Genomic DNA, 72089 nt, shown 5'->3' with positions numbered 1-72089 from the left:
TGCACTTGGAGGCCCAACAACGTCTACAAGAAGAAGGTTGTGTAGTAGACATCAAGCTCTTTTCTGGCGCCGTTGCCGGGGAGGTGAGTGCCTGAAGGTATATCTTTAGATCTTGCAATCGAGTCTTTTAGTTTCTTGTTTTATCACTAGGTTAGTTTATAAAAGAAAACTATAAAAAATGGAATTGAGTTTGTCTCATACGCTTCATCTTTTTAATATCTTTCATGAGTATGATGTAAAGGATAATTGTGCTCAAGTGCTAGAAGAAGAAATCTATAAAATGTTTGGCACTAAATATTTGAATGATGAGCATGATTGCAATGTTGTTAGTACGAATTCTTTGAATATCCATTATGCTAATGATGATTGCACTAGTTATGATGAAAATGTCTCCTATAAACATGTCAATTTTTGTGGAGAAGATTGGGTTTGCAAGTACGCACCAAATAGGAAAGATAGATATTGCAAGAGGCATAAGTACTTAGAAACCAAATTGTTGCAAGAAGAGCTAGATGAATGTGCTGAAAGATTCAATATTTCTCGTGCCCCTTGTAAACTTTGCAATGAACATGGTCATTTAAAGCTCCAATGCTATTTGTTTCATGATCAAGTCGTGTCCAAATATTGTGATAATTTGAGTACCCTTGAGCATCATAAAGAACTTGGCCTTCTTTTGGGTTATGAAGAAATGAAACGTATAACTAAGGGTATTCCAAAATTTAATCTTGATAAAATTCTTGATTTTGATCTAGAGAAGATTTATATGTATTGTGCGGTGATATGAAAAGGCCCAAGCTTGGGGAAGCTATGTTTGATGAGGATGACATATTTGAGAATATATTTGCTGCAATTAATGTTTGTCCCAAGCTTGGGGAAGCTATGAATAATGAAGATGATATTTTTAGTCTCCCAAGTTTTGATATGCAAGTTTATAATGATGATAGCATGCATCCTACTTATGATGATTATTGTGATGATACTTATGTTATAAAAAGTAGTGATTATATTTATAAAACTTGTCATGATTATGATTACCCTTTTTCTGAACATTACTCTTTTAATGTGGAAACAATTTATAGTATTCAAGTCTCTTATGATACTCCCACTATTCCGATTAAGAAGAATTTTGCTCATGTGGAGAGTAATAAAATTTCTATGCTTGTAGATCATGAAAAGAATGCTTTAGATGCTGGTTATATTGTTAAATTCATTTATGATTCTACTGAATATTATTATAAGGGAGGAATATATGCTTGTAGGAATTGCAATAATATCAAGTTTCCTCTCTGTGTGCTTAAAGTTTTGAAGTTATGCTTGTTTTGCCCTCCTATGCTAGTTGATTATTATTCCCACAAGTTGTTTTCTCACAAAATCCCTATGCATAGGAAGCATGTTAGACCTAAATGTTCTAGTCATATTCTTCATGATGCTCTTTTTATGTTTCAATTCTTATCCTTTTTGTGAGCCTCATTGAATCATCATGCCTAGCTAGGGGCATTAAACGATAGCGCTTGTTGGGAGGCAACCCAATTCTATTTTAGTTCCTTGCTTTTTGTTCCTGTTTAGTAATAAATAATTAATCTATATTCTGTTTAGATGTGGTTTTATCTTTTAATTAGTGTTTGTGCCAAGTTAAACCTATTAGATCTTCTTGGAAGATAGTTATTTGATCTTGCTGTAATTTCCAGAATCTTTGCACTCAGTGCCAGAATTGTCAAAAATCACCAGAACGTGATAAAATAGTGATTCCAATTGCTGCTGATCAATAAACAAATTTCCCAGGTCTTCTAATTTTGGTAGAATTTTTTGGGTTCCAGAAGTTTGCGTTAGTAACATATTACTATAGACTGTTCTGTTTTTGACAGATTCTGTTTTGCGTGTGTTGTTTGCTTATTTTGATGAATCTATGGCTAGTAAAATAGTTTATAAACCATAGAGAAGTTGGAATACAGTAGGTTTAACACCAATACAAATAAAGAACAAGTTCACTACAGTACCTTAAAGTAGTCTTTTGTTTTCTTTCTCTAACAGAGCTCACGAGATTTCTATTGAGTTTTGTGTTGTGAAGTTTTCAAGTTTTGGGTGAATTCTTTTGATGGATTATGGAACAAGGAGTGGCAAGAGCCTAAGCTTGGGTATGCCCATGGCACCCCCAAGATAATCCAAGGACACCAAAAAGTCAAAGCTTGGGGATGCCCCGGAAGGCATCCCCTCTTTCGTCCACTTCCATCGGTAATTTACTTGGAGCTATATTTTTATTCACCACATGATATGTGTTTTGCTTGGAGCGTCTTGTATTATTTGTGTCTTTGCTTGTTAGTCTACCACAATCATCCTTGCTGTACACACCTTTTGAGAGAGCCATGCATGAATTGAAATTTGTTAGAATACTCTATGTGCTTCACTTATATCTTTTTGAGCGTGATAATTTTTGCTCTAGTGCTTCACTTAGATCTTTTAGAGCACGGTGGTGGATTGTTTTAAAGAAACTTGATCTCTCATGCTTCACTTAGATTATTTTGAGAGTCGTTAATAGCATGGTAATTTGCTTAATGTTAATATACTTGGTATTCAAGATATGTGAAACTTTCTTTTTAGTGGGTTGAATACTAAGATAAGTTTGATGCTTGATAATTGTTTTGAGATATGGAGGTGATAATATCATAGTCGTGCTAGTTGAGTAGTTGTGAATTTGAGAAATACTTGTGTTGAAGTTAGCAAGTCCCGTAGCATGCACGTATGGTTAAAGTTGTGTAACAAATTTGAAGCATGAAGTGTACCTGGCTTGTGCATCCTTATGAGTGGCGGTCGGGGACGAGCGATGGTCTTTTCCTACCAATCTATCCCCCTAGGAGCATGCGCGTAGTACTTGATTTTTGATGACTTCTAAATTTTTGCAATAAGTATATGAGTTCTTTTGACTAATGTTGAGTCCATGGATTATACGCACTTTTACCTTTTCGCCATTTGCTAGCCTCTTCGGTACCGTGCATTGCCCTTTCTCACATTGAGAGTTGGTGCAAACTTCGCCGGTGCATCCAAACCCCGTGATATGATACGCTCTTTCACACATAAACCTCCCTATATCTTCCTCAAAACAGCCAACATACCTACCTATCATGGCATTTCCATAGCCATTCCGAGATATATTGCCATGCAACTTCCATCATCATCATCATCATCATCATCATCATCATCATCATGACATGCTTTACTTTTGTCATATTGCCATTGCATGATCTTGTAGTTGACATCGTATTTGTGGCAAAGCCACCATGCATTATTTTTCATACATGTCACTCTTGATTCATTGCACCATCCCGGTACACCGCCAGAGGCATTCATATAGAGTCATATCTTGTTCTAGTATCGAGTTGTAATCATTATGTTGTAATCAATAGAAGTGTGATGATCATCATTATTAGAGCATTGCCCAATCAAAAAAAAGAAAGGCCCAAAAAAAGAGAAAATAAAAAGGGCAATGCTACTATCTCTTTTTCCACACTTGTGCTTCAAAGTAGCACCTTGTTCTTCATGTAGTGAGTCTCATATATTGTGCTTCAAAGTAGCACCATGATTTCATATAGTGAGTCTCATAAGTTGTCTTGTTCATACTAGTGGGATTTTTTCATTATAGAACTTGGCTTGTATATTCCAACGATGGGCTTCCTCAAAATGCCCTAGGTCTTCATGAGCAAGCAAGTTGGATGCACACCCACTAGTTTTCTTTTGTTGAGCATTCTTAACTCTAGTGCATCCGTTGCATGGAAATCCCTACTCCTTGCATTAACATCAATTGATGGGCATCTCCATAGCTCATTGATTAGCCTCATTGATGTGAGACTTTCTCCTTTTTTGTCTTCTCCACACAATCCCCATCATCATATTCTATACCACCCATAGTGCTATGTCCATGGCTCGCGCTCATGTATTGCGTGAAGGTTGAAAAAGTTTGAGATTATTTGAGTATGAAACAATTGCTTGGCTTGTCATCGGGGGTATAGAAGTTGGGAACATATTTGTGTGACGAAAATGAAGCATAGCCTAACTATATGATTTTGCAGGGATGAACTTCCTTTGGCCATGTTATTTTGAGATGACATAATTGTTTGATTAGTATGCTTGAAGTATTATCATTTTTATGTCAATATGAACTTTTGTCTTGAACCTTTCGGATCTGAATATTCATACCATGATTAAGAAGATTTACATTGAAATTATGCCAAAGTATCACTCCGCATCAAAAATTCTCTTTTTATCATTTACCTACTCGAGGACGAGCAGGAATTAAGCTTGGGGATGCCTGATACGTCTCCAACGTATCTATAATTTTTGATTGCTCCATGCTACTTTATCTACTCTTTTGGACTATATTGGGCTTTATTTTCCACTTTTATATTACTTTTGGGACTAACCTATTAACCGGAGGCCCAACCCAGATTTGCTGTTTTATGCCTCTTTCAGTGTTTCGAAGAAAAGGAATATCAAACGGAGTCGAAACGGAACGAAATCAACTGGAGAAGTTATTTTTGGAAGGAAACCTACCGGATAGACTTGGACCCTACATCAAAAGATGAAGGAAGAGCTCACGAGGGTAGGGGCGTGCCCACCCCCCTGGGGCGCTCCACCCTGCCTCGTGGCCCCCCTTTCGGTCCACCGACGTACCTCCTGCACCCATATATACCTACGTAACCTAAAACTTCCAGAACAGAGATTAGATCGGGAGTTCCGCCGCCAGAAACCTCCGTAGCCACCAAACGTCAATCGGGACCCTGTTCCGGCACCTCGCCGGAGGGGGCAATCCCTCTCCGGTGGCCATCTTCATCATCCCGGTGCTCTCCATGATTTGGAGGGAGTAGTTCTCCCTTGGGGCTGAGGGTATGTACTAGTAGCTATGTGTTTGATCTCTCTCTCTCGTGTTCTTGATTTGGCACGATCTTGATGTATCGCGAGCTTTGCTATTATAGTTGGATCTTATGTTTCTCCTCCCCCTCTTCTCTCTTGTAATGAATTGAGTTTCCCCTTTGAAGTAATCTTATCGGATTGAGTCTTTAAAGACTTGAGAACACTTGATGTATGTCTTGCCATGGATATCTGTGGTGACAATGGGATACCACGTGCCACTTGATGTATGTTTTGGTGACCAACTTGCGGGTTCCGCCCATGAACCTATGCATAGGGGTTGGCACACGTTTTCATCGTGATTCTCCGGTGGAACTTTGGGGCACTCTTTGAGGTCCTTTGTGTTGGTTGAATAGATGAATCTGAGATTGTGTGATGCATATCGTATAATCATACCCATGGATACTTGAGGTGACATTGGAGTATCTAGGTGACATTAGGGTTTTGGTTGATTTGTGTCTTAAGGTGTTATTCTAGTACGAACTCTAGGGCTGTTTGTGACACTTATAGGAATAGCCCAACGGATTGATTGGAAAGAATAACTTTGAGGTGGTTTCGTATCCTACCATAATCTCTTCGTTCGTTCTCCGCTATTAGTGACTTTGGAGTGACTCTTTGTTGCATGTTGAGGGATAGTTATGTGATCCAATTATGTTAGTATTGTTGAGGGAACTTACACTAGCGAAAGTATGAACCCTAGGCCTTGTTTACCATCATTGCAATACCGTTTACGCTCACTTTTATCACTTGCTACCTTGCTGTTTTTATTATTTCATATTTCAAAAACCATTATCTACTATCCATATTGCACTTGTATCACCATCTCTTCGCCGAACTAGTGCACCTATACAATTTACCATTGTATTGGGTGTGTTGGGGACACAAGAGACTCTTTGTTATTTGGTTGCAGGGTTGCTTGAGAGAGACCATCTTCATCCTACGCCTCCTACGGATTGATAAACCTTAGGTCATCCACTTGAGGGAAATTTGCTATTGTCCTACAAACCTCTGCACTTGGAGGCCCAACAACGTCTACAAGAAGAAGGTTGTGTAGTAGACATCATGCCGCAATCATGAGCTCTCAAAAGAAATGATTATTCAAAAAATTTATGCTTAGCTTTCTCTCAGTAATCGCTCCATGCTCGATACTTCTTGTACGGGATATTTTATGATGAATAATATTGAATTCAAATGGGATTTATTGGAAAGAATTAAATGCAACTCTGAAGATTGGGACCTCGGCGAAGGTAAGGAGTCAAGTATAACAACTAAGTTTGATTGTGTTAAATCTTTTATGGATACCGATGTTTTCCGTGAATTTAGCACTAAATATGGACTTGACTCTGAGATAGTAGCTTCTTTCTGTGAATACTTTGCTACTCATGTTGATCTTCCTAAGGAGAAGTGGTTTAAATATAATCCTCCCATTGAAGTAAAAGTAGTTGCACCTATTAAAGTTGAAGAAGAGACTATCACTTATGATGATCCTGTTGTTCCTGCTGCTTATATTGAGAAGCCACCTTTCCTTGTTAGAATAAAGGATCATGCTAAAGCTTCAACTGTGGTTAAAAAGTAATATTAAGATGCCCAAACCCCCTGAGCAAATTAAAGTTGAACCTAGTATTGCTATGGTTAAAGATCTCTTGGCCGATAATATTGATGGGCATGTTATTTACTTCTGCAATGAAGCTGCGAGAATTGCTAGACCTGATGCTAAAAATAAACATAGACCTGTTGTAGGCATGCATGTTATTTCTGTTAAAATAGGATATCATTGCTATCATGGCTTATGTGATATGGGTGCTAGTGCAAGTGCAATACATCATTCCTTATACCAAGAAATTATGCATGATATTGCACCTGCTGAGATAGAAGAGATAGATGTTACCATTAAGCTTGCCAATAGAGATACTATTTCACTAATTGGGATTGTTAGAGATGTTGAAGTCTTGTGTGGGAAGGTTAAATATCCTGCTGATTTTCTTGTTCTTGGTTCCCCACAAGATAGCTTTTGTCCCATTATATTTGGTAGACCCTTCTTGAATACTGTTAATGCTAAGATAGACTGCCATAAGGATATTGTTTCTATTGGTTTAGGGGATATGTCTCATGAGTTTAATTTTGCTAAATTTCGTAGACAACCCCATGATAAAGAATTTCCTAGTAAAGATGAAATTATTGGTCTTGCTTCTATTGTCGTGCCTCCTACTGATCCTTTAGAACAATCTTTGCTAGATCATGAAAATGATATGTTCATGAACGAAAGAAGGGAAATAGATGAAGTATTCTTTAAACAGGGACCTATTTTGAAACACAACTTGCCTGTTGAAATCCTAGGGGATCCTCCTCCACCCAAGTGTGATCCCGTGTTTGAGCTTAAACCATTGCCTGATACTCTTAAATATGCTTATCTTGATGAAAAGAAGATATATCATGTTATTATTAGTGCTAACCTTTCAGAGCATGAAGAAGAGAAATTATTGAAAACTCTGAAGAAGCACCGTGCTGCTATTGGATATACTCTTGATGATCTTAAGGGCATTAGTCCCACTCTATGTCAACACAAAATAAATTTGGAGAAAGACGCCAAACTAGTTATTGATCACCAACAACGGTTGAATCCTAAGATGAAAGAAGTGGTAAGAAAAGAAATATTAAAGCTCCTTGAAGCAGGTATAATTTATCTCGTTGCTGATAGTCAGTGGGTAAGCCCTGTCCATTGTGTCCCTAAGAAGGGAGGTATTACTGTCATTCCTAATGATAAAGATGAATTGATTCCGCAAAGAATTATTACAGGCTATCGGATGGTGATTGATTTCCACAAATTAAATAAAGCTACTAAAAAATATCATTACCCTTTGCCTTTCATTGATCAAATGCTAGAAAGATTATCCAAACATACACATTTTTTCTTTCTAGATGGTTACTCTGGTTTCTCTCAAATACCCGTGTCAGCTGATGATCAGGAAAATACTACTTTTACTTGCCCTTTCGGTACCTTTGCTTATAGACGTATGCATTTTGGTTTATGTAATGCACCTGCTACCTTTCAAAGATGCATGATGGCTATATTCTCTGACTTTTGTGAAAAGATTTGTGAAGTTTTTATGGATGATTTCTCTGTTTATGGATCCTCTTTTGATGATTGCTTGAGCAACCTTGATCGAGTTTTGCAGAGATGTGAAGAAACTAACCTTGTCTTGAATTGGGAGAAGTGCCACTTTATGGTTAATGAAGGTATTGTCTTGGGGAATAAAATTTCTAAAAGAGGTATTGAAGTTGACAAAGCTAAAGTTAATGCTATTGAAAAGATGTCGTGTCCCAAGGACATCAAAGGTATAAGAAGTTTCCTTGGTCATGCCGGTTTTTATAGGATGTTCATTAAGGACTTCTCAAAAATTTCCCGGCCTCTGACTAACCTATTACAAAAAGATATTCATTTTGTCTTTGATGATGATTGTGTAGAAGCATTTGAAATACTTAAGAAAGCCCTGATTTCTGCACCTATTGTTCAGCCACCTGATTGGAACTTACCATTTGAAATTATGTGTGATGCTAGTGATTATGCTATAGGGGCTGTTCTAGGACAAAGAGTTGATAAAAAAATCAAATGTTATTCAATATGCTAGTAAAACTCTAGACAATGCCCAGAGAAATTATGCTACTACTGAAAAGGAATTCTTAGCAGTTGTATTTGCTTGTGATAAGTTCAGACCTTATATTGTTGATTCTAAAGGGACTATTCACACTGATCATGCTGCTATCAAATATCTTATGGAAAAGAAAGATGCTAAACCTAGAGTTATTAGATGGGTTCTCCTTCTACAAGAATTTGATTTGCATATTATTGATAGAAAGAGAGCTGAGAACCCCATTGCAGACAACTTGTCTAGGTTAGAGAATGTTCTTAATGACCCACTACCTATTGATGATAGCTTTCCTGATGAACAATTAGCTGTCATAAATTCTTCTCACACTGCTCCATGGTATGTTGATTATGCTAATTACATTGTTGCTAAATTTATACCACCTAGTTTCACATACCAGCAAAAGAAAAAGTTTTTCTATGATTTAAGACATTACTTCTGGGATGACCCACAACTTTATAAAGAAGGAGTAGATGGTGTTATTAGACGTTGTGTACCTGAGCATGAACAGGAACAGATCCTATGCAAGTGTCACTCCGAAGCTTATGGAGGACACCATGCTGGAGATAGAACTGCACACAAGGTATTGCAATCCGATTTTTATTGGTCTACTCTCTTCAAAGATGCCCGTAAGTTTGTCTTGTCTTGTGATGAATGTCAAAGAATTGGTAATATTAGTAGACGTCAAGAAATGCCTATGAATTATTCACTTGTTATTGAAGCATTTGATGTTTGGGGCTTTGATTATATGGGACCTTTTCCTTCCTCTAATGGGTATACACGTATTTTAGTTGATGTTGATTACATTACTAAGTGGGTAGAAGCTATTCCAACTAGCAGTGCTGATCATAACACCTCTATTAAGATGCTTAAAGAAGTTATTTTCCGAGGTTTGGAGTCCCTAGATACTTAATGACTGATGGCGGTTCACATTTTATTCATGGTGCTTTTCGTAAATGCTTGCTAAGTATGATGTTAATCATAGAATTGCATCTCCATATCATCCACAGTCTAGTGGTCAAGTAGAATTGAGTAATAGAGAGCTCAAATTAATTTTGCAAAAGACTGTTAATAGATCTAGAAAGAATTGGTCCAAGAAACTTGATGATGCATTATGGGCTTATAGAACTGCATATAAAACTCCTATGGGTATGTCTCCTTATAAAATGGTTTATGGTAAAGCTTGTCACTTACCTCTCGAACTAGAACATAAGGCATATTGGGCTATCAAAGAGCTCAACTATGATTTCAAATCTGCCGATGAGAAAAGGTCATTTGACATTAGCTCACTTGATGAATGGAGAACCCAAGCCTATGAGAATGCCAAACTGTTTAAAGAAAAGGTTAAAAGATGGCATGACAAAAGGATACAAAAGTGTGAGTTTAATGTAGGTGATTATGTATTTCTATACAACTCTCCTTTAAGATTTTTTGCAGGCAAGCTTCTCTCTAAATGAGAAGGTCTGTATGTATCGAGGAGGTCTATCGTTCCGGCGCCATAAAAATCAACAATTTCGAAGGCACAAATCCGAAGGTGGTGAACGGTCAAAGAATCAAACATTATATCTCAGGTAATCCCATAAATGTTGAAACTAATATTATTGAAACCGTAACCCCGGAGGAATACATAAGAGACACTTTCCGGAATGTTTCAGACCCCGAAAAGGAATAGGTACATGGTACGGTAAGTAAACCGACTCCAAAACAGTCCTAATGGCATTTTTTCTCCGTTTTGGAATATTTAAGAAAATAGGAAAATAAGAAGCAGACCGGAAAGGACGCGAGGCTTCCACGAGGGTGGAGGGCGCGCCCCCCTTCCTTGTGGGCACCTCGTGTGCTCTCCAGACTCCATTTTCTTGCATGATACTCCTTTTGGTCGGTAAAAATTCATTATATAATCTCCCGAAGGTTTTGACCACCGTATCACGCAAATATCTCCTGTCTTTGTTTCGAGTTGTTTTTCTGACAGATCTAGATCGCCATGGCGTCTTCCAGTGCCCCCAAGGACAAGTTCTTTGAGAAGGTCATCAACCCCTACCTCGCGGAAGTGCTGCAACACCCTCAAACCATTGAGATGCGTGAGGGGTTGTTGCACATCCGTGATGTGGAGGGACAGAGGAGGACCGGAAGCGTGGAGACAAGGCTCGAGGCGATAGAGCAACAAGTTTTCAAGTGTCAGGAGATGGTGGAGCGTGGACTCGACTCCAATCACACAATGATCACGGAATTCACCACCAACAACAAGCTGGACGCCAAGGACATTGGGGAGGCCATCTTCAAGCTTCACGAGAAAATCGAGCACCTCCAAGCCCAGATCTATGACCTACAAAACCAAAACTGTGAGTATGAATATAGATTCAAGAGGATGAGTTTGGCTGCAGATTTGAGGATTCCAGAGACTCGATCATCCTTCTATGATGGTGAGCATATGCCTTTGAAGAGGGACGACAAACCTGCATCATCAACAACTCTATCTCCTTCACCGGCAAAAGAGATATAATCACACGGGTATGGGCACTCCCCTTGGCAACTGCCAAGCTTGGGGGAGTGCCCCGGTATCGTATCACCATCACTTTTATCTTTACCGTTTTTCTTAGTTTGATCCTTTTGATAATATCTTGATCTAGTATAATAAAGTTTTAGTATGATCTAGTTGTGAGTTTTGCTTTATGATCTTCTTGTGTAATCGAGTCCGTGAGCTATATATAATAAAGATTAGTGTTGAGTCAAGGGCTTGATTACCTTGCTATGATCTTGAGGGAATAAAATAAAAGAGAAGAAATAAAAAGAAACAAAGAGATCATATGGATCTTATGGAGAGTAATGAGCTCATATATAAAGAGTATGATGAATAAAAGTTGTTGAGAGTTGACAAACATAGTTTTGGTCATCGTTGCAATTAATAGGAAGTAATAAAGAAAGAGAGGTTCGCATATAAATATACTATCTTGGACATCTTTTATGATTGTGAGCACTCATTAAAGTATGACATGCTAAAGAGTTGACGTTGGACAAGGAAGACAACGTAATGGGTTATATTTTCTTACATCTAAGATAAATTATATTGTCATGGATCATCCAACATGTTGAGCTTGCCTTTCCCTCTCATGCTAGCCAATTTCTTTGCACCAAGTAGATATACTACTTGTGCTTCCAAATATCCCTAAACCCAGTTTTGCCATGAGGGTCCACCATATCTACCTATGGATTGAGTAAGATCCATCAAGTAAGTTGTCATCGGTGCAAGCAATAAAAATTGCTCTCTAAATATGTATGACTTATTAGTGTGGAGAAAATAAGCTTTATATGATCTTGTGATGTGGAAGAAATAAAAGCGACGGTCTGCATAATAAAGGTCCACATCACAAGTGGCAATATAAACTGACGTTCTTTTGCATTAAGATTTCATGCATCCAACCATAAAAGCGCATGACAACCTCTGCTTCCCTCTGCGAAGGGCCTAACTTTTATTCTTGTCTTATACTTCATGCAAAGAGTCATGGTGATATCCACCTTTCCTTTTTACATTTTATCCTTTGGCAAGCACAATGTGTTGGAAAGATCCTGATATATATGGCTAATTGGATGTGGGTTTGCATGAACTTATTGTTGACACTATCCTTGAGGTAAAAAGTTGGGAGGCAACACTATAAGCCCCTATCTTTCTTTGTGTCCGATTAAAACTCCATACCCATAAGTATTGCGTGAGTGTTAGCAATTGTGAAAGACTAAATGATAGTTGAGTATGTGGACTTTCTGAAAAGCTCTTATATTGACTCTTTCCTATGTTATGATAAATTGCAATTGCCCCAATGACTGAGATCAGAGTTTGTTAGTTTTCAATGAAGTTTATGATTCATACTTGAAATTGCGATTGAATTGTTACTTTAGCATAAGAGATCATATGACAATATATATATATATATATATATGTGTGTGTGTGTGTGTGTGTGTGTTGTTGTTGTTGTTCTAAGAATGATCATGATGCCCTCATGTCCGTATTTTATTTTTATCGACACCTCTATCTCCAAACATGTGGACATATTTTTCGATTTCGGCTTTCGCTTGAGGACAAGCGAGATCTAAGCTTGGGGGAGTTGATACGTCCATTTTGCATCATGTTTTTATATCGATATTTATTGCATTATGGGCTGTTATTACACATTATGTCACAACACTTATGCCTATTCTCTCTTATTTTACAAGGTTTACATGAAGAGGGAGAATGCCGGCAGCTGGGATTCTGAGCTGGAAAAGGAGCAACTATTAGGGACCTATTCTGCACAACTCCAAAAGTCCTGAAACTTCATGGAAGTTATTTCCAGAATATATAAAAAATACTGAGTGAAGAAAGTTCCAGAGGGGGGGCACACCCTGGCCATGAGGGTGGGGGTGCGCCCTGATATGTCTCTGTCGTATCTATAATTTTTGATTGTTCCATGCCAATATTATTCAACTTTCATATACTTTTGGCAACTTTTTATACTATTTTTGGGACTAACATATTGATCCAGTGCCCAGTGCCAGTTCCTGTTTATTGCATGTTTTTTGTTTCGCAGAATAGCCATATCAAACAGAGTCCAAACGGAATAAAAACTAACGGATATTTTTTTTGGAATATATATGATTTTTCAGAAGAAGAATCCATGCGAGACGATGCTCGAGGGGCCCACGAGGTAGGGGGCGCGCCCCTGACCCTCGTGGCCACCCCGTAAGGCGGTTGGTGCCCTTCTTTCGCCGCAAGAAAGCTAATTTCCGGATAGAGATTGTGTCAAAATTTCAGCCCAATCGGAGTTACGGATCTCCGGGAATATAAGAAACGGTGAAAGAGAAGAATCTGAGAACGCAGAAACAGAGAGAGACAGATCCAATCTCGGAGGGGCTCTCGCCCCTCCCGTGCCATGGAGGCCATGGACCATAGGGGAAACCCTTCTCCCATCTAGGGAGGAGGTCAAGGAAGAAGAAGAAGGAGGGGGGCTCTCTCCCCCTCGCTTCCGGTGGCACCGAAACGCCGCCGGGGGCCATCATCATCACCGCGATCTACACCAACACCTCCGCCATCTTCACCAACATCTCCATCACCTTCCCCCTCTATCTACAGCGGTCCACTCTCCCGCAACCCACTGTACTCTCTATTTGAACATGGTGCTTTATGCTTCATATTATTATCCAATGATGTGTTGCCATCCTATGATGTCTGAGTAGATTTTTGTTGTCCTATCGGTGGTTGATGAATTGCTATGATTGATTTAATTTTCTTGTGGTTATGTTGTTGTCCTTTGGTGCCCATCATATGATTGCGCGCATGGATCACACCCTAGGGTTAGTTGTATGTTGATAGGACTATGTATTGGAGGGCAAGAGTGACAGAAGCTTCAACCTAGCATAGAAATTGATGCATACGGGATTGAAGGGGGACCAATATATCTTAATGCTATGGTTGGGTTTTACCTTAATGAACATTAGTAGTTGCGAATGCTTGCTAATAGTTCCAATCATAAGTGCATAGAATTCCAAGTCAGGGATGACATGCTAGCAGTGGCCTCTCCCACATAATACTTGCTATCGGTCTAGTAAAGTAGTCAATTGCTTAAGGGGCAATTTCGCAACTCCTACCACCACTTTTCCACACTCGCTATATTTACTTTATTGTTTCTTATCTAAACAGCCCCTACTTTTTATTTACGCTTCTTTATTATCTTGCAAACCTATCCAACAACACCTACAAAGTACTTCTAGTTTCATACTTGTTCTAGGTAAAGCGAACGTCAAGCGTGCGTAGAGTTGTATCGGTGGTCGATAGAACTTGAGGGAATATTTGTTCTACCTTTAGCTCCTCGTTGGGTTCGACACTCTTACTTATCGAAAACTGTTGCGACCCCCTATACTTGTGGGTTATCAAGACCTTTTTCTGGCGCCGTTGCCGGGGAGCAATAGTGTGGGGTGAATATTCTCGTGTGTGCTTGTTTGCTTTATCACTAAGTAATTTTTATTTGCTGTTCTTAGTTGTTCTTTATCTTTAGTTATGGATATGGAACACGAAATACCAAAAAAATTAGGTGTACTTTCTGCTTATGGAGATGGGGAACCTCCTAAAACCCTCGATGTTGGTTATGTGAAAGATATTATGTACTACTTTAATAATCCTGAGAAAACCCCATTTAATTATGTAATGGGAGTAACGTTGGATCAACGTGAATACTTTAGGGATTATCGCTTGACACAAAAAGGGAAACTATTATGGGATCAAATTTATATATTGAAGTGGTATGCTAGACAACTATGCTCGGAATATGATTATACTTGTTGCTCTAGGATGAATTCTCCACACCTTCCCTTTTCATGCAAATTTAATGATAATTAAACCTTGGCTTCTTATGCTAGAGGTATATATGATTACTATGATGTGGAACAAATAGAAGAATTTGTTGCTTTTATGGGTGCTTATGAAATTGAATCTATGTTTAAAGAGTTTGATGATATTGATGATGTTTGTTATAGATCTGAAAATTTAGCTATCCTCAAATATTGCTATGAGAATTATGAATAGAATTATGAAATTAATGCACTTATTAAGAAAGTCTCCGCTGTCCAAGAAGAGACTAATATTTTGCAGGAATCTATGAAAGAAGAAGTTGATGACACTGTGAGCTCATTGGATGAAAAAGATGAGGAGGAGAGCGAAGAACAAAAGGAGGAAGAGCGGATTGATCACCCGTGCGCACCTTCTAATGAGAGTAACTCTTCAACTCATACATTGTTTAATTCCCCTTCGTGCTTACCGAAGGATGATTGCTATGATGACTGTTATGATCCCTATGATTCTTTTGAAATATCCCTTTTTGATGATTGCTATGCTTGGCCAAGATGCCAATATGAATTATGCTTATGGAGATGAACTTGCTATAGTTCCTTATGTTAAACATGAAATTGTTGCTATTGCACCCACACATGATAGTCCTATTATCTTTTTGAATTCTCCCGACTACACTATATCGGAGAAGTTTGCCCTTATTAAGGATTATATTGATGGGTTGCCTTTTACCTTGCACATGATGATTTTGATAGATATAATATGCATGTGCTTGCTGCTCCTACTTGCAATTATTATGAGAGATGAACTATATCTCCACCTCTCTATGTTTCCAACATGATCAAATTGCAAGAAACTGTTTATACTATGCATTGGCCTTTACTAGGTGTGCATGAATTGTTCTTTTATGACATGCCAATGCATAGGAAGAGAGTTAGACTTCGTCATTGCTTGATATATGTTGCTTTGTGCTCACTACTAAATTACAAATCATTGTTAATTAAAATTGGCTTTGATATACCTTGGGATCCGGGTGGATTCACTACTTGAGCACTATATGCCTAGCTTAATGGCTTTAAAGAAAGCGCTGCCAGGGAGACAACCCGGAAGTTTTAGAGAGTCATTTATTTCTGTTGAGTGCTTTCATATAGTTTAAAAACAACAAAAATAAAGAGGAGAACCCAAAACTTTTCAAAAAGGAAAGTGAAAGTGAGAAAGACAAGCACTGTTGAAGTGGGAGAGCTCCTTGAACTTTGTTCATGCTCACGGCAACTTTGTGAATCTTGATTACAGAAACTTTTCAACAAAAATAATTATCCCCTTGTACAATTCCATTGTATTATAAAAATAATGTGCCAAGGTTTGCCTTTAGGATGTTTACATTTGCTTGATGGTTTGTGCGGTGCAGGACAGAAACTTTGGCTATAGTGCGCAATTTTACATTTTTAGCTGGAATGTCAAATGGTTCTGATTCTTTTTGCAGTGTCTTCCTATACAAATTGTTTATTTTTCCTAATTTTGGTAGAATTTTTCAAGTATCAGAAGTATGGTGAATGTTCAGATTATTACAGACTGTTCTGTTTTAGACAGATTCTGTTTTTGATGCATAGTTTGCTTGTTTTGATGAAACTATCAATTTATATCAGTGGATTAAGCCATGAAAAAGTTATATTACAGTAGACACAATGCAAAAACAAAATATGAATTGGTTTGCAACAGTACTTAGAGTAGTGATTTGCTTTATTATACTAACGGATCTTACCGAGTTTTCTGTTGAAGTTTTGTGTGGATGAAGTGTTCGATGATTGAGAAGGTCTCGATGTGAGAAGAAGGAAGAGAGGCAAGAGATCAAGCTTGGGGATGCCCGAGGCACCCCAAGTAAATATTCAAGGAGGCTCAAGCATCTAAGCTTGGGGATGCTCGGGAGGCATCCCCTCTTTCTTCAACAAATATCGGTATGTTTTCGGATTCGTTTCGTTCATGCGATATGTGCAAGTCTTGGAGCGTCTTTTGCATTTAGGTTTTTATTTTTTTTTATGCACCATGCTGGTATGAGATAGTCCTTGGTTGATTTATAGAATGCTCATTGCACTTCACTTATATCTTTTGAGTATGGCTTTATAGAATGCTTCATGTGCTTCACTTATATCATTTGAAGTTTGGATTGCCTGTTTCTCTTTACATAGAAAACCGCCATTTGTATAATGCTCTTTTACTTCACTTATATTTGTTAGAGCACAGGCATATCTTTTGTCGAAAGAATTAAACTCTCTTGCTTCACTTATATCTATTTAGAGAGATGGCAGGAACTGGTCATTCACATGGTTAGTCATAAAATCCTACATAAACTTGTAGATCGCTGAATATGATATGTTTGATTCCTTGCAATAGTTTTGCGATATAAAGATGGTGATATTAGATTCATGCTAGTGGGTAGTTATGGATTGTAGAAATACTTGTGTTGAGGTTTGTGATTCCCGAAGCATGCACGTATGGTGAACCGTTATGTGATGAAGTCGGAGCATGATTTATTTATTGATTGTCTTCCTTATGAGTGGCGGTCGGGGACGAGCGATGGTCTTTTCCTACCAATCTATCCCCCTAGGAGCATGCGCATAGTACTTTGTTTCGATGACTAATAGATTTTTGCAATAAGTATGTGAGTTCTTTATGACTAATGTTGAGTCCATGGATTATACGCACTCTCACCCTTCCACCATTGCTAGCCTCTCTAGTACCGCGCAACTTTCGCCGGTACCATAAACCCACCATATACCTTCCTCAAAACAGCCACCATACCTACCTATCATGGCATTTCCATAGCCATTCCGAGATATATTGCCATGCAACTTTCATCATCATCATATACATGACTTGAGCATTCATTGTCATATTGCTTTGCATGATCATAAGATAGCTAGCATGATATTTTCATGGCTTGTCCGTTTTTTTGATGTCATTGCTACGCTAGATCATTGCACATCCCGGTACACTGCCGGAGGCATTCATATAGAGTCATATCTTTGTTCTGATATCGAGTTGTAATATCGAGTTGTAAGTAAATAAAAGTGTGATGATCACCATTATTAGAGCATTGCCCTAGTGAGGAAAGGATGATGGAGACTATGATTCCCCCACAAGTTGGGATGAGACTCTGGACGAAAAAATTAAAAAAATAAAAAACCAAAAAAAGAGAAAGGCCAAAATAAAAGGAGAAGGCCCCAAAAAGGAAAAAAAGGGAAAAGAAAACAAAAAAATGAGAGAAAAAGAGAGAAGGGGCAGTGCTACTATCCTTTTTCCACACTTGTGCTTCAAAGTAGCACCATGTTCTTCATATAGAGAGTCTCTTGAGTTATCACTTTCATATACTAGTGGGAATTTTCATTATAGAACTTGGCTTGTATATTCCGATGATGGGCTTCCTCAAATGCCCGAGGTCTTCATGAGCAAGCAAGTTGGATGCACACCCACTTAGTTTCAGTTAGAGCTTTCATACACTTATAGCTCTAGTGCATCCGTTGCATGGCAATCCCTACTCACTCACATTGATATCTATTGATGGGCATCTCCATAGCCCGTTGATACGCCTAGTTGATGTGAGACTATCTTCTCCTTTTTGTCTCCTCCACCATCATATTCTATTCCACCTATAGTGCTATGTCCATGGCTCACGCTCATGTATTGCGTGAAAGTTGAAAAGGTTTGAGAACGTCAAAAGTATGAAACAATTGCTTGGCTTGTCATCGGGGTTGTGCATGATTTGAATATTTTGTGTGGTGAAGATGGAGCATAGCCAGACTATATGATTTTGTAGGGATAACTTTCTTTGGCCATGTTATTTTGAAAATACATGATTGCTTTATTAGTAGGCTTGAAGTATTATTGTTTTATGTCAAAGGATAGACTATTGCTTTGAATCACTCGTGTCTTAATATTCATGCCATGATTAGACATATGATCAAGATTATGCAAGGTAGCATTCCACATCAAAAATTATCTTTTTTATCATTTACCTACTCGAGGACGAGCAGGAATTAAGCTCGGGGATGCTGATACATCTCCGTCGTATCTATAATTTTTGATTGTTCCATGCCAATATTATTCAACTTTCATATACTTTTGGCAACTTTTTATACTATTTTTGGGACTAACATATTGATCCAGTGCCCAGTGCCAGTTCCTGTTTGTTGCATGTTTTTTGTTTCGCAGAATATCCATATCAAACGGAGTCCAAACGGAATAAAAACTGACGGAGATTTTTTTGGAATATATATGATTTTTGGGAAGAAGAATCCACGCGAGACGATGCTCGAGGGGCCCACAAGGTAGGGGGCGCGCCCCTGACCCTCGTGGCCACCCCGTAAGGTGGTTGGTGCCCTTCTTTCGCCGCAAGAAAGCTAATTTCCGGATAGAGATCGTGTCAAAATTTCAGCCCAACCGGAGTTACGGATCTCCGGGAATATAAGAAACGGTGAAAGGGAAGAATTTGAGAACGCAGAAATAGAGAGAGACAGAGAGACAGATCCAATCTCGGAGGGGCTCTCGCCCCTCCCGTGCCATGGAGGCCATGGACCAGAGGGGAAACCCTTCTCCCATCTAGGGAGGAGGTCAAGGAAGAAGAATAAGGAGGGGGGCTCTCTCCCCCTCGCTTCCGGTGGCACCGAAACGCCGCCGGGGGCCATCATCATCACCGCGATCTACACCAACACCTCCGCCTTCTTCACCAACATCTCCATCACCTTCCCCCTCTATCTACAGCGGTCCACTCTCCCACAACCCACTGTACTCTCTATTTGAACATGGTGCTTTATGCTTCATATTATTATCCAATGATGTGTTGCCATCCTATGATGTCTGAGTAGATTTTTGTTGTCCTATCGGTGGTTGATGAATTGCTATGATTGATTTAATTTTCTTGTGGTTATGTTGTTGTCCTTTGGTGCCCATCATATGGTTGCGCGCATGGATCACACCCTAGGGTTAGTTGTATGTTGATAGGACTATGTATTGGAGGGCAAGAGTGACAGAAGCTTCAACCTAGCATAGAAATTGATGCATATGGGATTGAAGGGGGACCAATATATCTTAATGCTATGGTTGGGTTTTACCTTAATGAACGTTAGTAGTTGCGAATTGCTTGCTAATAGTTCCAATTATAAGTGCATAGAATTCCAAGTCAGGGATGACATGCTAGCAGTGGCCTCTCCCACATAATACTTGCTATCGGTCTAGTAAAGTAGTCAATTGCTTAAGGGGCAATTTCGCAACTCCTACCACCACTTTTCCACACTCGCTATATTTACTTTATTGTTTCTTATTCTAAACAGCCCCTACTTTTTATTTACGCGTTCTTTATTATCTTGCAAACCTATCCAACAACACCTACAAAGTACTTCTAGTTTCATACTTGTTCTAGGTAAAGCAAACGTCAAGCGTGCGTAGAGTTGTATCGATGGTCGATAGAACTTGAGGGAATATTTATTCTACCTTTAGCTCCTCGTTGGGTTCGACACTCTTACTTATCAAAAATTGTTGCGACCCCCTATACTTGTGGGTTATCACGCCCTACCCCCTGGGCGTGCCCCCTGCCTCGTGGGCCCCCTGGTGGCCCTCCGATGCCCATCTTCTGCTATATGAGGGCTTTCGTCCGAGAAAAAATAATAAGCAAGCTTTCGGGAAGAAACTCCGCCGCCACGAGGCGGAACCTTGGCGGAACCAATCTAGGGCTCCGACAGAGCTGTTCTGTCGGGGAAACTTCCCTCCGGGAGGGGGAAATCATCACCATCGTCATCACCAATGATCCTCTCATCGGGGGGGGGGGGGGGTCAATCTCCATCAACATCTTCACCAGCACCATTTCATCTCAAATCCTAGTTCATCTCTTGTATCCAATCTTTGTATCCAAACCTCAGATTGGTACCTGTGGGTTGCTAGTAGTGTTGATTACTCCTTGTAGTTGATGCTAGTTGGTTTACTTGGTGAAAGATCATATGTTCAGATCCATTATGCATATTAATACCCCTATGATTATGAACATGAATATGCTTTGCGAGTAGTTATGTTTGTTCCTGAGGACATGGGAGAAGTCTTGTTATAAGTAGTCATGTGAATTTGGTATTCGTTCGATATTTTGATGAGATGTATGTTGTCTTTCCTCTAGTGGTGTTATGTGAACGTCAACTACATGACACTTCACCATTGTATGGGCCTAGAGGAAGGCATTGGGAAGTAATAAGTAGATGATGGGTTGCTAGAGTGACAGAAGCTTAAACCCTAGTTTATGCGTTGCTTCGTAAGGGGCTGATTTGGATCCATGTGTTTCATGCTATGGTTAGGTTTACCTTAATACTTCTATTGTAGTTGCGGATGCTTACAATAGGGGTTAACCATAAGTGGGATGCTTGTCCAAGTAAGGACAGTACCCAAGCATCGGTCCACCCACATATCAAATTATCAAAGTACCGAACGCGAATCATATGAACGTGATGAAAACTAGCTTGACGATAATTTCCATGTGTCCTCGGGAGCGCTTTCCTTCATATAAGAGTTTTTCCAGGCTTGTCCTTTGCTACAAAAAGGATTGGGCCATCTTGCTGCACCTTATTTACTTTTATTACTTGCTACTCGTTACAAATTACCTTATCACAAAACTATTTGTTACCGATAGTTTCAGTGCTTGCAGAGAATACCTTACTGAAAATTGCTTATCATTTTCTTCTGCTCCTCGTTGGGTTCGACACTCTTACCTATCGAAAAGCTATGATAGACCCCTATACTTGTGGGTCATCAGCCTCTGTATGACATAAGCTTGCCCTTCCAGCAGCATAGTTTTTTCTCAAATCGATCCTCAATGCACTTCCATTATCTATTTGTAAGCTTGTGATGGTGGATTGGTATACCCGGGTACGTGAAAGGTAAAGCCCCCAATTCGCACCCGAACAATTGTTTGTAAGCGTCTTGTTCATCTTTAACTCTTCCAAAGCAGAACAATTCGCTTTTATGGAAGTTAATCTTTAACCCGGTTAATTGTTCGAACAAGCATAACACCAGCTTCATGTTCCTTGCTTTCGCCAAGTCATGCTCCATGAAGATAATAGTATCATCCGCGTACTGTAGAATGGACATGATACGTATCCAACGTATCTATAATTTTTTATTGCTCCATGCTATATTATCTACTGTTTTGGACTATATTGGGCTTTATTTTCCACTTTTATATTTTTTTGGGGACTAACCTATTAACCGGAGGCCCAGCCCAGAATTGTTGTTTTTTGCCTATTTCAGTGTTTCGGAGAAACAGAATATCAAATGGAGTCCAAGCGGAATGAAACCTTCGGAAATGTGATTTTCTCATCAGATAAGATCCAGGAGACTTGGACCCTCCGTCAAGAAAGCCACGAGGCGGTCACGAGGGTGGAGGGCGCCCCCTAGGGCGCGCCCCCTGCCTCGTGGGCCCCTCGAAGCTCCACCGACATACTTCTTCCTCCCATATATATCCACGTATCCCCAAACGATCGGGGACGGAGCCAAAAAACTAATTCCACCGCCGCAACTTTCTGTATCCATAAGATCCCATCTTGGGGCCTGTTCCGGAGCTCCGCCGGAGGGGGCATCGATCATGGAGAGCTTATACATCATCATCCAAGCCCCTCCAATGAAGTGTGAGTAGTTTACTTTAGACCTACGGGTCCATAGTTAGTAGCTAGATGGCTTCTTCTCTCTTTTTGGATCTCAATACAATGTTCTCCCCCTCTCTTGTGGACTTCTATTTGATGTAATCTTCTTTTTGCGGTGTGTTTGTTGAGACCGATGAATTGTGGGTTTATGATCAAGTCTATCTATGAATAATATTTGAATCTTCTCTGAATTCTTTTATGTATGATTGGTTATCTTTGCAAGTCTCTTCAAATTATCAGTTTGGTTTGGCCTACTAGATTGGTTTTTCTTGCCATGGGAGAAGTGCTTAGCTTTGGGTTCGATCTTGCGGTGTCCTTTCCTAGTGACAGAAGGGGCAGCAAGGCACGTATTGTATCGTTGCCCTCGAAGATAACAAGATGGTTTTTTTATCATATTGCATGAAACTATCCCTCTACATCATGTCATCTTGCTTAAGGCGTTACTCTGTTTTTAACTTAATACTCTAGATGCATGCTGGATAGCGGTCGATGAGTGGAGTAATAGTAGTAGATGCAGGCAGGAGTCGGTTACTTGTCTCGGACGTGATGCCTATATACATGATCATACCTAGATATTCTCATAACTATGCTCAATTCTGTCAATTGCTCAACAGTAATTTGTTCACCCACCGTAGAATACTTATGCTCTTGAGAGAAGCCACTAGTGAAACCTATGGCCCCCGGGTCTCTTTCTCATCATATCAATCTCCATCACTTTATTATTGCTTTGCTTTTACTTTTTACTTTGCATCTCTATACCAAAAATACCAAAAATATTACTTATCATCTCTATCAGATCTCACTTTCGTAAGTGACCGTGAAGGGATTGACAACCCCTAAGCGCGTTGGTTGCGTTGAGCTATTGTTTTTGTGTAGGTACGAGGGACTCGCGCGTAGCCTCCTACTGGATTGATACCTTGGTTCTCAAAAACTGAGGGAAATACTTACGCTACTTTGATGCATCATCCTCTCCTCTTCGAGGAAATACAACGCAGTGCTCAAGAGGTAGCAAGAAAAATTTCTAGCGCTGTTGCCGGGGAGTCTGCGCAAAAGTCAACATACCAAGTACCCATCACAATCCCTATCTCCCGCATTACATTATTTGCCATTTGCCTCTTGTTTTCCTCTCCCCCACTTCACCCTTGCCGTTTTATTCGCCCTCTCTCTTTATCCCCCCTCTCTTTCTCTATTTGCATCTTTTTGCCCGTTTGCTTTTTGTTTGCTCGTGTGTTGGTTTGTTTGCTTGTCGTCATGGCTAGTCTCATATCTTCTCTGTTGTCTCCCAAGAATGAAGTTCTAAATTTTAAACAAAGGGAGGGAGAAAATCTAAAAGATGCTTGGTATAGAATTTGCAATGCTCAAATAGATCTACCAGGAAGCAATCTACTTCAGTTCTTCTCCGCAATTTTTATGTAGGTGCTAGTCCTTGGTATAGATATATCCTTGATACCATTACCGGAGGGAATTTCTTGGGTAGCCATACTTTTGATTCTTATAATGCTATGTTAGATTTATTTGGCTCACCACCTCTTTTGGTTAATGGAACTATGTTAACTTTGGAGCATGTCATGCAAAGACTTGAAATTATTGAAAATAAAGTTGCTACCATTGAATTAATTGAAAATCTAGATAAAAAGATCCACAATCAAATTACCCAATATGGATCTAAGGTAGGAATGACTTTGAAAAATATTAAGGAAAAGGAACCCATAGTTAATGAGAAAATAAATCTAGATTCCACTAGAATCGATAAACTTGAGGGTATCATTAGAAACTTGGGAACCGCTTTTTCTTCCATAAAGAATACTCCAAGTCCTCCTACTAAAATTGCCAAGCTTATGTATGTTCCTAAAAATAAGGGTGAATCATCTAGTAAGGAAACTGCGGATCTTAAATCTATAAGTATTCATCCCAATCTTTTTGCTATCATTAAGGAACCAATTGCTACAAATGAAGATCTTGTGCCTGAGAGATTGATAATCACTACAAAGAAAGAAATTACTAAGGGAGATAGATGCCTCATTGAAGAATTGCCTACCAAAGATGGCAATACCTAGATCTATTCTTGCTTGTTATGCCTAGCTAGGGGCGTTAAACGATAGCGCTTGTTGGGAGGCAACCCAATTTTATTTTTATTCCTTGCTTTTTGCTCCTGTTTAGTAATAAATAAATTATTTAGCCTCTGTTTTGGTTGTGTTTTTTGTGTTTAATTAGTGTTTGTGCCAAGTAGAACCGTTGGGAAGACTTGGGGAAAGTCTTGTTGAACTTGCTGTAAAAAAACAGAAACTTTAGCGCTCACGAGAACTGCTGTCATTTTTATTTGGAAAGTGATATTTAGTTAATTATTTTTGCAGATGATTAATAGATAAATTACTCACGTCCAGCAATTTATTTTAGAATTTTTGGGGTTCCAGATCTTGCGCTAGCTACAGATTACTACAGACTGTTCTGTTTTTGACAGATTCTGTTTTTCGTGTGTTGTTTGCTTATTTTGATGAATCTATGGCTAGTAAAATAGTTTATAATCCATAGAGAAGTTGGAATACAGTAGGTTTAACACCAATATAAATAAAGAATGAGTTCATTACAGTACCTTGAAGTGGTCTTTTGTTTTCTTTCGCTAACGGAGCTCACGAGATTTTCTACTTTAAGTTTTGTGTTGTGAAGTTTTCAAGTTTTGGGTAAAGATTTGATGGATTATGGAACAAGGAGTGGCAAGACCTAAGCTTGGGGATGCCCATGGAACCCCCAAGATAATCTAAGGACACCTAAAAGCCAAAGCTTGGGGATGCCCCGGAAGGCATCCCCTCTTTCGTCTACTTCTATCGGTAACTTTACTTGGAGCTATATTTTTATTCACCACATGATATGTGTTTTGCTTGGAGCGTCTTTTATGATTTGAGTCTTTGCTTGTTAGTCTACCACAATCATCCTTGCTGTACACACCTTTTGAGAGAGCCATACATGATTTGGAATTTGATAGAATACTCTATGTGCTTCACTTATATCTTTTGAGCTTTATAGTTTTGCTCTAGTGCTTCACTTATATCTTTTAGAGCACGGTGGTGGATTTGTTTTATAGAAACTATTGATCTCTCATGCTTCACTTAGATTATTTTGAGAGTCTTAATAGCATGGTAATTTGCTTAAAATCCTAATATGCTTGGTATGCAAGATTAATAATAAAACTTTCTTATGAGTGTGTTGAATACTAAGAAAAGTTTGATGCTTGATGATTGTTTTGAGATATGGAGGTAATAATATCAAAGTCATGCTAGTTGAGTAGTTGTGAAATTGAGAAATACTTGTGTTGAGGTTTGCAAGTCCCGTAGCATGCACGTATGGTAAACGTTATGCAACAAATTTGAAACATGAGGTGTTATTTGATTGTCTTCCTTATGAGTGGCGGTCGGGGACGAGCGATGGTCTTTTCCTACCAATCTATCCCCCTAGGAGCATGCGCGTAGTGCCGAGGTTTTTGATGACTCATAGATTTTTGCAATAGGTATGTGAGTTCTTTATGACTAATGTTGAGTCCATGGATTATATGCACTCTCACCCTTCCATCCTTGCTAGCCTCTTCGGTACCGTGCATTGCCCTTTCTCACATTGAGAGTTGGCGCAAACTTCGCCGGTGCATCCAAACCCCGTGATATGATACGCTCTTTCACACATAAACCTCCTTATATCTTCCTCAAAACAGCCACCATACCTACCTATTATGGCATTTTCATAACCATTCCGAGATATATTGCCATGCAACTTTCCATCATTCCGTTCATCATGACACATTCATCATTGTCATATTGCTTAGCATGATCATGTAGTTGACATAGTATTTGTGGCAAAGCCACCGTTCATAATTCTTTAATACATGTCACTCTTGGTTCATTGCATATCCCGGTACACCGCCGGAGGCATTCATATAGAGTCATCTTTGTTCTAGTATCGAGTTGTAATCATTGAGTTGTAAATAAATAGAAGTGTGATGATCATCATTATTAGAGCATTGTCCCAAGTGAGGAATATATAAAAAAATAAAGGCCATAAAAAAGAGAAGGCCCCCAAAAAAGAGAAAGGCCATAAAAAAAAGGTCCAAAAAATGAGAGAAAAAGAGAGAAGGGACAATGTTACTATCCTTTTACCACACTTGTGCTTCAAAGTAGCACCATGATCTTCATAGTAGAGAGTCTCTCATGTTATCACTTTCATATACTAGTGGGAATTTTTCATTATAGAACTTGGCTTGTATATTCCAACAATGGGCCTCCTCAAGTGCCCTAGGTCTTCGTGAGCAAGCAAGTTGGATGCACACCCACTAGTTTCTTTTGTTGAGCTTTAATACATTTATAGCTCTAGTGCATCCGTTGCATGGCAATCCCTACTCCTTGCATTAACATCAATCGGTGGGCATCTCCATAGCCCATTGATTAGCCTCGTTGATGTGAGACTTTCTCCTTTTTCGTCTTCTCCACATAACCCCCTCATTATATTCTATTCCAACCATAGTGCTATGTCCATGGCTCGCGCTCATATATTGTGTGAAAGTTTATAGGTTTGAGATTACTAAAGTATGAAACAATTGCTTGGCTTGTCACCGGGGTTGTGCATGATGAGAGCATTCTTGTGTGAAGAAAATGAAACATGACTAAACTATATGATTTTGTAGGGATGAACTTTCTTTGGCCATGTTAATTTGAGAAGACATAATTGCTTAGTTAGTATGCTTGAAGTATTATCATTTTATGTCAATATGAACTTTTGTCTTGAATCTTTCAGATCTGAATATTCATACCACAATTAATAAGAATTACATTAAAATTATGCCAAATAGCACTCCGCATCAAAAATTCTGTTTTTATCATTTACCTACTCGAGGACGAGCGGGAATTAAGCTTGGGGATGCTTGATACGTCTCCAACGTATCTATAATTTTTGATTGCTCCATGCTATATTATCTACTGTTTTGGACTATATTGGGCTTTATTTTCCACTTTTATATTATTTTTGGGACTAACCTATTAACCGGAGGCCCAACCCAGAATTGCTGTTTTTTTGCCTATTTCAGTGTTTCGGAGAAATAGAATATCAAACGGAGTCCAAACGGAATGAAACCTTCGGAAACATGATTTTCTCATCAGATAAGATCCAGGAGACTTGGACCCTCCGTCAAGAAAGCCACGAGGTGGTCACGAGGGTGGAGGGCCCCCCCTAGGGCGCGCCCCCCTGCCTTGTGGGCCCCTCAAAGCTCCACCGACGTACTTCTTCCTCCCATATATATCCACGTATCCCCAAACGATCGGGGACAGAGCCAAAAACCTAATTCCACCGCCGCAACTTTCTGTATCCACGAGATCCCATCTTGGGGCCTGTTCCGGAGCTCCATCAGAGGGGGCATCGATCACGGAGGGCTTCTACATCATCATCCAAGCCTCTCCGATGAAGTGTGAGTAGTTTACTTCAGACCTACGGGTCCATAGTTAGTAGATAGATGACTTCTTCTCTCTTTTTGGATCTCAATACAATGTTCTCCCCCTCTCTTGTGGAGATCTATTTGATGTAATCTTCTTTTTGCGGTGTGTTTGTTGAGACTGATGAATTGTGGGTTTATGATCAAGTCTATCTATGAATAATATTTGAATCTTCTCTGAATTCTTTTATGTATGATTGGTTATCTTTGCAAGTCTCTTCGAATTATCAGTTTGGTTTGGCCTACTAGATTGGTATTTCTTGCCATGGGAGAAGTGCTTAGCTTTGGGTTCGATCTTGCGGTGTCCTTTCCCAGTGACAGAAGGGGCAGCAAGGCATGTATTGTATCGTTGCCATCGAGGATAACAAGATGGGCTTTTTTTTATCATATTGCATGAAACTATCCCTCTACATCATGTCATCTTGCTTAAGGCGTTACTCTATTTTTAACTTAATACTCTAGATGCATGTTGGATAGCGGTCGATGAGTGGAGTAATAGTAGTAGATGCAGGCAGGAGTCGGTCTACTTGTCTTGGACGTGATGCCTATATACATGATCATACCTAGATATTCTCATAACTATGCTCAATTATGTCAATTGCTCAACAGTAATTTGTTCACCCACCATAGAATACTTATGCTCTTGAGAGAAGCCACTAGTGAAACCTATGGCCCTCGGGTCTCTTTCTCATCATATCAATCTCCATCACTTTATTATTGCTTTGCTTTTACTTTGCTTTTACTTTTTACTTTGCATCTCTATACCAAAAATACCAAAAATATGATTTATCATCTTTATCAGATCTCACTTTCGTAAGTGACCGTGAAGGGATTAACAACCCCTAAGCGCGTTGGTTGCATTGAGATATTGTTTTTGTGTAGGTACGAGGGACTCGCGCGTAGCCTCCTACTGGATTGATGCCTTGGTTCTCAAAAACTGAGGGAAATACTTACGCTACTTTGCTGCATCATCCTCTCCTCTTCGGGGAAATCCAACGCAGTGCTCAAGAGGTAGCAGGACACCCCTCCATCAACAAGGTGTGGCATGAGGCCACCTACCTGGCCAACATCCTTAGCCCTTCGTATTAGAATTGTCAACATATTGACCACTATGTTGAATAGAATAGGTGACAACGAATCTCCTTGTCTCAGCCCTTTGTGTGTCTGGAAGTAATGACATATGTCATCATTCACTTTAATTCCAACACTTCCTTTTTGCGTGAAAGATTCCACCTGGTTTCTCCAAGCCAGATCGAAACCTTTCATATGCAAGGCCTGTTGCAGAAATGGCCATTTGACCTTATCGTACGCTTTTTCAATGTCCACTTTGAAAACTACCACATCTAGTTTTTTCGTGTGGATTTCATGGAGCGTTTCATGTAGGACCACAACCCCTTCTAGGATGTATCTATCCGTCATGAAAGCAGTCTGGGATGGCTGCACCACAGAATGCACAATCTGCGTAAGCCTATTAGTCCCAACCTTGGTGAAAATTTTGAAACTGGCGTTAAGAAGACAGATCGGCCTGAACTGCTCGATCCGCACAACTTCTGTTTTCTTAGGAAGCAAGATAATCGTTCCAAAATTCAAGTGAAACAACTGAAGCTATCCAGCAAATAAATCATGGAACATCAGAAGCAAATCTCCCTTAATAATAGGCCAACACTTTTTATAAAACTCCACCGGAAGACCGATTCATTATGTCTACTCATCGTGTTGTTCTTGTTGCTTGTTGTCTGTTCTTGTACTCCCCTGTTCTCATATAAGAACAATCATCTTGGACCAGTATTTCTGTAGAGGAAAGAGCATAGAGCAGTTGTTATTATCATCGATTGGAAGACGTCAATGATATCAACAAGAGATTGGAGTTATATATGAAGATTTTTACTGAAGACGTTGGTTGTACTTGTATATTTCGTCTCCATAGTTGTTTGTTATTCTAGAGTTCTTTAATGTTTGTAATACCCGTTGTATCTCATCGTTGATGTTTATGTTGCTACTATGTGTCATTATACTCGCTTGTTTAGTTGGAATAATTGATCTGTTGGACATATTAAGTTTATGCAGTATGAAATATTATGATCTGGAATATAATGCAGATAAAAAAGATGGTACCCTTATGTATGTAAAAGGTGTTGCGTTAAGTTACAAAGGATGAAACTTATATTTTGAGTATGAACTTGATGAATTGATAGTTTTTATTTATATATTGGTTCAACTTCAGAATTATTAAAATTACAATGAATCTGGTGTGCAATTCTTGTGATAGAAATGAAAATGACTTCAGTAATTACGTGCGTGTAAAAATCTTCTACATGTCATCTAGATCCAGTAATGTCAAAAAACTAAAGATTCAATTCAAGGTAACAATGATTATGAGTGTATTTTAAAATCAGCATTAGACATTGATCATGTACAAGGTCATCAAGGTTTTTTGGATGAATTTTCAAATTACAAAAGGTTGATGCTCGCACAGATCAACTCTGATGGATTTTTTAAGTTGCCTAAACTGAAGAATGTTGACCTTAACTACACCAAGTATCTTGTGAGTGTGACTGATATAAGGGAACGGTGTTTGAATTTGTCAATGATTTGCAGAAAGTGTGTTGGCATTCCTTGTAGGCAAGGACAAACCAATAGTGCCACCTGTTACCTAATTTTTTGTTAGAAACACCGTGTACAACATAGGCATATACAAATTGGTGTACCACAACCACATATTGACACACATAGGCTTACACAGTGCTTACCCAATTTGGGAATCACAGAGCTCAACAAATTTGAACATTTGATAAAAATCAAAGGTGATTCTGAAAAGATGATCACAGCCTCTTGTGCAAGGATGTGTGCTAATGTTTGTGATGCCATATAAATAGGGTTCTTCTTTGCGATTGTAGAGTTGGATATTGTGGCCCAGCTAGGTTTGCAAAGCCGACGCACAATGGTGCCAAGCAATTTGCAAGCTAGAACGCCCCTAACCGTTTTTTTGTTATGCACCACCATGAAGCATGGTTCAACATGACCGCCGAGCAGTCGTCATCAGCGTTGCTTTATGGCACGAATGAATAAACGGACCAGAAAATGTAAGCTTAAAATGGATTTTTTACAATGGCTTGAAATGTTTTTTCTAACATAATATAGACGCAAACGCTCATACATACGCTATTGGGTAAAATGGAATTTTGTACTATGTCTGAGCTTTAAATGGATTCTCTTTTTTAACAATTAGCTTAAAATGGCACCATCAAATTATGCTCTCGCCGACCACGATAGTACAATACTAGTAGGAAGAGGCGCGAATCAGAAAGTTTGTGTGTGCACTTATGTTGTTTTTTTAGTGAGAAAAATAGAAACAATGTGTTTGAAAGCAAGCTGATGCCGTGAAAGTATCTGTGTATTTAACGAGTTCATGTTGGTCCTTGTACTTCCTTATTTGTAGAAGCTAGGGAGATCATAGCAGCATGCAAGAAAGTTATTTTCCACATGAAAGAGCGTGGTGTCATGGGTAACTATGGACACTGATGCCGACTCATTTGGACCAACCTGTGACTGGATGGTTAAGAGGATAATAATATCTTCAGTCCGTCAGGTTTCAAGTCCTATACTTGACATTGATGCTTGCATTTTCTTTGATTTACATTAGGCCTTTCGACGATGTGCGTTCATGTAGAGAAGATGTTCCCGCCGACTACAAAGACGTCTGTGATGACTTTGCCATCTCAATATAATGTGCCGCCCCAGTCTCTCGGAGGTGATCATACAAGTAGTGCGTGCGTGCGCGTACGTTTATAAGGATGAATGTATTTGCGCATGTATGAGCGTCTGTGTCTGTATAGTGTTAAAAAATACGCAACATACACGAATACGGTGGACCAGACCTTAAGAGAAACACCACTAACATAGGTAAAAATAGCACAAAACTAAGAGTGGACTATAGAAAAACTAAAGACACATGTCAACTAAACAGATCACTTACCCTCAACACTTGAGACGCTTGAAGTTGAGTCTAGCTTAGCCATTTTGATACACCAAGACGATGAACTGGACCTTAACTGAAACACCACTAACACTGGTAAAAAAAGCACAAGACCAAGAGTGGATCATAGAAAAACCAAAGACACATGTCAACTAAACAAATCATTTACGCTCAACACTTGAGACGCTTGAGGTTGAGGCTAGCTTAGCCACTTTGATACACGAAGACGGTGGACCGGACCTTAACAGAAAGACCACTAACATAGGTAAAAAAGGCACAAAACCAAGAATGGACCATAGAAAAACCAAAAACACGTGTCAATTAAACAGACCAGTTACGCTCAACACTTGAAACGCTTGAGATCAAGGCTAGCTTAGCCACTTTGATACACGAAGACGATGGACCGGACCTTAATAGAAAGAAAACTAAACACAGGTAAAAAAAAGTGTAAAACCAAGAGTGGACCCAAAAAATAAAGACATGTGTCAATTAAACAAATTAGTTACACTTAACACTTGAAACGCTTGAGGTTGAGACTAACTTAGTCATTTTGATACATGAAGACGGTGGACCAGACCTTAACAGAAAGAGCACTTACACAGGTAAAAAAAGCACAAAATCAAGAATGAACCATAGAAAAATCAAAGACACGTGTCAATTAAAAAGATCACTCACTTGAAACGCTTGAGGTTGAGGCTAGCTTAGCCACTTTAATATTTGTATATATGTGTGCCACACTATCGATTTTGTTTTTTAGCGATCAGCATAGATAGAGGAATCTTTTTGGAAAAAGAAACTACAACTGTTTATTTAAAAAAAAATACATGCAAAACCTTTTTTTAAACCGTTCAATCGAATAACTTAGATTTGTTAATTAATTATTAATAATAATAATTAAATTAAAAAGCAAAGCCCTTGTCGCCACGCAAAGAGCAAAAGTGCAAAACCCCCTGATAATCCCACCTCGCCTTTACCGCCCGCCCTGTCCCCAATGGCGATTCCGGAGGAGCTGCGCCGCTACTGGCTGACGATCCTCCTCGCCGCCGCCGGCTTCCTCTTCCAGCTCCTCGTCCTGCCCAAATCCTTTCCGCCCTCCCACTACGACGGTGAGAGCCCGCTCCCCCGCTCCCCGCTCCCTCCTCGCGCTCTCGCACGCGTTCTGAGATTTGTTGGATTGATTGGTTGATTTGGTTGCAGCGCTCGGAATCCAGAGGTTTGCGCCGGTGGAGAAGGTGGTCGAGGCATACGAGCTGCTCTCCAAGGAGTGGTGAGCGCGATTGATCCGACCTCACTGATAATTTCTCACTTCCAACCCTGTGGTGTGCTTTGCTGGATGGAGTCTGACTGTAGTCGCAAGTGCAGTCCATGAGTTCTGGTTTGGGCAGTAGACTCGTGATCTGGTCTTGGTGGGGCTGGGCATCTGTTTGGAGCTTAACAATCTGGTAGCGTTGGTGTAACTTATTGATGTGTCCGGTGACAAATCTGACAGTTCTGTTAGTAGCAAACACAGTCTAGTTTATCTTTTGTGTGTATTGTAGAAGTGCATGCTCTAGCCAATGCAACCAAAAGACCGATCTGATGGAAGAGACTAGGCAATACATTTATACGTCAACATCCCCCTCACGTGTGGCTCCCTTAGGCCTAAACGTGGACCGAAAATGGGCTGCAATTTAATTGCGCCAGCTGGGTCTTGAACTCAATACCTCTTGGCTCTGATACCATGTAGAAGTGCATGCTCTAGCCAATGCAACCAAAAGACCGATCTGATGGAAGAGACTAGGCAATACATTTATACGTCAACATGTATTGATGGTGCTGACTGCTGACTGTCGGTGCTTGACTAGGCTTTTAATTCCCTGCTCCATTCTGTTACTAAGATATTGTTTTTTAGGAGTAATTCTGGTTGTGCCCATTACTAGCTGCAAAGTTTTGCCTGTAGGGTAGAGTGTGTATTGGCATCGAGCTCGTGATATGGAATATCAACTTTTAGGTCACAGTTTGGAGTTTAGCATAGGTGACATATAACTCTGATGAGGCCCTGCACATGATTCCATACCTGAAATTGGATTTTTTTTTGTTGGTAACCATTATGCTTCTTGCCTCTTGCCATGTTTTGTTTTCATACTTTTAATTCATTATTTACAACAAATTAATGATCCTTTTCATGATGCCAACTTTAGGCTTGCTGAAACAAATGACCGGTCAACTGTTGATATTATAAAGGTGAGAGTCAGAATCCATAATTACTAGCCTTTGTAATTTCCATGTGCAATACGAAGATATTTCATACAAAGTTTCATGTGTTGTATGCATGGGGGCTGAATTAGCTTTCCACAGTGCACCGAAGCACCTTAAACTGCAATTCCACTATTTGCTTTTCTGTGTACATTACTTCCACTATTTGTTTTTCTATGTACATTACGTTTGTTTCAGTAACATGTACATTACTTATTTGGTCCCTGTAGTTTCTATTTAAAGTTCCAACTAATGGACTTTCATAAACAACTTTATAGTTCTGTGGTGTTTTATACAGATCCGTTATGCGTATGAGCTGTTGACAAATCCAGTTTGGAAGCGGGACTATGATCTTTTTGGTCTGGATCATCATACGGTGATCTCCCTGCTCCCCTCCCTCTCTGCGTGCGTCTCCGCGGGAAGGCTTTTTCTTTTCTTCCTTTCTGATCTAACCCTTAGTTTGCAATTTTCATCATGGTAGGATATCTTCGAGAGAGTCAAAGAACAATATCAAAAAGAGCACTTCCTGAAAATAGATCTACCTTTGTTAAAAGATTCTTTATCTCGTAAGTTATAACCATCTAATTCTGATAAGAAATGATGTTTTCCTTTTGATGTCTTGGACATAACACCATTTCCGTTCCATAGATTCGACTGGTCATGCCTTCAATGTACTCACACGTGACTCATTGATGTCTGCCATTGCTGAAGATTACCCGTTGCTCATACAGGTAAGTTAGAAGGCCGTAACTTCATCAATTTTAACTTTTCAGTGCTCTATGTACGTCATATTTGCATGATTCTTGAGAACATCTTTTTGTTGGAAGTTGGCAAACAAGAAATCCTGATCACCAGCTGTATTTTTTCCCTACTGTGCAGGTTTATTCAAAGGGGAGTCCTCGCTGCGCTCAATTTTTTGAGTACTGGAAGCAAATTGGTATGTTTACCATGTTGACTTGCTTGCCATTTTGTGCATTGCACTCTTTAACAACATATTTGTACACTGTATAAAAAGATCAGTGATTGTCAAAGTATTAGCCGTGGAGAAACAGAGCTGCATTGGTTTTTCTGTGTCCGATCCCTCTTATAGCATTTAGTAATATTTAAGGATGATGGGTAAAAATGGAGGTGTAAGAATTGTGATCTAGCATTGTTCATTTTCTTCTTTTAAATTGACACTTCACAAATATATAGAAATTTATGTTCTGCACTCACAAGTTATAACTAGATTTGTCCATGGAAATATTTTTGCCGAAATGAGAGTTTGCTACTTTCTAGCATTGCATTTTAAACTGAAGTTTTAGCCATTATCTTTGAGCAGCAATTTTGTGGATCTATTGGCAGCTGACTTGATGGCATTTTCCATTCTCCCAAATACTATGCTATTGTTGACAACTCAATATAACTACAGCTTCTGTCTTATAATGCAAAAAATTGAAGTTTCTATAGAGAATTCTCTTTGTGGATTAAATATACCTCACCTTTCATTCTTGTCTCTGACAAAATATTTGCTTCATGATCTAGACACTCGACTGGACGGCGTGGCCAACACTGCTATGGTAGAACTTGGTGATGTGCCACTGGCGGGGTATTTTGCAGAAAAAAGGTTCTCTCAACAGCCATTTTTCCGCAATGGTAAGTCAAGATAACATGCCATTAAAGTTACAAAAAAGATAGCATGTCATTTTCAATCATAAGATGAACATAAGTAAGCACTTTAGCTATTATCAGTGCAAGTGCAAGTGCAGCACATGGAAATGCTTATTTTAGGTGTTTTTAGTTCTGGATTTGTGTCAAAATGAGTAGGTTCACAGTTGGTAAAGCGGTCTTCTGGGAATTTAATATGACAACCTTGTTTTGCTATTGGGAATAATGTGGAAACCAAAGAGTATTCAAGACAACTGGTAGGTTCATCATTTCGTGCCAAGGATGGAGGGATCTTTTTTCAACTTAGTGAGCATCAACAAAAATACTTCCTACAATTTTGCCCTGAATTTTAGTCTTTTAGATAGTACTCCCTCCGTCCCATAATATAAGAGCGTTTTTGACACTACACTAGTGTAAAAAACGCTCTTATATTATGGGATGGAGGAAGTAATATTTAGTAGTTCGAATTTTGAACATTACATGTTCTTTGTATTATTTTTTAGAAGAAAAAAAGACTTTTTCCTGTTTAATGTTCTTTACTACTCCTATATATATCTATCTACCCATGCAGGTATACCAGCTCTCGTTGCATATCCTGCTAACTGCAGAAATCCATCCTGTTATATGAGGTGACTGTTCTAATCAGATTCCAGAGTATCAGTTAAAGAAATAATAAAAGTGTGACTCGTCTATTCCTGTTAATGGTTTACGACATGTCTATTTCAATCGATTCCAAAGATATGACCTCAATATAACCATTTCCTGTACCCAGGTACCCAGGTGAGCTAACTGTGGATTCTGTTGTCAACTGGGTAGCATCATCAATTGTTGGTTTACCTCGGATCTTGTACTATTCAAAGGAGACACTGGTAAGGTTTTTGACTGGCTCTTTTTTTTTTGTTCGTGTTTATGTGGTGTTCTAAGGAATCATATGAAATCACAGTAATCAGTAGTACAACATGCAAACAGTTTGTGTTAGGCAATGGAGTACAGACCTAATGGGTGTTAGTATATATGAAATTGCCTTCTTGGCTCCTGAGATAGGTTTGTCATTATGCTAGTTAAGTGAATGTTCTCGACGCTCACATCTAGGTACTAGTTTGGAGCTGAGGTTGTATGACCTCCTAGTTAGTGGAATTCAGGACTCAGTTCCGTCTTCACTTGTTTATTTGCAACAGCAAGTCCTAGTCTTATGGCATCATTAATTTATATATGCCGCATTATCCTAACCTATGGCACCACAAGTACAATAGCCAACGAGTACACTCTATGTATGATTCCTGTTGTTCATAATTCGCTGTGCTGTCTGTTTTTATTCTAGAATTGCACTTTAATTAGATAGATTTTTACCTGAGAGGGACTGCGCCTTTAATGCAGAGCTTATATCATTTCAGGGACCCCAGTTCATTGGGAAGAGTAGCCATCATAAGGTAACTAGATTTACTGCTTTTGTTTTCATACATATGCCCGTGCATCTGTGCTATCTGCCTTACTTATTACTTGCACCCTTTTCAATGTGCATGTGGAGCACATGCATACAATCCTAAGTCCATAGCTATAATCTAGTCATGCCATCTTTTTTATGTGCGGCATAGGTCAAGGCTATCTTTTTCTCAAGCACTGGGGAGCGTGCGGCTCCATTCCTTCGCCAAGCTGCCCAAGAGTATTCCAGCTATGCATCCTTTGCATTTGTCCTATGGAAAGAAGAGGAATCCCAGATCTGGTGGAATTCGTACGTTCTTTACTTCTTTATGTACAATATGTTGTTCTTTCTTATTTGTGCCTGAGTTGGTATTCATATAATGGTATAATTGTTTCTACTGAATGCTGCATGCTTTGATAAGTAAAGTTGGAATTTTCTTCAGTTGATACAAGCTGTTTGAATATTTTAAAGCATTGTGAAACCTCATCCATATCTAGCTAACTATGCAAACTGCAGTTTTAGACCTTCTCACCGCAGTTTCATGTTTCAGTAAATTGATTATCGTAGCCATATGGCTACTAGCCGATATTTGTTTGGTCTGGAAGAAGGAATATGATGTACTCCCTCCGTAAACTAATATAAGAGCGTTTAAGAAATTGGCTTGATTAACTAGGGCACATGCACGAAGTTGGTCGCATGAAATTGGTTTGATTAACTAGGCCAAGAAATTGGCCGTGCATGGGTTACATTGGAGTCGACCAGGTGAAGGGCTAAGCCACGTGTATGCGGAAACTACCTTGACTTCATGGCATAAATAGTTGTGTATTCTAGGACCTGTATTCTTGAGAAATTTTACTGTTTTTCTAAAGATAGTTAGGGTTGTCTGAACACTGCATGCTGAAATCGCAGGTAGCAGCTTTCTAGCAGTAAAAAATGTAATTTCCAGATCGGTGATTGAGCACTGCATTGTAGTGAAGCAAAACACATCTTTTGCTAAGTATGGCAAACCATATTTCCATGTCGAATCGGCTACAGCTATTAGTACTTCGGTGTTTAATTTTAAGAAATCATGTTTATCAGTACTTTCTTGTCTCTGCTCAAGCAGATTAGGAGTGGAATCTGCTCCTGCACTTGTTTTCTTGAAGGGACCAGGTGCCAAACCTGTTGTATACCATGGCAAGCTTCTATCCCCTATTTATCCTTTTGATTTTATGCAGTGAAATCGGACCAAACTGATTTTTTACCTCCAATTCAGGAACTTTTAGCAAGTCCGAGTTCACAGAGATAATGGAGGAGCATAAGCACCAAGGTATTATTAAAATTTGTCTGCGAATCAGCAGTATACTGGATTGTCATTTTTACTAAGAGAACTTATGTGCTTTTTCAGTAATACTCATTTAATTCTTTTCTTGATTAGAACTCCAGCAGCTAAGAAGTGACACATCTTTGGATCTTGGTTGTGATGCTAGAGGTCATTCACGCGCTGGGAAAGAAATGATGATATGGTATTGTGTAATAGCTGCAGGTCGCCCTGGTGTAGAATTAAGTAAAAAGAGACAAGTAAGTTTCTATAAGCTGGGTGCAATAACAAGTTGGTGAAGTTATCCCTCCTGAACCAACTTCATCATTCATTAGTTGCCAACTTATATTGTTTTGGAACTTGAAACTTCTTTAGATTTTGAGGAAGGCCCAGGATCAACTACTCAGTGCTGCTGGTGGAAGTACTGCTGGGAATTTGGAAAATTTAGTAGAGGTAACAAGTGCTGCAACTGCCTTAAAAGATGACAGGCTGACCTTTGTTTGGTTGGATGGAGAATTGCAGAAGGTAGACTGCTTCACAAAATTCTTTTTTATTTTTAATATACATTTTTTAAGCTTGTGGTGCTGTACTTGCCGTTTGGTGACATGCCCCAGAAGGCCACACTAGCTATTGCTCTGCTTTCCTGAATTAGTTGAGATATGGGCATATTTATCTGCTTCAGTTCAGATAAAGATGTCTTTCATGGGTTCTCTCACCACCTCATATCCAGGTTCCAGGTCCATTACATTACCTTATACTACTACATGACCAGCTTACAGATAAGAATCATAGCCTCTAGTATTGCAGAACAGTACTTGATCTGATTGAAGCGGGCCTCTCGAGTGATATGATTTTGTAGCGCATGCCTCATTAAAACCCTGAAATGTGCTCTCGCTGTACATCCATATTTTGTTTTTGTTTTTTACCATATGCAACATACCCTCCTATGTTTGTGATTAATCTCTGTTAGAAATTAAGCGATCCTTTCATGTGCTTATTAGCTACAAATCCTGAAAGGAGTATTTTCCACCAAGTGGAACAATGTCCATTTAAGTGTATATTCTTGAAATTCTACAATGATTCTGCAATGAATGATGCTGTATATCACTGGAATCAGAGTATTTGGAACAATTTAGGCCCTAGCTTCAGCAAATGGCTTAGTCATGACATTCTCAATTCTGAACAATCAAACAAGCTTGTAAATTTGGATAACAGTACCTCCTTTTACAGAAAATTTGTGCCTTCTACCTTGCCACTGATTACAATGGAGCCTGTGGTCCTAGAGGCTTTGAAGATGACAATGATAAGCCTGAAGTATTCATTGTCCGTTTCCAAAGAAATGCAACATACGAGGCGTTGAAAGCCGACAAAAAGAATAATCTTATAGAGACTCTCCAGGGACAGGACACTCCTGATGCCTCCCAGCTAGTGGCTAGGTATAATGGCCCAGATGAAATTCTGGAGGTGCGTAATTCACTGGTTTATTAGTTTACATATATATGCGGTCAAGTCATGCAGCTTAAAATACATTTTTAATTGCTTATTTTGGCAGATAAACAAGTGGGTCTCTCAGATTATCAAAGATGGAGATACTAGAGAAATTCCTTACTTTGTAAGTCTCTTAAAGCATGTTCCCTTTTGAACTTTCTCTAGCATGTCTTCTGAACTTAAGTAGCACTACCTCTGTAACTTAATATAAGACGTTTTTTGACACTGTCATAGTGTCAAAAAACGTCTTATATTAAGTTACGGAGGGAGTATTTCTGAAGAGATAACATATCCGCTTAAATAAAAAAACCTATATGGAACAAAATTAAATGTGGACCTGACACCAAGAATACCAAAGATGCCTAAACTCACTTGGCGCAGGAGACACGTACCTTTACATTGGGGTGCAAACTTTAATGCACTATCTAAGTGCCCCATATGTTGCTATGGATGTCTCTTCCCCACCCTTACTACAGTATTTCTTCTGCTCCCTCTCTTTACATCAACCATTGTGCACCCACCCATATGTTTCTCCCCCGCACGTCTCCTCCACCCTCTCCGTGCAAGAGTACAAGGTGTTGTCATCTTCCTCCATTCATGATTTTTTGGTTTTGTGAATGCATCTCTCAGTATGGTGTACATGTGTTTTTCACCAGCGTCAAACAATGACTACCTACCACGGCCCACTCTCTAGCGACTACAAGTCTATAGCACACCCTTTCAGATTACTTCCTCCTTGCAATCGGACATCGTGTGATGTTTCTTCTCTCTTCCATTTATGCCCGTGTTGCTTCGTTCGTGTTGTTCCATCGTCTTCCACTCCACCACCAATCTTCTCTAACTATGGTAAATCGTCGCTATGGTTTCTGTTGGCTGATGGTGGCGTGCTAATCATGCTGCCTTAATATGATGAAAGCATGCTTTAAATGATGCTCAGAACATATGGGTAACAAGTAAGCTAAAACTTTGTAGGTATAAGGTGGTTGTGCATTAAAAGGACCAGAAAAAATTGTGTTACGATCACATTCTTGCTATTTACTACTCCCTCCGAACTAAAACCACGACAGTTATTTTGGATCGGAGGAGTACCTCTGTTCATTAATATAAGACACTTTGGCAGTTCAATTTGAACAGAGGGTGTAACTTTTATGCTTATACCTAAGTTGTTGAAGGAATGGCAATAAGTAGCTACATGGTCAGAAACTCTTTTAAGCACATTAGAGGAGAGGTTTTACATTTTTTGGAAGATCTTCGAATGAGCAAACAAGCAGTGAGGTCGATCCCTGGGCATGTTTCAGCAGAAAAATGATGTGTGGTCGTTTTCTTCCTGCTGAGTCTGCCTCGGTCAGCTTTGCGCCTTTGCCTCATGTCAGAATCATCCTGATGAAATAAGAATGCATAATATTTGTTCTTTTACATCATATCAGTGCTCCCTGCAAATGTGCAATACCCAATCCTTTCTATAGCCTTGCACTGATGGTTTATGTACAAAGAAACTTTTCTAACAATTAGAATTAAGCCAAGATCAAATGAGCACATTTATTCGTACCAAGTAATTCACAAGCATTTTTAGAAACATAATTTTTTTTTCATTAAACTATTAGATGATAATGTTTTCGGAGAAATTATTTTGTCTGAAGTGCAATATTTGTCGAACAATTATTCATCCATTATGCCATCCATTTTCTGTATCTAGACTTCAAAGGTACCAGATCATGTACCTGAAGAAACAAATAAGGAATGGTTAAGCGGTACCAAAGGTATCCGCTCGGCAGGGAAAAGTTTAAAAGAGAGGGTTCAGAACAGTGGCTTCAGTTTCAGAGATTACTTAACTGACCCAAGGATTGGTCCAGCTTTGCTGATGCTTGCATGCATTTCATGGGGAACAATATGGTTCAAGAATATCCAATCAGCTCAGAAGACTCCAAAGGTAAGTACTTGTTTGACTTACCAAGTCAAATAATATCCACTTGCATTCTTTACTGATCCAAACAAGCATTCACTCCGCTCAGCTTTCACATTTGTTGCTCAAGCTGATTACAGCTAAATGACAATATAGTATTGCATGAAGCATTCATGAGCAATAGTCGTAAACTACAATATCATTTTCCCTGACATTGGCATGAACTATTCACGAGCAATAGTCGTAAACTGCAATATCATTTTCCCTGACTTGTAGCATGAAAGGAAATACTGAGGCCAGCAATACAATCACCCACACTGTCATGGTTTGCTGTTCATTCTTCCAATAAAACATCAACATAATGGCACTTGATGTTAAGCTTTGACTCAGAGTTAACTGTGTATTATATATAGTTCAGGAAGCGTATATTATTTTGACCATATATTATGTCTGAATTCTGACCGTATATTATATGAACGCAATGGCTGAATTCTGACCGTATATTATGTCTTTCAGGACGAAGCTCCTAAAGACAAGACCGACAAACGTCGCCGTCCGAAGCTTAGCACGACACTCTTTGGTCAACCTGAATCCAGCGCGGATCCTGAACCCAGAGATGCTCGTCAGTGGGAGATAGAGGACTCAGATTCAGACTGACGAATCGTAACCCAACATTGAGGTTAAACTCGGCTAAATATCTTAGTTGAGCGATGGGGCTAAATTAGCTTAGTGCCTGACAAAGCATAGCCAGTCTGAAAAATGCTGGATCATATATCTGATCTTTATTGCTGTATATTTTTTGCATGGATCTATCCATCTGCTTGGAAGCTGGCATAGGCCTCTCAGATTCTCAGGGAATGTATTGTTAAAGTTCTTAAATTTTTGTTCGGAGGTTGTGAAGTTGGGGGTGGAAGAGGTGAATGGACGACGAACACCTCACCACCCCCACAAACTCCATACACATGGATAGTAAAGATTAGTTACATCACAAGCCTGTGTTGGATACACTGTACTGTATATACTGAATAAATAGGATTGCCTGTTTAGGTTCCGCTTGGAAAAGCGAGATTTTGCATAAGTTTCATTAGAAACTACTCTCCCATTTCATGATACATAGCATGTTAAAAAAAGTGATGCCTAACTTCTCAATCGGTATATAGAAAAGATTAATGAGATTCATCAGATACAACAGTACGACCACATTTGTCATATAAATCATGATTTCTGTTTTCAGCTACCATATATTTATATGAAATAAAACCTTTAAAATTGTATCTCAAGGCTGTTTAATGTATGAAATGTTATATTTGGCTATGGAACAACTACCAAAGCTACATCCCAAATTCCTATAGAGTTGAGAGTCCTCTCAGACCTTGGATAATGCTGAGGGAAAGGGAGCTTTGAGGCGGCCTTGTCTTCTATCCGAGCCATTGTTTGAGCAACTATGTCAATGAAGTCTTGATGTGATCTTATCTTTGATGGCTTTGAGGTGGCCTTGTCTTCTATCCGAGCCACTGTTTGAGCAACTATGTCAATGAAGTCTTGATGTGATCTAATCTTTGATGGCTTCAAGCCGCTAGTTGAGACACTCGCTTCATAGCCATTCATGACATAAGTGCTCAAACTAATTAAAAAATGTCGATGTGTCAATTTATCGGTGTACACAGACTTCAGCATAAGTTCTCATATACACATCTTTAACTTTTCTAGTGAAATAATTCTTATACTACTCAAGGTTTATGCATTACAATCTCGTCTTACAATGTTCAAGACTTCCTCTGGCCCGGAGCCAAGCCAAACAGCCGTCCGCCCTTGCAACCTACCGAAGGTAACCATGAAATGATTAGCACAATTACCCCTATGGTGAATTTGATTAATACAAGAATTATGTTCTCCCACACTATCGTTGATCTCACAAACCAAAAAAAGGAATATTCTAATTCTAATTTGTTGCTCTCCATGCTCTTGATCATTGACATCCCTTCCAAATAGTCGGATTTAACTTCAACAGGAAGGTTGCCCCATTGTAGTGCGAGAGAGTCCTTAAATGATTGCCAAAATTTCAGCCTCAAGAACGTCATTGCATGTGTGTAGTTGTCGACATGAACTGAATATGATGGAGCCCTCATGGTCCTGGGGTATCATCCCTGCGCTGGCTCTCCCGTCAAGAACGGAACCATCGGTATCCAGTTTCACGTGACTAGGAAAGCGAAGAAATCCATGGCGAGAAAACATCGACAATAGTGTTATTGCATGTGGGTCTCGTGAGCGGGAAGCAATTGTGTGCTACCGTTTTACCTCAACATGATGAACATGCCTCCAAGGATTGCAAAGATGCAAGATAACTAGAAAGGAATCTGGTAGATACAGCCACTAGAGGGACAGTCTTCTCATGTACCAATTAGTTTATCACATGCCAAATCCTTCATAGAAGCAGCAACGAATTTGCATAGATTCGTCAAGCTCGCACACCAGCTAGATGAACCACTCATCCCCTACAAGTTGTATCTTTATAACATCCAACAATTCCCGTTCAGAGGCCATGGCTCACCACAAACGCTTAGTACAAAAAACATGAACCGTGTCCTCATGTTCAACTCCACAAACTAGGCAAGTAGGCGTTGCCTCCAAATTTCTCTTATCTTTATTGCATCATGTTGCAAGGGAACCTATCGCTAATTGCCGAACGAAGGTAAGAACCTTAGGGGGTGCAGGACTTGACCAGATGGCCTTCCATCCGTGATGACTCACATCTCTCATATGGCCGAGAGCTAAACGACTGAGCCACTCAGGAGCTCATTAAAACAAAGTGATAGACACTCTTAACATAAAATTATCTTTCTTTTTTTCTAGCGGACATGCAATGAAATCATCACCTGCCCATGGCGAGACAATCCTTCGAATTTCGCACACATCTGCCAATAGAAAAATTTGTTCAAGTTTTGCAGAATCCCAAGATTGTGGTTTAAAAGTTCAGATACCAACTTAAAAACCTGCACCTTCCCTTGAGAAGATCAAATTGGCAATCAATCAACTAACTTATACTCTTATAATCTCCTGCTGTCTCAACGTTCAACAATGTTAATGCACGAAGCGATCTCATAGTTCGAGTACTATGAAAATTATTCTCAGTTTTTTTAGGGAAATTGATCACTAAATATCAGCTAATAAAAGATTGATAGGGCTAGTACAACTTTTAGTCACTTGGACGTCACAAACCTCAACAAGCCTCTCCCCTCCTCCCCCATCCCCATCCCAGATTCCCAGTCAGCCAAACGCCCAACACCACCTCGTGACTTCGTCCGCGGACCTTGCCTCGCGCTTCGACTCCCGCTCCGATCTCCGGCCATGGCCGCGCGGCGCCCCGGATCCCCCGCCTCCAGATGGCTGCGCCCCTCCACGCTCCTCCTCCTGGCCGCCGTCCTCTTCGCGGCCTCCCCGTCGGCGCGCGCCCTCCGGTTCGACCTCGAGTCCGGCCACACCAAGTGCATCTCCGACGAGATCAAGGTCGACTCCATGGCCGTCGGCAAGTACAGCGTCGTCGCCCCCGACCCCAGCTACCCCGACGCCCAGCTCCCCGAGTCGCACCGCGTCTCCCTCAGGGTAAGTACTTAATCGATCGTCGTCGTGCGGCCCGCGATTGGGTTTGGGGCAAACCGCGGCGATCTGTTGATTTCGCTGATTTGTGCGATTGGGTCGACGCAGGTGACGTCGCCGTACGGGAACAGCATGCACTACTCCGAGAACGTGCAGTCGGGGCACTTCGCCTTCACGGCGGTGGAGGCCGGGGACTACCTGGCCTGCTTCTGGGCGCCTGACCACAAGCCGCCCGTCACCGTCACCTTCGAGTTCGACTGGAAGAGCGGCGTCATGGCCAAGGACTGGTCCAACGTCGCCAAGAAGGGCAAGGTCGATGTGAGTGTTTCGATTCGCCCTTGGGCTGCTTACTTCAGTTTGTGCTCAAATTTCAACTAATGTGTTGTTTCATATGGCTGAATTGCCCTGTAGATAATATAGTTTTGGCTAGTGATTCATTCTATTGAATTTGCAACTTGCGCCTAGCAGCAGGGAATTATAGACTCTGCCTGTCACCCACGTGGGTGCTTGGATGTGAAATAAATTGTGAGTTTGCGCGCGTTGTTGGGTTATTATGATGGGTTGTTCGGGGGTCATGTCATTGACAGAGTTGTTTGCAAGTTTGTCTGTTCGAGAGCAATTTACGTGTGTATGTCTCTAGGACTGGTAGATTTTGTAACTTTGATTGAGTTATTCAGTTCTAGGGTATGCTGAAATTTAAAGAGAACAGGGTAGGCTTGCAGCGTCTGTTATTATCTCGGTGTGGAAACCGTTATCTCTTGTAATTTTTGTCATTTATATACTTTTAGGTTGAGTTTCTTAGTTTGCTTGTTTGCTTGAGTGGGTTGCGATGCAATTTTCTGTGGTATGTGTAGACACTAGTCATTTTGAGCACACCTGCAATCAATTCACTTCTGGCTTTTCTACTTTATGTTGAGCGATCCGCCTGTGAGGTGGTATGTTGGTCCCTTCTAGGCCTGAGTTGATTCGAGTATGCATCTGTGTTGTTTCAATTTTTGATTCAAGGAGTTTAAGCATATGAGACAGTTCTTGCAAGCCAATCCTTTATTGCATATTAGTGTGTCTGGAGAAGATGCTGAATAGTGCTGTGGTTAGTTAAATTAAGCTAACTATTGTGTTCTGATTTGCTCACTTTGATACTTGTACAAGAGTATGTATATGAATTAGGTTACAACATTGACTTTTTAATGTTCTGTTAGGCTTTTTTTACTTGGTTTTGTATGTTATTGTACTTGGATTGTGAACATCATTTGCGCACAATGTAAGGTATGATTTAGAGTCAGATTCTCACTGAACAAATGTTTTTTATGTCAAACAAGCTTTTGGTGTCTCGCCATATATGAATTTGATATGTGATTAGTTTGGATATTCTTTAGTTTTGACATGTTGCCATTTTTCATCACTCTTCATCATAAGCACATATTTTCACATAAAAAGGAAAAGGAATGCAGAAAAGAGACTCAGTGCCCGCTGATTCTTTTATCTCTCAGAAATTGGGTGTTTGGTAGCTTATCTGCAACATTGTCCATATAATAATTGCACATCGACATATCATTGCTGGTAACGTGTATCATTGTGTCAGCTAGTGTTGGTTCTTAAACAGTAGGCACAATAGGGGTTCATAGTAGCTTTTGAACACTGCTCATAAAGTCATGAAATAAGCCCCCAAAAATATATCTGGTTCTGTGAGCATGGTATTAATATGAACAAAACACATTAACATTGTTAAGTCACCATTTTGTTTGTCATGCCTATACATCTTGAGAGAACAGCCAGTAACATGTTGTACATCACCAATTATTACTATTAAAAATACATAGATCTTCCACGACCTGTTATAACTCCTATATCGTTTCGTCGTAGGATCAGCCTGTTCATGCATTTCTATTCTTGTTGCAGATGATGGAACTAGAGCTGAAGAAGCTAGAGGATACCATCAAATCTATCCATGAAGAAATGTTTTATCTACGTGAAAGGTACAATACTGCCTATTGTTTCTAGCACTGGTAAAACTTTATTTGATGATATACTTACCGCAGCTAACTCTCAGATCAAGTTTTTGGCCTGTCATTCATCCGCATAGTTTTTTTTTTTTTTTTGGCGCTGGCAAAATTTTATTCCGTGGTAACTAGTGACGTCATTCTGAAACCAAGTTTAAGTTTTTTTGACCTGTCATTCGTGCAGGGAGGAGGAAATGCAGAACATCAACAGGCAGACAAGCTCGAGGATGGGGTGGCTGAGTTTCCTCTCGCTCGGCATCTGCTTATCCGTGGCAGGGCTGCAGCTGTGGCATCTGAAGACCTTTTTCGAGAGAAAGAAGCTGCTGTAGTTCCCCCATGATCACAAACAAATCGTTGCGAATTAGGGTATATTGTTTCTGCCAGCTGTTAACCTATGTTTCCAAGCGAATACTCGAACCATCAGTAAGAAAGAAACCGTCGATCATCATACTTGTGAAATGCCTTTCTGTGCCCTATCTTCTGCCCGATCAAATACAGTTGTAAAATGTTTCCCCTTTTTTCTTGAACAGGGCTGAAATGTTTCTGTTGATGGTTTCATATGATGTAACGTAGAGTGACATTGTTTTCTTTTTCTAGAGCTGAGTAGAGCCACATCGTCGCTACTGTTATGACTCGTGAGTAATGTTGTAGTGACCAAATAATACAAATAGTTTCCCGGGTTCACAATAGCAGAATAAAGAATCACCCGATTTTACATGGTGCTCACACGACCTAGGAAGGAATGTGTCGCAATTTTTTTTTTTTTTTTGAGGAACGGATCAAATTCTGATGGGTTGATAGTGGGGTTATGGAGTTTGGTTCTTAGCGAGTAGTCCGCATGTGGTCTATATGTATCGGTTTTCGTCCGGTTTTCCGTTAATTAACTGGGCAATTCTCTTCTTCTTAATTAATCGATGAGGCAAATCTTTTGCCTCCGTTTTGAAAAAAAATAAAAATTCTGATGGGTGTGCCGCACTCTTTTTTGTGTGTGTGTGTGTTCCGCACTCAAAAGGAGTTGCAGAAGTGTGAGGCGACGGGCCTGTTGGGCTGGGCTATTGTTGCCTCTGGGGTGGGCTGATCACCTGGTTGGCCCATATTGTCTTCTGTTGTTCTGTGGGCTTTGCTGGTGAAGCATGTGCGACGGGAGTGGAGGAGGCGGAGCCAGCCGCGTTTCGTTTAGTCCCACCTCGCCTGGCTGAGGAAGAGAGGGGAGGGAGCTCGGCTATATAAGAGGGCGTAGTGGGAGCAGTGAAAGGCACGCAGCTGCGTGGTGAGCACAAAGCGAACTATTCTTTCGCCTTTTACTAAAGAATACCGTGTGCACGCCACACTAAGCAGCATACCCTATTTTTTGAAGGGTGTCTTCTACTTGTGAGAAGGCCCCACAAATCCTTAATTTAAAGTTTATGCTGCTAATTTCTGAAGGATGTCTTCTCCCTGAGAGTAGACCCCACCAATCCTTTATTTAAATTTTGTGCTGCTAATTATTGAAGGGTGTCTTCTTCCTGTGAGTAGACCCCACCAATACTGAATTTAAATTTGAATTCAGCTTGTGCTTCCTCGTTTTGACATGATAAACATTTCAGAGTTACTTTTTTGATGAATTTCTTCATCTCAAACATGTGAAATGAAATATTAACTGTGGTGAGCAACTCTTGGATCGTGTTTCTCTGTGAGAAAGCCACAACTAATCTGAATTTTGATTTGATAAATCAGTTGGTTTAAAATTTTCAAAGCTTGTGCGCCTCCTCTTTTTGAGATTTGAGATGATAGATTTGAGATGATAAACACTCTGCATTTCGGAGTTACATTTTTAGTGAAATTCTCCCAGCTAAAACAATTCAAATGAAATATTTACAGTGGTGAGCCAACTCTGAGCCTGTTTCTCCGTGAAAAGCCCCAACTATTCTGATTTGATAAATTCATTGGTTTTAAATTTTCAAGCCTGGTCGTGTTGCTTCTATGTTGCAACTTTGCAGGTTCTGTCACTCTTCTCAAAATATATGTTTGAGTTTTGGTTTTGTTATAAATGTTGCATTTTGTACACCGTCATGGTTGGCCACTCCTGTGAGAATTGTGTGCTATTTCAGGAATTTGAATGTGTTCTTGTTGGTGCTGCACTGCTTAATCCTAATTCGTCAAAGATTACTATTTCTTCTTTATTCGGGTCTGTCTCTTGGACCTCTTTTTCTTTTGCTTAGGTTTAGCATAAGAAAAGACATGATCGATTCATACATGCTTTATTTACAAGATCACCAGCTCAATTTTTGCGTTGAATACTGATTCAATGTCACAACAATCTTGTCATGGTACTTCATGTAGACCTTGAGCCATATCTTTACAAAGTAATGTTTTCTTTTGTGATGATAGAAAAGTTATGCATAGAAATTTATTACTCCCTCTGTCCCATAACTAGTGTAAAAAACGCTCTTATATTATGGGACGGAGGGAGTATTTCAGTTTTTTTTTTCTGTTGAAGACTAGGGTGCCGGGTGAGGCCTAAAAGAACAGGTATTTAAAAATGACTGACGCTCAGGAACAACTTTCTGAGGTAAAATCCAGAAAACAACGTAATGTTTTTCTTTTCTGTTGAAAATCACACAAAAAGAACGTTGCAGAGGAAACTACTCAAATAAAACTGTGCCCCCCTCAGAAAAAAAAAACTGTGTTATTTTCATGATGGTGCCAATCTTGCCCGTGCATGTGTTGAAGCAAAAAAAAATTGGCTACTTTGGCAGTGACGATGAGAACGCAATTGGTTTATGCAAAATCTCAAAATCATCTTACAGTTATCCAGATTAAAAAAAGTTGAAAGTTGGTATTTCTCTACAGAGTGTACATTTACAAATAAGAGCTCTACGGTCTTCTGAAGCAATTTCAAGGAATGTAAACCTCTGATAAATGGTAAAGGGTGGGTTATCTATTTTGATATATGCTGTAGAACTATGGGCTCAATAACTCTCCAAGCTTTCAGAATTAGCTAAAAGCAATAATGATATGGGGAAAACAAGAATATATCAGCTTTAGCAGAAAGAAAAGCAGCAGAGTTTTTGTCGTTTCAGTGGACATTTTTTGACCCATCTAATCTGTACACAATCGGCACCAATTTCCCAAGTAAATCAATTCAGATTCACAACAACACCTGTAGTTTAAATTGCTCGTAACGAATATATGCATTGTTATTGTGAGAATAAATGCCAGTGGTGATCGTGGGATGCCAAGCTTTCCTTGATCTTCTCCAGCCTCTTGAGTATCTCTAGGAAAGATGGTCTCAAATTGACATCCGCAGCCCAACATACCTCAGTCAATCTACAATTAGGAAAACCATGTTACAACACTGGAGACTTACATGAACATGGCAACAGCAGAATATTAAGAGGGTACTGTTTAGCTTGCACTTACTCTTTCAGCTCAGCGGTATGTCCTTTTGAACGGAAAGTTGGGCGATGCCCGTCTGATACATACTTAGCAGCCTCATAAGGTTCATAACTGGAAAAAGGTGAATCCCCTTCCAGCATCTACAATCGAAAGTAACATTTACTGTCATTTTGAACAGGCATGATCATACAATATGACACGTTGCTGGATTCTAAGTTTAGATGGAAAATTACCTCATAAAGTATCATGGCAAAGGAGAAAATATCAACTTTCTTGTCATATTTCCGGTGCTTGAAAACTTCAGGAGCCATGTACCGATCTATATTTTTGAACAATTATCAAGCCAACTAGTGAGGATAAGTATAAAAGAGGAAAGAAAAATCAAATAACTTATGGGGACTTACAACTTCCGGTCTCTCCGGTCATCTTGTATACATCATTGGCATGCTGAGATTTGATAATCTTGCTAAGACCGAAATCTCCAACTTTCAAGTGGTTGGCAGCAGTATTAACTAAAAGAATATTTCTGGGGATTGACATAATAGGTTAGACCAGATATGAAGTTGCTCGCATTAGCAAAAACAGGTAAAGGCATCATACCTTGGCTTTAAGTCCCGATGAATGATAACATTAGGCTCGTTATGAAGATAGGCCATGCCCCTGCAGAAGATAATCAAGAGAAACACATGAATCATTTTATTTCTATGATTAAAAACAGATCACCAGATCAAGTGATTATTCATATGGAGAGCTAGAACCTATCATGCAAAGTACTTATTTCCAAAGAATAACCCAAAGAATAAGAAAGGATACTGTGTGTGATAATTCAAGGAGGTGGTGTTAGTATAAACCCACATTGCAGTTCAAATAGATATAAAGAGACCATGCCACTATAACTAGTACCAACAGTTTACTATTACTGATCACTTGGATGAATTTGTTGACAGCAAAATTAAGAGTCAATTCTGATTAGCGAGTATCTTACAGATGAACGAGAGGCGCATAAGAGAATCAGTGTTCACTATAAATGCATTATATAGATTAAAATGATCTAACATATGAACCATAATAAGATTGTCGAAAACTATATATTCAAGGGCATAGGTAGTTAATTTTCCAAGAGAAGGATACAGTTAATCTTGCAGAAGTGTCAATCATATTTATCCAGATTATGTAGTATACACTTCCTCCATTCCTAAATACAAGTCTTTTTAGAGATTCTAATGCGGACTACATACGGAGCAAAATGAGTGAATCTACACTCTAAAATATGTCTATACACATCCGTATGTAGTCCTTATTGAAATTTCTAAAAAGACTTATATTTAGGAACGGAGGGAGTAGTAAGAGCTAAGCACATAAAGATGAGAATACCTTGCGATGTCCAATGCGAAGTTAACGGCAGTAAGTGGGGAGAGGGAGCCTTTCTCCTTGAGATATTGATGAAGATCACCCTGGAAATGCATTTAGTACAACATTAGTGAGTGCCATAGAGTCCACATCACAGGGTAGTTGACTTCCAAAACAGATTGCGTACTCCTCGGAGGAACTCAGTAACTAGCATCAAAGGCTTGGTTTCTGTGACTGCTCCAAGGAACTGTACAATATTTGGATGCCTCAGCTTAATTAGCAAGTTGACTTCATGCTTAAAATCTTGGCTGCAAACCAGGAAAGTAGCTGGTAAGGAAATATTCCATGAGATAAAACATGCGGCAAAAGGTTATAAGGTGTCCAGTCACACCTTGAACAGAACATTAGTTAACCATATAGAAATGCAAGAGGCTAGTCCTAGCCAATCAGCTGGAGTACTAGAAAGCTGGCAACTGGGTCCAAAATGTGGGAGTCTTGGTGATTACGTGAATAAACTTTACTTACATAACCAGTCTATCGTTGGATAATGATGGAAGAATGCGTTTGACAGCAATTGGTGTTCCTCGCCAATTTGCTTTCAGGATTTCACCAAAAGAACCCTGCAGTGGTTAGCAGGTTTAATGAACTAAATGAGGAGCAAAGCACACGTTTATTATGGAAATGTAGACAATATATGCCCATTATCTTCCTAGTATTACACCGAGCTTACTTTCAATCAAATATCTAAAATGATTTTTTTACCGCCGAAATATGTTTAACATCCATTATTCTGTCAGCATGTAAAACGACCGGAACTAAACAGTAAGTTTATTGCCTCTATCTAATTTGACATACCAAATATACAACTAATGAGTTAACCGATGGAAAAATTATGGGTCATAGTTCCACCTTGCTCACTACGGCAATAACAAGCCAAATGCTACCCAACTGGATAAACTTCAAAATGCGAGCCATGGACATTTTGTAATCATGAGAAATGCGAGGTCCATTAGTTAACTAACAACTAGCATTAAATCGAGCTTGAAATCACAACAGTCTCAGTTTGCCTTGATAACAATTGCAATGCTTAACTAAGACTGCTTTGCATCACATAAACATTGGAGATATAACAGATTAATAGTTGCACACAACCAAGAGATAATTCGAGAATACTGACCTTTCCGATCATTACTGCTTTTGTGAAATCTAATTCAAGTGGGTTAATCTCCCAGTCAGCCTTTTTTGTTAGGGGAGGTGGAATTGACTTTGCTTCAAAGTGGCTTCCAGTTTTCCCCTGCAGCAAAAATGAATCAGAGGAATCCAGCGTATCAGATTTCAGAGCATGATTAAAGGCTGGTGACAACTATAAGCATCAAATGATGTCTCGATGATTATTAAACAGCTCTTACCCAAACATAACATTTATTCCAACTATGTAGAGCATAATTGATTTGGTCACGCTTGAAAGGTGCACCAGAACTACCCATTAAACGAAAATAGACAAGTAAACCTCTGAAACACATCCTTAGTATTATCCACTATGATCTCCTAATCAACAATGACACGTCTGTTCTACAAACATCAATTTCTGACTGATGCGCATGTGTAAAGCAGCAAGATACCGGAATCATCCATTGTACCTCGTCTAACATTTTCCACAAACAACACTGACACATCCAAAGACTCCACTTCTACTTCTGGTAACAATATTTGGGACCAGGTGCCCTGGATACAAATTCAGAAACATGACAAAGACAGTTGCAGAGCAATATATGGGGAACGCACCCACTAATTACATACCATACAGTTGCTGGTGAAATTACCTGGTGCCATGTTACAAATTTAGAAATGTTGAGCTAATGTTTGAAACTAAGCATCGCTACAGCTTTGCAATGAATAAGCAAGACAATCTATTGAAACGAACCCGAGTGAATGGCTACTTACGAATGTCAACCCGCCATGCTTCTTGAGCAGTTCGGTCATAGCATGCCTCTTTGCACCCTCTGCATCAGCAAGTGGCTGTAAATCAACCAAAGGTTAGCATCGTGAGCAATTATGACAAATATCACAATACTAGAAATTGGAATGAAAAGCAGCATACAGTCACGACCATGCAGCATAAACATAACCAAGCAGGAACTAGAACCTCCGAAGCAAATATGCATTCAACAGCGAACTCGTTGCAGATGCATTTGAACAACTAATCATATAGGACAAGCCCCGCCAATTCGCAGTGGTAATCCTAATTTCGTGGAGCACAGCCGGAGCTCCCAACCAAGTACCCAAAGGCAGATGGTGGCACGAGCGACATCAGACGAATGAAAAGCTCAAGTGCAAACAAGACGCTCACGCTCATCGTTTTTCCCTCGAGAATAATCATCAGGACGAATTCAATTCATGACGGAAGAAACCAAATCCAATCGGAATACGGGCCAATATGAGCTCAACACAAATGCCAAACCCGAACGATTTCAGCACGCGAAGAAGCCCGGACCGCATCATGACCCGAATCCAACCAACAAGCGGAGCGACCAGACGAGGCGGAAGGGGGGAGGAGGAAGGATCGCCTCACCGTGTTCTGCCAGCGGTCGAGCGCGTTGACGTCGGCGCCCTTGGCGAGGAGGCACTCAGCGACGTCCTGCCAGCCGTGGAGCGCGGCGACGTGGAGCGGCGTGCGGCTGTCGTAGTCGCGGGCGCTGACGAGCGTGCCGTCCTCGTCGAGCAGCTTGCGCACGGCGGCCGCGTCGTTCTGGTGCGTGTGCCAGAGGATGAGCGACGTGCGCGCCACCAGGCTCTTGTCGTCGAACCGCCGGCGCGGGTGGCCCTCGCCGCCGCCGCTCCCCGACGACCCGCCCCCGCCCCGGCCGGCCGCATGCGCCGCCTCCTCCTCCGCCCCGCTCATCTCCCGCCCGCCGAATCTGGCCTCCCTCCCCCGCCCTCCCTGTCTCTCTCTCTCTCCCTGCGACGGACGGACGGACGCTGGCCGTGGAGTCCGAGTATTGAGGAGCGGGGCGGATTCTGTGTCCCTCGGCGCGCGTGATCGCGTCCAGCGATGGAGTGGGATCCGATCTGATATGGAAATGGCGCCCGCGTTAACCAGTAATTCTTTCCGCAATCGCTTGACCGACGCGGCGCGGCCCACTTGTGCGCCAGCCTGGAGCGGCCGCCCACCGGGCGGGGGAACGTTCCGTGTCAGCGATGTCCCCGCCTCGCCCTCGCGTGGAAAACGAAAACAGCTGCCACAAATTGACCGATTTGGCCATAACTAGTAAGCGTATCATCATGTGAAAACAATCCGCAATCATCCTAGGAAGAAAATAGATCAATAAAATAAACAAACTATAATTGTGTACCAACAAAATATAATGATGATCAGAATACTGATAATAAAGCTAGGGATATTGAGAAATGTAAGACAATAGCACTCTATATCTCGAGTACTGTTCCATGCATGGACATGGATGCTCCCATGTTTTATTGTTATCTTGAAAAAAAAATCTGGCTTGAAAGACTTCTTTGGTCGGAGAAAGTGCCAGGAGCTCTTTGAACCTGCACATTGCACCCTTTGACCTTTCTGTTAGTCAAGATCAAAACATAGCTAGGCATTGGTAATCATGAATTTACCTTATAATCAAGTTATTTGCTTCGTTAATGTCTGGGTTGAAGTATAGCCGAGATTACTCAGTCGTACCCGAGATAGCATCTGACATTGTGTGTAAGAGAGCCTTAAAAGTATTAGCAGACAACTTAAAACGCAATAGCAGGAAGCCAAAAGAAAATTGCGAAGTGCATACAATCAGGTTACCATCCCTATCAAAAGACACTGATTTTCTTCCCCACGTTACATATGCCAAAAGATACTAAGCATGCCATTAATCCATTCAGTTGTCTATATTCAGTAAAAAGGCATTCTGTTGAATAATGGTTGCCAATGCATGTCAGGATGTATGATTCAGAAACCACACGGAGATTTTTTTTAAATGGTTACCGGGAGGAAAGGCTCCCCACCTGAATATATTTCAATAAGGGTAGAGTTCACAGGGTCACAAAATTCGTGAGGAGAGGAAGTCACGCCACAACCCGGCGTGTTCCTTTAGGACTTCCGTCTTTAGGCGGTGAGCCCACAGAATCAGGTCCTCAAGAATAGCTTGTACAGTTGTTTTGACATCAATTTCCAAACTTTGGAAAATCTTTTTGTTCCAAGCCGAGAATAATTTAGGGAGTGGATACATCTATTCCGAGAGCCTACAGTTCATAATTCATAATGAAATGCTAGACAAGTTTATTGTCCTACTAAAAACATGATCAATTTATCAATGTCAATGTTGTTGCATCTAATATCAGAACTTACTACTATATCAGGTCTAGTTGCTGAGATGGTGTTCTGTATGAACATTAGTTAATGAAAAATATATAATATGAGAGAATACTTGTGTAATTATAACAACAAGAATTATAAATGGATTTCCAACTTAACGCAAATTAACACTGCATTGAAAGAAGAAAAGCCCTGTCCAGTATGCTTTGCAATGAAATTTGGTTGAATCATTAAATTATCAAGAGCAATTGGATAACAACAAGGGAAGAACATGAAGGAGAGAGTTGCAGGGTTCACCTATCCAACGGTAGTAGTAGTAGTTGCCTAGCAGCAGGTCGGATAGGCCGGCAATATGCAGAAATGGGTCAGGCTGCCGCAGCTTCCTCAAGCTGAAGAAAACGGTAGTTGGGGCAGCATCACTGACTTGGCTGGGACCTTGGTGTGTCCATGATGCAACGCCGACATCTCATGGTCCTGCAACTGCATTTAGCAAAGTTCCTTTCACTATACCCAAACATAGCTGATATTAGTTTGTAGTCCATGCTAGAACATCTCAGTTCACTGTTAAATGTCAGGAATTGAAGAATACAATTTCTCATCTTAGTATATGATACAAAATTTCTCTAGATGCGTAAAAGTTCAGCAGACCAAGGTATCAACTTTTAATTTTACTCCACACGTCTTACGATAGATATGGCCACTTCACCATCATCCCTCGGTTGAAATCAACCTGTTGAAACCTCAACCCCAGAAGAAGCTATTCTCCTGACTTCATTCCTAAAAACTGCACGTGCCTGAACGACTATTAAGCCATGAGACACTCATGCAATCATAAAGTTCAACAATCCAAGGATACATTTTAAGGGCCATGAATGAGAAGTATAAATGATAAACCTGACATGGTGTTAATTGTCATGGTGAAGTATAAAGTCCAAAACACATGCTCTTTCAAATAAATATTGAAACATAACAGCTTGCTACTTTAAGGCTACTCATGACTTGGTTGTGTAGTTTTAGAACGTCGTACCTCATGTGGAGCACATGCGCTCAGTGTTCCGGCAAAGTTGGTAGATCGTTGTTCCGGCGAAATTTGTGGAACGGCGAGACTGGATGCTTCCGTAGAGGGGCTTTAGGTCGTCTTTTATGTATCAGACCATCTCGCAATAGTATCCGGGACAGAGAGGAATACGCATTTACTTTTTAGTTTGTGGGCTACAATCTTGGTGGTAAATAAGAATATTTAGAGTTCAAAAAGTATCATTCAGTATAAATTCTCTGAGAGACTACATAGCTACTCATTGAATCACTTATCTGAACAAAATAGACCATAAATATGTGGTGTGAAAACATTTACTTTTTGGAAGAAGATGTTTCCAATACAATCACCGTTGCATAGAAATTTGTGGCAGGAAGGTAAATTGACTGTTTGAGGCAAGTTCACACTTCAGATGATAATGAAAATTAAACATAAATGAATGCCCACGAAATAATTATCAATCCTCTTCTAACCCATCCAGACAAGTTGTAATAAATCATATTATAGCAACAACTGCAATGGAGGGCATGAAATTGTCCATATGACCATATCCAGGGGCTACTCTAGATGGCAGAGAGAAGCAAGAGATGTGGGAGGATATGAAGAGATGGGGAATAGGGCGAGGTACCTAGGCCGTCGGTTGCATGCAAGGAGTCAGCAGGGTGACACAGAGGGGTTGGTTCGTAGTGGGCGGCGGCACTACCTCGCCTACACCCCCTGCAATTAAAGAGTTGATGTTCTTCTCATAGGCCTCACAATATCTTCTCAATCAAAATACAAACAGAAAATGAGAGAAATAAGTAACCAATTAAGCATCAGCGAGAATTTCTACATAGTTCTTTCATTTTATAAAACATCAACACTGGGACTCTATTTAAAAAACGGTATACTGCAAAGATCAAAAGGTTAATCTCATACTTCCTTCTCTGAAAACATTGCATATGAAAGAAATGACTTGACAAATAGTGCTGCCAACTCTGAATTAGATGATCTTTTCGTGCACGCACGAGACACCCAAGAAGGGAACTGAAATAGCTGAAGGAATCAGGAATTGGACACATATGTCGTCGTGCCCCGCCACGCATGTCGTCGAGGGCATCGTCGAATACTCCCGAGACAACATCATGGCTGGAGAGCACTGAGGCGCATGGAGACCAGCAAGTCATAGCGAAACAGCGTTGATGGTGCCGTTGACGTGCCATTGGCAACAAAAATCAGAAAAATTAGGAACGATGAACCATTTTTTGCACGAACGACAAAACAATTTCTTGCCCTGTAATCGACACAATAAAAGGTTTCTGACAGTAAAAGAAGAAATACTACCGCTGAAAGCGCAATCATGCCCTTACATCATGTTTTGATGTTGATGACAATATACATGTAGGGGACTAACAATGGTTGTCAAGTAAATTTCAGGTGTTAGTCCCCGCTTCATCGAAGTGTGTGGATCAAGAGCATACAAAGTGATTTTACTCAAGGATGAAGCATAAAAATTGATTTCATATTTATTTTCTTGAGTATAGGATCCCGCACTATTAAGAGGGGGTCCATAGGGTTAGTTAAAGGCTTGCTCTTGCCAGAAACCTCCTTGCCATACATGCACATGATAAAACCTTCATGTTTCTGCCTCTTGGCTGCCGGATGTCCGGGCCTCACGCCGGATATCTGGCCTACCTGCCGGATATCCGGGCCTAGCCATCCAGAGAGCACTTTTGTGCTGTGCTGCACGCCAGATGTTCGGGTTATACCCCGGATGTCCGGGCCTTCCTGATACGACGGATGTCCGGGCCCCACCTCGGATGTCCGACCTCTACTACCCGTGGAACAGCTGAGGTTCTGTAACCTTTTAGTGATCGCGCCGGATGTCCGTGATGGGTTTCGTAATAATTTCAAAAAATTTCCTACGCTCACACAAGATCATAGTGATGCATAGCAACGAGAGGGGGAGAGTGTGATCTACGTACCCTGGTAGATCGACAACGGAAGTGTTTGGTTGATGTAGTCGTACGTCTCCACGGCCCGACCGATCAAGCACCGAAACTACGACACCTCCGAGTTCTAGCACACGTTCAACTCGATGACGATCCCCGGACTTCGATCCAGCAAAGTGTCGGGGAAGAGTTCCATCAGCACGACGGCGTGGTGACGATCTTGATGTACTACTGCAGTAGGGCTTTGCCTAAGCACCGCTACAATATTATCGAGGACTATGGTGGAAGGGGGCACCGCACACGGCTAAGAATATGATCACGTGGATCAACTTGTGTTTCTCTGGGGTGCCCCTGCCTCCGTATATAAAGGCTCAAAGGGGGGGGGTGCGGCCGGCCTAGGAGAGGCGCGCCAGGAGGAGTCCTACTCCCTCTAGGAGTAGGATTCCCCCCCCCCCAATCCTAGTTGGAATAGGATTCGCGGAGGGGGGAAAAGAGAGAGGGGGCCGGCCCCCTCTCCTTGTCCTATTCAGACCAATGGAGGGGAGGGGCGCTCGGCCCATCTTGGGCTGCCCCTCCTCTTTTCCACTAAGGCCCACATAGGCCCATATAGCTCCCGGGGGGTTCCGGTAACCTCCCGGTACTCTGGTAAAATCCCGATTTCACCCGGAACACTTCCGATATCCAAACATAGGCTTCCAATATACCAATCTTTATGTCTCGACCATTTCGAGACTCCTCATCATGTCCGTGATCACATCCGGGACTCCGAACAACCTTTGGTATATCAAAATGTATAAACTCATAATATAACTGTCATCGTAACCTTAAGCGTGCGGACCCTACGGGTTCGAGAACAATGTAGACATGACCGAGACACGTCTCCGGTCAATAACCAATAGCGGAACCTGGATGCTCATATTGGCTCCTACATATTCTATGAAGATCTTTTATTGGTCAGACCGCATAACAACATACGTTGTTCCCTTTGTCATCGGTATGTTACTTGCCCGAGATTCGATCGTCGGTATCCTATACCTATTTCAATCTCGTTACCGGCAAGTCTCTTTACTCATTCTGTAATACATCGTCCCGCAACTAACTCATTAGTTACTATGCTTGCAAGGCTTAAGTGATGTGCATTACCGAGAGGGCCCAGAGATACGTCTCCGACAATCGGAGTGACAAATCCTAATCTCGAAATACGCCAACCCAACATGTACCTTTGGAGACACCTATAGAGCTCCTTTATAATCACCCAGTTACATTGTGACGTTTGGTAGCACACAAAGTGTTCCTCTGGCAAACGGGAGTTGCATAATCTCATAGTCATAGGAACATGTATAAGTCTTGTAGAAAGCAATAGCAACATACTAAACGATCGGGTGCTAAGCTAATGGAATGGGTCATGTCAATCAGATCATTCAACTAATGATGTGATCCTGTTAATTAAATGACAACTCTTTGTCCATGGTTAGGAAACATAACCATCTTTGATTAACAAGCCAGTCTAGTAGAGGCATACTAGTGACACTCTGTTTGTCTATGTATTCACACATGTATTATGTTTCCGGTTAATACAATTCTAGCATGAATAATAAACTTTTATCATGATATAAGGAAATAAATGATAACTTTATTATTGCCTCTAGGGCATATTTCCTTCAGTCCGGCCATCTGCCAGATATCCGGGCCCTCCTGATATGCCGGATGTCCGGGCTTGGCCCCCGGATATCCGACCCCTCTGTTTTCTGCTCTGTTCTATTTCTGTTCCTCATACATTGCCAGGCCAGATGTCCGGCCCCTTGCCCGGATGTTCGACATGCTCATTCACTTACACTACAACAGCCATATTTGTGCTCACACTATATATATAACCCCCCACGCGATAAGGTTGACCATTCACTTTGAACAAACCCTAGAACACATTTCACTCTCTCTCTCACTTCTCCACACCAAATCTTAGATCCCCAAGGGATTTGAGAGCATTTGAGAGGAGTTATCTGATCAAGTGTTAGAGCCACTCCTTCCCCTTCTTTGCACCAAAGGAATTCGTGATTTGAGCAAGTCTTGAGCTTTTCCCCATCGTTCTTGTTACTCTTGGAGGTTGGAGACTCCTAGGTGGTAGGAGTCTTTCGGAGAGGAATCGACCCTTGTGATTACCCTCGGAAAAGTTTGTGAGGGTTTGGAGACCACCCCAAGGTCTACCAATAGTGGTTGATAAACACCTCCGTGGTGTTGTCTCAAAGGGAGAATAGGGTGAGCCTTCGTGGCGTTTGTGTGCCTTCATGGTAATATCCACCTCTCTAACGGTGACGTAGCTTCCCTCCAAGGAAGTGAACATCGGCATACATCCTCGTCTCCCAGAGTTGCGGTTATCCCTAACCCTAACTCTCTACTTGTGGTTACTTGTGTCTTAGCTCTTACTCATTTCATATTGTGCTTGCTTACTTACATACTTGTGATACTTGTTTATCCTGCTTATCCCTTAGCATCACACTTGCAATTGTTAGGCTCACCTTCATATTCTGCATTATTGCCTAAAATTGCTAAGTAATAATTAAATTTTGTTATTGTACCTATTCACCCCCCTCTAGGTCCATCTCGATCCTTTCAATTGGTATCAGAGCCTCGTGCTCTATTATTGTGGCTTAACTGCCCTAGAGCGAGATGAACCCCGATGGGACTCCCCTCGTTGCAGATCTGAAGAATACGGGCGCGGCTTCCATGAAAGCCAAGTCCTTCACTTCAAAGGATCTGGAATGAGCTCTTGCTAAGCAAAAGGAGGAGAATGATGCCTCTCTTGAGGCGTTGGTCCAAATGAGGCTAGCCACAGTAACCACGATGCTTGCACCACTTTCTGGTGGTGCGGCCTCGAGGCCAACTGTGCCTACTCCTTCAATTGGCCAACAACCTCCTAGCAATGAACACTCCAGTGTTCCTTGGATTTATGCAAGACCTCAAATATAGAAACCTAAGTATAACCCTCAAGGCAAACCTCCTTTACTTGATGAATCTACCGATTTTGCTTTATGGAGAGTTGCTATGTAGGATCATCTTTGATATGGAAATGATGAAATGTTGGAGATCTTGGAGTATGGCTACCAAGCTGTTGACCCAAAGAATCTTACACCAAGAGAGATATATGACAAGAATCTCAACGACATAGCAACCATGTGCATAAGAAGAGGTATGACCGACAAGCAAAGGAGACCATACATACATATCACAAGTGCCAAGGAATTATGGGGTACCATTGTGAGAACCAAGACCTGTACCTCCACTCTCCGGCTTGCTCAATATGAAATTGCCAAGGGGCAATTGCAAAACTTTTGTATGGAGAAAGGTGAAACTCCCAAGCAACTTCTTGAGCGTCTCATGACTCTCACCGCCGACATCGAGTCATGTGAATGTGGCAAGACACAAGATGGATTCAACTTGACTAAGAGATTTCTCATGGATAAGTTGCTTCACGCTCTTGCTCTGTATCATCATCAAATGGTGTGGGACATAAGACAACACCATGGATTCAAGGAAATGACTTCGAATGACATCATATCCACCTTCCAACTATTTGAAGAGTCAAAGGCAAATGCTACAAAACATCTTGCCATGCATGGTACCTCAACATCAAAAATCAACCTTGCATTGAAGGCCAAGCATGTATGTGAAGAAGAGCAAAGTGAAGAATAAGAAGAAGAAGAAGAAGAAGAAGAAGATGATGATGAATATGGTGATGAGATTGAATCTGATGAGGGCCCTTCATATGAAGACATGGCTCTCTTTGTCAAGAAGTTTAGTGTAGGAAAATTCAAAGGAAGATTCCAGAAGAAGAAAGTGAGAAAATGCTATAACTGTGAAGAAACCAATCACTTCTCCAACGAGTGTCCTTATGAGAAGAGAGAAGATAAACCAAGGTTTCCCAAGACCTTTCCCAAGAAGAAGTTGCCAAATCCTTTGAACTCCAAGCTCAAGAAGAGAGATGGGAAAGCAATGGTTGCTCAAGAAGAATCCGATCCGGATGATGTTAGTGGTGTTGCCGGAGTTGCTCAAGATTCTCAAAACACGTTGAGGCTAGTCAACAAGAGTGGTGATGTTGTCACCTAAAACTATATGAAGGACTACAAGGACAACGCTCACAAGTTCGTAATGGCAAAGGCCGTGGTAGAAGATAGAGAGGACCAAAGCTCTCTCGACAAGGTCAAGGTAACTCCACGATCAAATCCTCCTCTTTTTGCTCCTCCTACTCCTAGTGATGAGTATCTTGATGAGGAGGATAGTCATGAGGATGATGATATAGATGATCCCATGCTTGCTAAACTAAATAAGTTCATGTGCTCCCTCAAAGGAAAGAAGCTCACTATGTTTCGTATGCTTATGGAGATGGTGAGTAAGCACACCATCACCATTAAAGAACTCGAAACCCTCGTCACCGAGGAAAAGGAAAAATATGAAATCCTTGAGCGGAAAGTCCAATAGGAGGAAGCACGAAATGATGAACTATGCTTGAAAATTGGTACAAACATTGATGATCATACTAAAGATCTTGCCTCCTTGAAAAAGGCTATTGACTCTTGCGAAGAGTTGATAAATGATAAAAGTAAGCTTGTGAAGTCTAATGCTTCTCTCTCTATATGGATTGTGAGCTCCTATCCATGTCCCCCAAGACTAAGGAAGAAGAGCTCACCCTTATTACAAGCTTACTTATCTTGAAACTCTAGCCAAGGCTTACTCTTCTCCTATTTATCAATGTTGATGCTTGTACTACTAACTCTAGTAGTGATTTAGCATCTATTCTTGAGGAGAATCGCTTTCTTAAGGCTCAAATCGAGAAAGGTCTCATGAAATGTGCTCAAGGGCAAAAGAACCTTAATGAGGTATTGAGCCAACACAATGAGGTGTTTGCCAAAGAGGGACTCGGGTTTGACCCAAGCACAAGCAAGAAGAAGGTGTCCTCTCAAAAGTGTAGCACTCCTCTAAAAGAAACATTTGTTCGAGAAGGGCACAAGGAGAAAGGTAAGGTTGTTAGTGGGAAGGCCACAAGGGGCATGCCCACTCTCAACAAGCCAAAAGAATTCATGCCTCCATCCTATATACTTCGTAAGACTAAGGATGGAGAAGTTTATGCTAAGTTTGTTGGTCCTTGAAATGCATTTCGGTTTTATGCTATTTGGGTCCCTAAGACCCTTGTGACTAACTTGAGAGGTCCCATTGCAAAATGGGTGCCTCTAGCCAAGTCATAATTACCCGCGTTGGGCAAGGTGGCTATCACAAATGACATGTCTCTTACAAATGTCATGCCTGTCCAATCCCTTAAATACCATTTGCTTTCTGTTCGTCAATTGGCTTCTGTTGGTTATGATACACTCTTTGGGCTAACGGATGTGAAAGTCTTTAAGAGAGATACTCTCGAGGTGGCCTTTGTTGGAGAGTTGGATGGCAACCTTTACACGGTTGATTTCTTGAAAGAGAGCACATTCCATGCAACTTGTCTAATGGCCAAGGCCGACAAGGGGTGGCTATGGCATCGCCCGCTAGCCCATGTCGGCATGAGAAATCTTCAAGATCTCTTAAAGGGTAATCGCATCCTTGGACTAATCAATGTCTCTTTTGAGAAAGATCGTGTGTGTAGTGCATGCATAGCCGGGAAGCAACATCAATCAAAGCACCCACCCAAGAATATTGTGTCTACTTCAAGGCCTTTGGAGCTCCTTCATGTGGATCTTTTTGGGCCTCCTTCATGGGATAGTCTTGGTGGGAAAAAGTATGGGCTTGTCATTGTTGATGATTACTCAAGATATACATGGGTCTTTGCTACCTCTTGAGCACTTGCGTTGGTTTTCCCTTGAAGAGGAAAGGGTGATGCAACAAATAGCGTAAGTATTTCCCTCAGTTTTTGAGAACCAAGGTATCAATCCAGTAGGAGGCCACGCACGAGTCCCTCACACCTACACAAACAAATAAATCATCGCAACCAACACGATAAGGGGTTGTCAATCCCTACACGGTCACTTACGAGAGTGAGATCTGATAGATATGATAAGATAGTATTTTTGGTATTTTTATGATAAAGATGCAAGGTAAAATAAAAGGCAAAGGAAATAACTAAGTATTGGAAGATTAATATGATGGAAGATAGACCCGGGGGCCATAGGTTTCACTAGTGGCTTCTCTCAAGAGCATAAGTATTCACGGTGGGTAAACAAATTATTGTTGAGCAATTGACAGAATTGAGCATAGTTATGAGAATATCTAGGTATGATCATGTATATAGTCATCACGTCCGAGACAAATAGACCGACTCCTGCCTGCATCTACTACTATTACTCCACACATCGACCGCTATCCAGCATGCATCTAGAGTATTAAGTTCATAAGAACAGAGTAACACTTTAAGCAAGATGACATGATGTAGAGGGATAAACTCATGCAATATGAAATAAACCCCATCTTGTTATCCTCGATGGCAACAATACAATACATGCCTTGCTTCCCCTACTGTCACTGGGAAAGGACACCACAAGATTGAACCCAAATCTAAGCACTTCTCCCATCACAAGAAAGATCAATCTAGTAGGCCAAACCAAACTGATAATTCGAAGAGACTTGCAAAGATAACCAATCATACATAAAAGAATTCAAAGAAGATTCAAATATTGTTCATAGATAAACTTGATCATAAACCCACAATTCATCGGTCTCAACAAACACACCACAAAAGAAGATTACATCGAATAAATCTCCACAAGAGAGGGGGAGAACTTTGTATTGAGATACAAAAAGAGAGAAGAAGCCATCTAGCTAATAAGTATGGACCCGTAGGTCTGAGGTAAACTACTCACACTTCATCGGAGAGGCTATGGTGTTGATGTAGAAGCCCTCCGTGATTGATGCCCCCTCCGGCGGAGCTTCGGAAAAGGCCTCAAGATGGGATCTCATGGATACAGAAAGTTACGGCGGTGGAATTAGGGTTTTGGCTCTGTATCTGGTAGTTTGGGGGTACATAGGTATATATAGGAGGAGGGAGTACGTCAGTGGAGCAACAGGGGGCCCATGAGGGTGGAGGGCGCGCCCAGGGGGGTAGGCGCGCCCCCTACCTCGTGCCTTCCTTGTTGATTGCTTGACATAGGGTCCAAGTCCTCTGGATCATGTTTGTTTCGAAAATCACGTTTCCGAAGGTTTCATTCCGTTTGGACTCCGTTTGATATTTTTTTTCTGCGAAACCCTAAAATAGGCAAAAAACAACAATTCTGGGCCGGGCCTCTGGTTAATAGGTTAGTCCCAAAAATAATATAAAGTGTATAATAAAGCCCAATAATGTCCAAAATAGAATATAATATAGCATGGAATAATCAAAAAATATAGATACGTTGGGGACGTATCAAGCATCCCCAAGCTTAATTCCTGCTCATCCTCGAGTAGGTAAATGATAAAAACAGAATTTTTGATGTGGAATGCTACTTGGCATAATTCAATGTGATTCTTCTTAATTGTGGTATGAATATTCAGATCCGAAAGATTCAAGACAAAATTTCAATATTGACATAGAAAAAATAATACTTCAAGCATACTAACTAAGCAATTACGTCTCTTCAAAATAACATGGCCAAAGAAAGTTATCCCTACAAAATCGTATAGTCTGGCTATGCTCTATCTTCACCACACAAAGTATTTAAATCATGCACAACCCCGATGACAAGCCAAGCAATTGTTTCATACTTTTGGTGTTCTCAAACTTTTTCAATCTTCACGCAATACATGAGCGTGAGCCATGGACATAACACTTTAGGTGGAATAGAATGGATGTTGTGGAGGAGACAAAAAGGGGGAAGATAGTCTCACATCAACTAGGCGTATCAACGGGCTATGGAGATGCCCATCAATAGATATCAATGTGAGTGAGTAGGGATTGCCATGCAACGGATGCACTAGAGCTATAAGTATATGAAAGCTCAACAAAAGGAACTAAGTGGGTGTGCATCCAACTCGCTTGCTCATGAAGACCTAGGGCATTTTGAGGAAGCCCATCATTGGAATATACAAGCCAAGTTCTATAATGAAAAATTCCCACTAGTATATGAAAGTGATAACATAGGAGGCTCTCTATTATGAAGATCATGGTGCTACTTTGAAGCACAAGTGTGGTAAAAGGATAGTAGCATTGTCCCTTCTCTCTTTTTCTCTCATATTTTTGGGCCTTTTTTATGGCCTCTTTTTTTGGGGAGGGGGGCTTCTTTGGCCTCTTTTTTTTCGTCCGGAGTCTCATTCCGACTTGTGGGGGAATCATAGTCTCCATCATCCTTTCCTTACTTGGGACAATGCTCTAAAAATGATGATCATCACACTTTTATTTACTTACAACTCAACAATTACAACTTGATATTTAGAACAAAATATGACTCTATGTGAATGCCTCCGGCGGTGTACCGGGATATGCAATGAATCAAGAGTGACATGTACGAAAGAATTATGAACGGTGGCTTTGCCACAAATACAATGTCAACTACATGATCATGCAAAGCAATATGACAATGATGGAGCGTGTCATAGTAAACGGAATGGTGGAAAGTTGCATGGCAATATATCTCGGAATGTCTATGGAAATGCCATGATAGGTAGGTATGGTGGCTGTTTTTAGGAAGGTATATGGTGGGTGTATGATACCGGCGAAAGGTGCGCGGTATTAGAGAGGCTAGCAATGATGGAAGGAAGAAAAGTGTGTATGATCCATGGACTCAACCTTAGTCATAAAGAACTCATATACTTATTGCAAAAATCTACAAGTTATCAAAGCAAAGTATTACACACATGCTCCTAGGGGGATAGATTGGTAGGAAAAGACCATCGCTCGTCCCCGACTGCCACTCATAAGGAAGACAATCAATAAATAAATCATGCTCCGACTTCATCACATAATGGTTCACCATACGTGCATGCTACGGGAATCACAAACTTTAACGCAAGTATTTGTCAAATTCACAACTACTCGACTAGCATGACTCTAATATTACCATCTCCATATCTCAAAACAATCATCAAGTATCAAACTTCTCATAGTATTCAACACACTCATAAGAATTTTTTTATTAATCTTGAATGCCTAACATAATTAAAGCAAATTACCATGCTGTTTTATAGGACTCTCAAAATAATCTAAGTGAAGCATGAGAGAACAATAGTTTCTATAAAACAAATCCACCGACGTGCTCTAAAAGATATAAGTTAAGCACTAGAGCAAAAACTATATAACTCAAAAGATATAAGTGAAGCACATAGAGTATTCTAACAATTTCCGAATCATGTGTGTCTCTCTCAAAAGGTGTGTACAGCAAGGATGATTGTGGTAAACTAACAAATAAAGACTCAAATAATACAAGACGCTCCAAGAAAAACACGTATCATGTGGTAAATAAAAATATAGCTCCAAGTAAAGTTACCGATGGAAGAAGACGAAAGAGGGGATGCCTCGGGGCATCCCCAAGCTTTGGCTTTTAGGTGTCCTTAGATTATCTTGGGGTGCCATGGGCATCCCCAAGATTAGGCTCTTGCCACTCTTTGTTCCATAATCCATCAAATCTTTTACCCAAAACTTGAAAACTTCACAACACAAAATTGGTGTGTTGACTTTTGCGCGAACCTCCCCGGCAACGCCGCCAGAAATCCTTCTTGCTACCTCTTGAGCACTTGCGTTGGTTTTCCCTTGAAGAGGAAAGGGTGATGCAACAAAGTAGCGTAAGTATTTCCCTTAGTTTTTGAGGACCAAGGTATCAATCCAGTAGGAGGCCACGCACGAGTCCCTCGCACCTACACAAACAAATAAATCCTCGCAACCAACGTGATAAGGGGTTGTCAATCCCTACACGATCACTTATGAGAGTGAGATCTGATAGATATGATAAGATAATATTTTTGGTATTTTTATGATAAAGATGCAAAGTAAAATAAAAGGCAAAGGAAATAACTAAGTATTGGAAGATTAAGATGATGGAAGATAGACCTAGGGGCCATAGGTTTCACTAGTGGCTTCTCTCAAGAGCATAAGTATTCACGGTGGGTAAACAAATTACTGTTGAGCAATTGATAGAATTGAGCATAGTTATGAGAATATCTAGGTATGATCATGTATATAGTCATCACGTCCGAGACAAGTAGACCGACTCCTGCCTGCATCTACTACTATTACTCCACACATCGACCGCTATCCAGCATGCATCTAGAGTATTAAGTTCATAAGAACAGAGTAACACTTTAAGCAAGATGACATGATGTAGAGGGATAAACTCATGCAATATGAAATAAACCCCATCTTGTTATCCTCGATGGCAACAATACAATACGTGCCTTGCTGCCCCTACTGTAACTGGTAAAGGACACCACAAGGTTGAACCCAAAGCTAAGCACTTCTCCCATCGTAAGAAAGATCAATCTAGTAGGCCAAACCAAACTGTAATTCAAAGAGACTTGCAAAGATAACCAATCATACATAAAAGAATTCAGAGAAGATTCAAATATTGTTCATAGATAAACTTGATCATAAACCCACAATTCATCGATCTCAACAAACACACCGCAAAATAAGATTACATCGAATAGATCTCCACAAGAGAGGGGGAGAACTTTGTATTGAGATCCAAAAAGAGAGAAGAAGCCATCTAAACTACCCACATGTCATCGGAGAGGCTATGGTGTTGATGTAGAAGCCCTCCGTGATTGATGCCCCCTCCGAGGAAGCTCCGGAAAAGGCCCCAAGATGGGATCTCATGGATACAGAAAGTTACAGCAGTGGAATTAGGGTTTTGGCTCCGTATCTGGTAGTTTGGGGGTATGTAGGTATATATAGGAGGAATGAGTACGTCAGTGGAGCAACAGGGGGCCCACGAGGGTGGAGGGCGCGCCCAAGGGGGGGGGGGGGGTAGGCGCGTCCCCTACCTCGTGCCTTCCTCGTTGATTGCTTGATGTAGGGTCCAAGTCCTCTGGATCATGTTCGTTCCGAAAATCACGTTCCCGAAGGTTTCATTCCGTTTGGACTTCGTTTGATATTCTTTTTCCGTGAAACCCTAAAATAGGCAAAAAAAATAGCAATTCTGGGCTGGGCCTCCAGTTAATAGGTTAGTCCCAAAAATAATATAGAAGTGTATAGTAAAGCCCAATAATGTCTAAAACAGAATAATATAGCATGGAACAATCAAAAATTATAGATACGTTGGAGATGTATTAGTCTTTTTCCTCAAGTCCAAAGATGAGACGAATATCACCTTCATTAATTTTGCCAAGCAAGCACAACGCAAGTTTGACAAAGAAATCTCGGCAATAAGAAGTGATAATGGGTTTGAGTTTAAGAACTACACCTTGGAAGAATTTCTTAGTGATGAAGGGATTGAACATCAATATTCAGCTCCATACACTCCCCAACAAAATGGTGTAGCAGAAAGGAAGAACCACATACTTGTGGAGATGGCAAGGTCCATGTTGGATGAATACAAGTCGCCACATAGTTTTTGGGACGAGGCTGTCAACACCGCATGTCATGCATCAAAACAGCTCTTCCTCCGCACTATATTGGAAAATACTCCATATGAGATCCTAACTGGGAACAAGCCGAATGTCAAGTACTTTCGTGCATTTGGGTGTAAATGTTTCATCCTCAACAAAAGAGAATGGTGAAGAAGATTCTTCTCAAGATATCTTGACCATGTGTGTTGGTGCACTTTTTCCAATGGAACAAGAACCTCATGATGATGAAGAAGAAGATGGAAGCTTCACGCATCATCAAACTACTTCAACACCCATACCACCACAAGCTCCTATTGCTCAACCAATGCCCATAGACCAAGTACAAGATGATGATCAAGTTCCTCTTCATAATAATCATCAAGAACAAGATCATCCTCAAGGGCAAGATCTAGAAAGTGCAATCATTGACGATGAACCCCAACAAATGCAAAATGAAGAAGAAGATCTTACACCACACATTAATGATCCATATGTTGAGGACGTGGATGATGGACATGAAGTTGATGAAGGAAATATGCCCTAGAGGCAATAATAAAGTTATTATTTATTTCCTTATATCATGATAAATGTTTATTATTCATGCTAAAATTGTATTAACCGGAAACATAATACATGTGTGAATACATAGACAAACAGAGTGTCACTACTATGCCTCTACTTGACTAGCTCGTTAATCAAAGATGGTTATGTTTCCTAACCATGAATAAAGAGTTGTTATTTGATTAACGGGATCACATCATTAGGTGAATGATCTGATTGACATGACCCATTCCATTAGCTTAGCACCCGATCGTTTAGTATGTTGCTATTGCTTTCTTCATGACTTATACATGTTCCTATGAATATGAGATTATGCAACTCCCGTTTGCCGGAGGAACACTTTGTGTGCTACCAAACGTCACAACGTAAATGGGTGATTATAAAGGAGCTCTACAGGTGTCTCCAAAGGTGCATGTTGGGTTGGCGTATTTCGAGATTAGGATTTGTC

At 40.4% G+C, this 72089-nt stretch overlaps 3 protein-coding genes and 1 non-coding gene across 5 annotated transcripts; 3 read left to right on the top strand and 1 right to left on the bottom strand.

Moving 5' to 3' along the window:
- The first annotated feature begins 32920 nt into the window (after positions 1–32920).
- Positions 32921–43058, top strand: LOC123187850 (uncharacterized). Its single transcript, XM_044599813.1, has 20 exons — positions 32921–33090; positions 33182–33251; positions 34165–34207; positions 34518–34595; positions 34701–34785; positions 34868–34950; positions 35099–35156; positions 35744–35854; positions 36438–36495; positions 36639–36735; positions 37261–37296; positions 37462–37598; positions 38395–38465; positions 38545–38598; positions 38707–38849; positions 38965–39114; positions 39820–40053; positions 40142–40201; positions 41774–42007; positions 42497–43058. Exons 1-20 carry the CDS (start codon positions 32976–32978, stop codon positions 42635–42637), a joined length of 2058 nt encoding a protein of 685 aa, XP_044455748.1. The 5' UTR covers positions 32921–32975; the 3' UTR covers positions 42638–43058.
- Positions 43059–45228: 2170 nt separating this feature from the next.
- On the top strand, positions 45229–48135 carry LOC123187849 (transmembrane emp24 domain-containing protein p24delta9). The gene is made up of 4 exons (XM_044599812.1): positions 45229–45583; positions 45686–45895; positions 47477–47553; positions 47762–48135. The coding sequence occupies exons 1-4, from the start codon at positions 45329–45331 to the stop codon at positions 47904–47906; spliced, it is 687 nt and encodes a 228-aa protein (XP_044455747.1). The 5' UTR covers positions 45229–45328; the 3' UTR covers positions 47907–48135.
- A 703-nt stretch (positions 48136–48838) lies between these two features.
- LOC123038367 (U5 spliceosomal RNA) lies at positions 48839–48957 on the top strand. The gene has a single exon (XR_006417821.1). It is a non-coding gene; the product is annotated as a U5 spliceosomal RNA (small nuclear RNA).
- Positions 48958–50581: 1624 nt separating this feature from the next.
- On the bottom strand, positions 50582–55407 carry LOC123187848 (integrin-linked protein kinase 1). Of its 2 annotated transcripts, XM_044599810.1 has the most exons (11): positions 54878–55407; positions 54250–54324; positions 53483–53599; positions 52831–52925; positions 52493–52613; positions 52330–52409; positions 51556–51615; positions 51360–51481; positions 51189–51274; positions 50980–51095; positions 50582–50886 (listed from the first exon to the last, which is right to left on the bottom strand). In XM_044599810.1, exons 1-11 carry the CDS (start codon positions 55205–55207, stop codon positions 50757–50759), a joined length of 1332 nt encoding a protein of 443 aa, XP_044455745.1. In that variant the 5' UTR covers positions 55208–55407; the 3' UTR covers positions 50582–50756. The 2 variants fall into 2 exon arrangements, with proteins under 2 accessions (XP_044455745.1, XP_044455746.1); XM_044599811.1 differs by lacking the exons at positions 52831–52925; positions 54878–55407.
- Positions 55408–72089: the final 16682 nt, after the last annotated feature.

This window comes from Triticum aestivum, chromosome 2A, assembly GCF_018294505.1.
Source record: "Triticum aestivum cultivar Chinese Spring chromosome 2A, IWGSC CS RefSeq v2.1, whole genome shotgun sequence".
Taxonomy (NCBI): domain Eukaryota; kingdom Viridiplantae; phylum Streptophyta; class Magnoliopsida; order Poales; family Poaceae; genus Triticum; species Triticum aestivum.
Note: the sequence above shows the minus strand (reverse complement) of the source record. Positions and strands in the feature narration are given on the sequence as shown.

Bases quoted from the DNA above. Each gene is read 5' to 3' on its own strand.
- LOC123187850 (XM_044599813.1), top strand. From the start codon at position 32,976: ATGGCGATTCCGGAGGAGCTGCGCCGCTACTGGCTGACGATCCTCCTC. The intron at 37,599-38,394 runs GTACGTTCTTTA...CTGCTCAAGCAG, and splicing joins TCCCAGATCTGGTGGAATTC to ATTAGGAGTGGAATCTGCTC. The intron at 38,850-38,964 runs GTAAGTTTCTAT...AAACTTCTTTAG, and splicing joins AATTAAGTAAAAAGAGACAA to ATTTTGAGGAAGGCCCAGGA.
- LOC123187849 (XM_044599812.1), top strand. From the start codon at position 45,329: ATGGCCGCGCGGCGCCCCGGATCCCCCGCCTCCAGATGGCTGCGCCCC. The intron at 45,584-45,685 runs GTAAGTACTTAA...GGGTCGACGCAG, and splicing joins CGCACCGCGTCTCCCTCAGG to GTGACGTCGCCGTACGGGAA. The intron at 47,554-47,761 runs GTACAATACTGC...TCATTCGTGCAG, and splicing joins ATGTTTTATCTACGTGAAAG to GGAGGAGGAAATGCAGAACA.
- LOC123187848 (XM_044599810.1), bottom strand. From the start codon at position 55,207: ATGAGCGGGGCGGAGGAGGAGGCGGCGCATGCGGCCGGCCGGGGCGGG. The intron at 54,325-54,877 runs GTGAGGCGATCC...GTTGATTTACAG, and splicing joins TCGACCGCTGGCAGAACACG to CCACTTGCTGATGCAGAGGG. The intron at 52,926-53,482 runs GTCAGTATTCTC...TAACCACTGCAG, and splicing joins AAGCAGTAATGATCGGAAAG to GGTTCTTTTGGTGAAATCCT.